The sequence below is a fragment of the Saccharomycopsis crataegensis genome, assembly GCF_037102585.1.
Source record: "Saccharomycopsis crataegensis DNA, jcf7180000000079, whole genome shotgun sequence".
NCBI lineage: Eukaryota > Fungi > Ascomycota > Saccharomycetes > Ascoideales > Saccharomycopsidaceae > Saccharomycopsis > Saccharomycopsis crataegensis.
Window position 1 is genome coordinate 26,832 of NW_027043825.1, and position 72,089 is coordinate 98,920.

Genomic DNA, 72,089 nt, shown 5'->3' on the forward strand with positions numbered 1-72,089 from the left:
ATTTGCCAACAGTATTCTTGAAATGATTGAAGGCATCAATGAAATTCTCAACGTTTCCGTTGCTAGATTTCAACCACTTAGCGTCAATTAAATCTGAGATAATACCAACAGCATTTGTAACAGTCAATGTACCATAAGCATCCTTGAGAAACATAAACAAGTTTCTACCAGTACCATCAAATTCGGAAGCCTTAGTCAAAGCAGCGCCTGAGATGCTGTTGAAAATGGCTGTTGAAATAATCTCATCCATAGTAACAATCAATTGGGCAACTTCATTAGCAGTTTCCAGCCCGTCGGTTCCGGTTTCGCCATTGATCAAGTAAGCATGTAAACCAAGACCTTTCATCTTCATCTTAACACTGATCAAAGTAAACCAATCATAAAAGTTCCCGGAGCCCTTCAACTTCTCATCAGCAGCGAACGAAGTGAGAGCATTTGAACTCATAACCTGTTGTAGTTTTGTAACTCTAGTTACAAAAGACATTGATAACAATAATATTCAATAATATTTATTCCCTTGTTATACTTGTTTTACTTGTTAACTATCTAAATTATATAAAGGACAAACTCAGACTATGGGGGGCATGGCCCATATTTATATTAATCTCAATGGGCTCTAGAAGGTTCCATAAGCTCTAGAAGGTTCCATAAGTTCTAGAAGGTTCCATAAGTTCTAGAAGGTTCCATAAGTTCTAGAAGGTTCCATGAACAATGACTAACCACATAACTTTGGATTGCCAACTCAACACGCCATTACTTCAACACCCGATCATATCTTGAACCCCTCAAAGAAACCAAAGAGCAAAAAAGTCTGGATAACAAAAGAGATTCGAGCCTTATGTCCTAAACCTAACGACCCTGATGCCAAAAAGAAAATGAAACATTATAATGGCGTCTGCCGTAAGGCCAAGAACAAATACCTTTGCGACACCTTATATAAGGGTCTCAAAGGCAGATCTTTATGGGACTATCTCCGAAGATCTAACCCCAGGAATCACACCACTCCATCTATCATGCCGGAAAAAAGCACTGCCGAAGGCTCCCAAGCCCTCCTCAACAAATTCTTCCGGTCACACTCTCAAACCACCTCAACTCCATTATCATCCAACTGCACGTTTCGACAGAAAGACTTCCCACACGTCACTTCAACCGAATTCCAAGCCCAATTGGAAAAGATCAAGCCTCATGTAGCCCTGGGTCCAGACGGTATCACAGTGGATATTCTCAAGGCTGCTGGACAAGTGAAGCCTTTCTCAAAGTTACTCAGGAAAAAAATTAATCGCTCTTTGGAATTTGGATTCTTCCCTTCCTCCTGGAAGAACACCATCACCATTCCCATCCAAAAACCCAACAAAAAAGACCTCAACGACCCAGCCTCATATAGACCAATCCCTTATTAATCTTTTGTCCAAATTTGTCGAGTCTATCATTCATGACAGAGTCCAAAAATGGTCTACCCAACACCATTTGATACCAGATAACCAGTTCTGCTCTTATGGCACAGGATGTATTGATTCGCTAATGTATATGGGCTCTTGTTGTAGTTTTGTAACTCTAGTTACAAAAGACATTGATAATAATATTCAATAATATTTATTCCCTTGTTATACTTGTTCTAGACTACATCTGATTAGTAATAGCAAACGTAACTTAGCAAGTCAGGAGCAAGGAGCAATAATCTGGATAATGACGTAAGGAGCTTCTATTAGTCGGGAAGGAAGAATTATATATATTAAAGGATGTTTACATCTTTAAAATATCTCACACTAGTAAATTAGTCAGGAGAGAAGAGCAATTAATTAACAGTGACTTAACAGACCCGAAAGAATATTATTATTGTAATGAGTTCAACTAATGATTCCAATGATCCTGTCAGTGCTAATGCACTGAACACTTCAACTACTCAGTCTGATGTGGCTTCTACTGCTAATAAAGAAGCGAGTGTCCCTAGCTCAGCTAGCAGCTCCCAACATCTTTGGATCCCTGGTATGCACACCGCAGTTATGTTATTTAATATGACATAAACTGAAAAAAAATAGCACCACTAGGTTTCGATCCTAGGACATTTGGGTTATGAGCCCAATGCGCTTCCACTGCGCCATGGCGCTGAACGTTTTTTTTTGTTATATTATCGGATCATGGTTGAGTTGAGTCCTGGTTACCAAAAAAAAAAAAATTAGTTAAGAACTTGATTTTATCATGAGAACCACTAGAAATAGTAATAAAGCTACTCCAAACTACTCCACCGACCCTACTAATGATCCCCCAATCATTGAAACTCCGGTTTCTTTGGGCTCTTCATTGGATGTTGGCGCAACATCTGAAACCCCGATCCCGATAGCAAACATAAACAAACAAGCTAAAGATCAAGATTCCGATGAAGAAATTACTGATGCAGCCGACAATACTATTAATAGTACTGTTGAAACCTTTTTAACTGCTTCAGAAGATCCTGAAGCGGACCAAAACATGGATTCCAACGCCATTTCTACCCCAACTACCTCTCCAGCAATTAATGTTTCTTCAGTTGATTGCGATCGCAATTCTCATGCAGCATGTGACACTGACATTGACATGCATAATCCTGTTATTCCAACCCAAGCCGTTATTTCTACTGATTTTATTAATGAAAACTCCGAAAACCAAAAAAAAATCGAAAATTCTCAAAACCCAAAAAAAAATTCTGTTTCTGTTCCTTCTGTTTCTGTTCCTTCTGTTTCTGTTCCTTCTGTTCCTGTTCCCTCTGTCTCATCTTCTACTGTCGCCTCTCCAACTACGGCCTCCAATCCGGTGGCTCCAGCTGTCAATGTGACAAGACCAATCCAAACCTATGCTCAAGCCACCGCTGGAGACAAGCGCACACCTCGAGCCACTACAAACACCAATGATCCATCCTTCCAAAACGTGTTGATGAAATTTGAAAGAACTTTCAAATGGGCAAGTCACATCAAAATCCTTGACTTTAAGCACCGCGACGTATTGGAATATGCCATAAGCGAGAAACGCAAATCAGGAAAATTGTTCTCCACCTCCAATCCTGCTATTATTAAATCCAAAGAAAAACGCGAGGAACTCGTCAAGATCATGGAAATTGAAGATTTCTTCCAAAACTACACCAGTTTTAATATGACAAACGAATTCAACAGATTAAGAAACTCTAGAATCAGCTTGGAGAACTACTTGGAATTTATCATGAGCCAACAGCATCTTAAGGATATCTTAATCTACTTTAAGATCCCAAAAGATATCTTTACAGAGTTTCCTCTTGAAAAACACTTGGAATCCATCAAAAACGGACTCACTAAGTTATCCAAAGAACTTGATACTATTACACAGTCATCCAACGAACCAGATAAGGATTTGATCATAATCAGGGAAAACTTAAAAGGGGCCCTCAACCACTTGGTTATTTTTAATAAGAAGATCTGCCTTAACTCAAACTTCATCCCAAACCCTCAGGATACAGGCTCTGATATCTTCAAGAAGGACAGAAATCTTTTAATTGAATATCTTAACATCCACCTTAAAGTTACAGTTGGAAATTATACCTACACGCCAGGGTCTTTGTTAAACACAATGAATAAGGAATCCCATTTAATTGAGATTGAAATGAATTCCGAGTTTACTGAATTTAATCGGGGAAAACTTCTTGACCATGTCTTAAATGAATCCGGAATTGATCCATCATCCTTCTTTCCAATCAACACCGTTCACTTTACGGAAGAAGCTAGCAAAGCTGCCAGTATTGCCACTTATGGTTATATTGAAATTGACTCAGGAAAATCCCTTCCATTCTTCAATGACAAAAATTTCCGCTCCAGAGTCATCACGAAATGCGTCCACTGCACTGCATGTGGTGTTGAGTTGGCAATCCAAAGTTATGTGGTTAGTCATTGTTCATGAAACCTTCTAGAACTTATGGAACCTTCTAGAGCTTATGGAACCTTCTAGAACCCATTGAGATTAATATAAATATGGGCCATGCCCCCCATAGTCTGAGTTTGTCCTTTATATAATTTAGATAGTTAACAAGTAAAACAAGTATAACAAGGGAATAAATATTATTGAATATTATTGTTATCAATGTCTTTTGTAACGAGAGTTACAAAACTACAACATGTGGTTCCCGTGAACACACTCGTTTTGACTGCAAGACTTCATCTTGTGCCATTTGCAAGAAATTATCCCATAGGGCAAAAGATTGTTATTTCAAAAAGCAACAAAGAGCACCAATTGTGAATCCGGAAGATCCAGAAAAACACTCTCCGAAACAAAATTCTGGAAAAGCAGTCAAACCAAACCACAATTTAAACTATGGTTTTTGTTGAAGTTTTGTAACCCTAGTTACAGTAGTCATTACCAATAACAAATACTATCAAACTATCCTTGTTATTATTCTTATTCTTCTTAACTAACTAACTATTTAAATAACAAAATATAAACTCAAACTATGGGGAGAGGCCCCATATTTATAATAAGACCAATATATATGATTTGTAATCATACATCCATCTAGAACATTCTAGATGATTAATCATATGCACAATGACTAATTATTAGGCTGAGTCATAATCACATGCAGATTATATATTGCTCAGCCATGGTAAATAAACCGTCTTATCCGAGACTCGAACCCGGGATCTATTCAACACATTGATACCCGTGTTAACCGTTGAGCCATCTGTACAAAACCCAATATATGACTTTGGATTGTCAACTCAACACCCTCTCTCAATTCAAAGTCACCATACCACAAAGCTTTCTTAGCTCTATGAATTGAGGAGCAGCAAGACCTTTAGTGAACATGTCAGCAACCATGATTCCAGTATTAAGGTATTGCAAATCAATTGTCCCAGATCCAATGTGATCCCTGATGAAATGAGTCCTGATATCAATATGTTTGGTACGGTGATGGAAAGCTGGATGTTTGGCCATTTCAATACACCCCTGGTTATCATCATAAATTGTTGTAGTTTTGTAACTCTAGTTACAAAAGACATTGATAACAATAATATTCAATAATATTTATTCCCTTGTTATACTTGTTTTACTTGTTAACTATCTAAATTATATAAAGGACAAACTCAGACTATGGGGGCATGGCCCATATTTATATTAATCTCAATGGGCTCTAGAAGGTTCCATAAGCTCTAGAAGGTTCCATGGAATTCTAGAAGGTTCCATGAGTTCTAGAATGTTCCATGGAATTCTAGAAGGTTCCATGAGTTCTAGAATGTTCCATGGAATTCTAGAAGGTTCCATGAACAATGACTAACCACATAACTTTGGATTGCCAACTCAACACCCTCTCTCAATTCAAAGTCTCCATACCACAGAGCCTTCTCAACTCCAAGAATTGAGGGGCAGCAAGACCTTTCGTAAACATATCAGCAATCATAACACCAGTGCTCAAGTACTCCAAATTGATAGAGCCAGATCCAATGTGGTCCCTGATAAAGTGAGTCCTGATGTCAATGTGTTTGGTGCGATGATGGAAAGCTGGATGCTTTGCCATCTCAATACACCCTTGGTTATCATCAAACATCCTCACTGGACCAGTATTGATCCCAAATTCCTTGAACACTTGCATTAGCCATAATGCTTCCTTGACTCCTTCACTTAGTGACATGTATTCAACCTCTGCCGTAGAAAGAGCAACAGTAGCTTGCTTCTTAGATCTCCATGTGATTGCACCATTGGCATATTTGAACACAAACCCAGTAGTAGACTTTCTGTCTGACTTATCTCCAGCCCAGTCAGCATCACAGTATCCAAGAAGCTCACCGTTATCATTATTGCCAGCCTCATATCTTATTCCCAAATCTTTGGTTCCTTTCAAGTATCTTAAAACTCTCTTTGCTGCCTTATAATGCACCTCCTTTGGTTCCTTGAGGTATCTGGATAGAACACCGACGATATAGCTGATATCGCTTCTAACAGTATTAGCAGCAAACAATAATTTTCCAACCAAAGATCTGTAAGCTGTGGCATCACAATCCTCAGCACTGTTGTCCACCAAGGTGAGCTCCTGACCAGCAATAGTAGGCGTCTTATCTGGGTTGCAATTCTCCATTCCAAATTCCTTTAACATAGAGCCAATATAGTCTTTCAAGCTCATGTTAATACCTCCATTATCTTGCGAGATATTGATACCCAAAAATTTCCTGACTATTCCCAAGTCCTTCATCTTGAAGACATTCATCAATTCACTTTTCACTTTCCTGATGGCAAAATCTGAGGTACCAGTTATCAATAAATCATCAACGTAAAGCGCAACCATCACAAAAGACTTTTCGGATTTCCTTGAATATAGACAATATTCAGCACCGTTTCTGACAAAACCAAGCGACGACAAAACACTGTGGATTCTTTCATTCCACACCAAGGGAGCCTGTTTCAAACCATACAAGCTTTTCTTCAATCTCAAGACACTGGTTTCCCTTCCTTTAACCACATACCCTTCTGGTTGAGTCATGTATAATTCTTCCTGAAGAGATCCGTTGAGGAATGCAGTTTTCACATCCATCTGATGAACTGCCATTCCATTCTTAGCTGCAATACTCAACATCAACCTGATAGATTCATAACGCACCACAGGTGAGAATGTCTCATTGTAGTCAATACCTTTCACCTGTGTGAATCCTCGAGCAACAAGTCTTCCCTTGAAGACTCCGTTATCTTTCTTTGCAAAGACCCAACGACATGTAATTGGCTTTCTTCCTTTCGGCAACTCGACCAATTCATAAGTGGAATTCTCCTTGTGAGCCGCAATTTCTTCGTCACAAGCGCGCTTCCATTCTGCACTTTCGTTGCTCTTCATGGCTTCCTTATAATTTCCAGGAACATCACTTCCACCAGCCAAAGCAGCAGCTTCACCAGCCATAAAACAAGAGGCAACATAATTCACAGGTTTGTACTCTAACAACTTGCCTTCGGCATCATCATTCAGTTCTGATTCCTCATCACAATCACTTGGCTGTTCAACATGTGGCTCAATTTCCGAAACCACCAAGTTGTCATTGCTACTACCATTAGGAACAAAAGAAGTAAGCTCTTTTGAGCTACTGTCGTTTCTGTATTTCTTCCTTTGTGGTTTCTCAATAGCAATTTCCCTCTCTGAATCTGAACTGAATGTATCAGATTCTTGTTCAACTTCTGCCAAGATCCCAAATGGATTTCTTTTAATCAAACCTGTACTTTTCTTGGGTCTAGAACCCGATGATCTTTTCCTTTTTGTAGCAGTAACCAACTTGAACTCTTCTGAAACCATCCTTGATGGGATTAACTCTCCAGTGGCATCCTCATCATCGTCTATGATTCTCATTTCCACGTCTTTGCTTGAGGAAACAGTGGACTCTCTTTCTGAATCATCCAAATCGGAAACCATTCGTTCATCATCAACCGAGATCTCACTTGCAACATCCTCTAAGTCTGGATCACTTATAACAGGGCCTGGTGCAACGCCACCAGCAAAACCCATACCACCAGAGCTGCTTACCTTAGCAATCTCGGTATCCACATCAGTGACTCGCTTCACATCCTGATAGTAATATCTTGACTCATCAAATCTGACCTGAGTCGCCACAATAATCTTGTTGGCAGCAGGATCAAAAATTCTGTACGCACAGTGATCTCTATCATACCCGAGCATCACTCCAACCTTGGCGGTAGCATCAAATTTTCCATTTCTCAAACTGTTTGGTATAACCACATATGCAAGGGAACCAAAGCAGCGAAGATGGTCAAGGCCCGGCTTGTATCCATACCAACGACCATATGGTGTGTGGAAATTAATAACGCGGGATGGCGTCCTGTTAATCAAATAAACAGCCGTGCGGACACCTTCAGACCAAAACTGAACCGGCATAGAAGCCCCAATAATTAAAGACCTAGTTTTGTCTTGAATTGTCCGATGCATTCTTTCAGCAACACCATTTTGATAACTATGGTGTGGCACAGTCAACTCATGGGCAATACCTTTGCTTCTCATGAAATCATGCAACTTTCCTGTAACAAATTCACCACCATTATCAGTGCGGATAGTTCCCACGGTAAACTCTTTTCCCCGAGACTTGAACATTGTTTCGGTGTATGTAATAAACTCAATAATCCTGTCAGCACACTCTGACTTGTTTTTCAAACACTTGACCTCCACAAACTTGGAATACCCGTCGACAATAGTGAGAAAATATTTGCTCGAATCAATAGACCCATAATTGATTGGGCCACACACGTCCATATGCAACAATTGTAAAGGCTGTTGTGGTTTAGCACCCTTCCCGCTCTTTGGTCTTCTGGTAACCCCTTTACTTGTCAAGCAGCTTTCACATAACTGCACAGAATCTTCACTGTAAAGTTTACCTTTCACCAAATGAAACATCAGATTGAACTTGTTCATAATATTCATACTGGGATGGCCTAATCTCTGGTGCCACAACCCGCTCTTATCAACACTGTTAAATGCCACACCATCGACACTGGTGTGCAAAGCATAAAGATCACTCATAACTGGATCTTTAACAGCAACCACTTTCTTTTCAGGGTACATTTTCACCTTGTTTCCTTCAAATAATAATCTTGCACCATTCAGAGTAGCCTTGGAAACAGAAATCAAATTGGCCTTTGACCCTGGAACATAATAAGCATCCTTGATTTCGATACTGGTGTTATCACGTAACTTAAACACCGCAGACCCGATACCTTGAACCTCGAGAGAACTACCATCAATACCTGAGATCTCACCAGAAAAAGGACCAATGGTTTTAAACATCTTTCTGTCATTCAAAATATGTTGCGAGGCACCAGAGTCAAAGTACACTCTGGAGGCCCTACCATGCATTCCCATAAATGCATACCAAGATGGTGATGGATTCTTCAGATCACCACCCATTCTCTCCTTTCTAGGAGCCTTGCAATCCTTCTTGAAATGACCGGGTTTTCCACAATTGAAGCACTTGTACTGTTTCTTAAAAGCAAACACAGGTTCCAAACCCTCAACACTGGTGGAACCAACCGATTTATCTCCAATGATTTCTCTTGTCAAATCTTGGACAAGCCCAATATCAACATTTCCAATAGTCCTGCCATTTCTAGACTCATACGCAGTCATGACTTCCCTGGAAAGATTTGCATTAAACCCGGCTTTCTGACCCAAGCTCAAAAACAACGCACACAACACAGTGTTTCCGTCTAATTTGCCAACAGTATTCTTGAAGTGATTGAAGGCATCAATGAAATTCTCAACGTTTCCGTTGCTAGATTTCAACCACTTAGCGTCAATTAAATCTGAGATAATACCAACAGCATTTGTAACAGTCAATGTACCATGAGCATCCTTGAGAAACATAAACAAGTTTCTACCAGTACCATCAAATTCGGAAGCCTTAGTCAAAGCAGCGCCTGAGATGCTGTTGAAAATGGCTGTTGAAATAATCTCATCCATAGTAGCAATCAATTGGGCAACTTCATTAGCAGTTTCCAGCCCGTCGGTTCCGGTTTCCCCATTGATCAAGTAAGCATGTAAACCAAGACCTTTCATCTTCATCTTAACACTGATCAAAGTAAACCAATCATAAAAGTTCCCGGAACCCTTCAACTTCTCATCAGCAGCGAACGAAGTGAGAGCATTTGAACTCATTACCTGTTGTAGTTTTGTAACTCTAGTTACAAAAGACATTGATAACAATAATATTCAATAATATTTATTCCCTTGTTATACTTGTTTTACTTGTTAACTATCTAAATTATATAAAGGACAAACTCAGACTATGGGGGCATGGCCCATATTTATATTAATCTCAATGGGTTCTAGAAGGTTCCATAAGCTCTAGAATGTTCCATGGAATTCTAGAAGGTTCCATGAGTTCTAGAATGTTCCATGGAATTCTAGAAGGTTCCATGAGTTCTAGAATTCCATGGAATTCTAGAAGGTTCCATAAGTTCTAGAAGGTTCCATGAGTTCTAGAAGGTTCCATGAACAATGACTAACCACATAACTTTGGATTGCCAACTCAACATAAATCTTCACTGCACCAGTGTTAAGGCCAAACTGTTCAAAGACCTGTTTCAACCACAATGCCTCTTTCACACCTTCGCTGAGAGACATATATTCTGCTTCAGCTGTAGAAAGAGCAACCGTTGCTTGTTTCTTAGATCTCCATGTGATTGCACCATTGGCATATTTGAACACAAACCCAGTAGTAGACTTTCTGTCTGACTTATCTCCAGCCCAGTCAGCATCACAATATCCAACTAGTTCACCATCTCCTTTATCTACAGCCTCATATCTTATACCTAATTCTTTCGTACCTTTCAAATATCTCAACACTCTTTTAGCTGCCTTGTAATGGACCTCCTTTGGCTCCTTGAGATATCTTGATAAAACACCGACGATATAACTAATATCGCTCCTAACAGTATTGGCAGCAAACAACAATTTTCCAACTAAGGATCTATAGTCTGTAGCATCACATGTTTCAGCATTGGCATCCACCAACGTAAGTTCTTGGCCAGAAATTGTAGGCGTCTTATCGTGGTTGCAATTCTCCATTCCAAATTCCTTCAACATGGAACCAATGTAGTCCTTCAAACTCATGTTGATACCACCATCATCTTGAGAAATATTCATGCCTAAAAATTTCTTGACAACTCCCAAGTCTTTCATCTTGAAAACATTCATCAATTCAGATTTGACTTTTCCAATAGCAAAATCTGAGGTACCAGCTATCAATAAGTCGTCAACATAGAGAGCAACCATCACAAATGATTTTTCCGATTTCCTTGAGTACAAACAATACTCAGCACCGTTTCTAACAAAACCAAGAGACGACAATACACTGTGGATTCTCTCATTCCACACCAAGGGAGCTTGCTTCAATCCATATAAGCTTTTCTTCAATCTCAAAACCATTGTTTCTTTTCCCTTAACCACATACCCTTCCGGCTGTGTCATGTATAATTCTTCTTGAAGAAACCCATTGAGAAAAGCAGTCTTAACATCCATCTGATGAACTGCCATTCCATTCTTGGCAGCGATACTCAACATCAACCTGATAGATTCATAACGCACCACAGGTGAGAATGTCTCATTGTAGTCAATACCCTTCACCTGTGTGAATCCTCGAGCAACAAGTCTTCCCTTGAAGACTCCGTCATCTTTCTTTGCAAAGACCCAACGACATGTAATTGGCTTTCTTCCTTTCGGCAACTTGACCAATTCATAAGTGGAGTTCTCCTTGTGAGCAGCTATTTCTTCGTCACAAGCGCGCTTCCATTCCACTCTTTCATCGCTCTTCATAGCTTCCTTGTGGTTTCCAGGAACATCAGTTCCTCCAGATATAGCGTCAGCTTCACCAGCCATGAAGCATGTAGCAACGTAATTCACAGGTTTGTATTCTAACAACTTGCTTTTGGTATCATCATTCAGTTCTGATTCTTCATCACAATCACTTGGCTCTTCAATATGAGGCTCAATTTTCGAAACCACCAAGTCATCATTGCTACTGCCATTTGGAACAAACGAAGTCAACTCTTCTGAATTTCTTGTATTCCTGAACTTCTTTCTTTGTGGTTTCTCAGTAACACTTTCCCTCTCTGAATCTGAGCTGAATGTGTCAGGCTGTTCTTCTATTTCAGCCAAAATACCAAATGGGTTTCTCTTAATTATACCCCTGGTTTCCTTGACTCTAGAACCTGATGATCTTTTTCTTTTCGTAGCAGTAACCAACTGAAAAGCATCATCATAAACTTTTGAGGGAATCAATTCTCCGTCCCCATACTCCTTGGTTTCAACCATAGTCATTTCAACATCCTTGGTAGACCCATCTCTTTCAGCTGGAGCTTCTTCACCAAACTCACTCATATCCGATACCATACTTTCATCATCAACTGAGATCCGAGACGCGGTTTCATCTTCATGGTATCCTGAACTATTCACCCTGCTGATATCAACATGAACCAATTTCTCATCCGTAATAATTGGAGCAGCAGATATTCCACCAACACGACCGCCGCCACCACCGCCTCCGCCAGAAACTCTATTCTCTTCTCCTGGTATAGCAGTGGAAGACACTTTCACATCTTGATAATAATACCTTGACTCATCGAAGTTGACTTGGGTAGCAGTTATAATTCTGTTGGCTTCAGGATCAAACATCCTGTAGGCACACCGGTTTCTATCATAACCAAGCATGATGCACATTTTCGAAGTAGCACCAAATTTTCCATACCTCAACTTCTGAGGGACAACAACATATCCAAGGCAACCAAAAACTCTAAGATGATCCAATCCTGGATTGTAACCAAACCACCGACAATATGGTGTCCGAAAACCAATTATTCTCGAAGGTGTTCTATTGATCAAGTAAGCAGCAGTACGAACGCCTTCGGACCAGAATTGGGCAGGCATCGAAGCCCCAATAAGCAACGATCTCGTTTTATCCTGGAGCGTTCTGTTCATCCGCTCCGCAGTACCATTCTGATAACTATGGTGTGGGACGGTCAACTCGTGGGCAATCCCTTTGCCTCTTAAATACTCATGAAGCTCAATAGTTACAAACTCACCACCATTATCGGTTCTTATGGTGCCAACTTTGAACTCTTTTCCTTGTGATTTGAACATCGTTTCAGCATAGTTGATGAAATCAATAATCTGAGAGGTACATTCTGACTTATGGGTAACGCATCTAACCTCTACCCACCTAGAATAACCATCAACTATGGTGAGAAAATACTTTGCCGAATCAACAGAGCCATAACTAAATGGACCACAAACGTCCATATGCAATAATTGTAAAGGTCTCTTTGGCTTGGAACCTTGACCATTCCTTGGCTTTCTCACAACGCCTTTAGTGGACAAGCAACAGTCACAAATAATGGTGCTGTTAGTTCCACTAATTTTCCCTTTTACCAACTTGAAAATATTATTAAACTTCTGCATGATGTTTGCACTAGGGTGGCCTAGCCGCTCATGCCAGAGGCTACCCTTGTCGGTACTCTTAAACGCAACACCATTAGTTTCAGTAGATAATCTGTAAAGCCCATTCATCAGAGGATCCTTGGTACCAATAACCTTCATTTCCGGATACATTTTCACTTTGTTTCCTTCAAACAATAATTTCGCACCATTCAGAGTAGCCTTGGAAACTGAAATCAAGTTGGCTTTTGAGTCTGGAACATAATAAGCATCTTTGATTTCAATATTGGTATTATCACGTAATTTGAACTCCGCAGACCCAATACCTGCAACAGCAACACCACCGCCATCAATCCCGGAGATCTCTCCTCCAAACGGTCTGATCGTCTTGAACAAGCTCTTATTGTTTAAGATATGTTGCGAGGCACCTGAATCAAAATACACCCTGGAGTTGTTACCATGCATTCCCATAAATGCATACCACGATGGTGACGGATTCCTACCATCGCCAATTAATTTCTCTCTCTTAGGAGCCTTGCAATCTCTTCTGAAATGTCCAGGCTTCCCACAATTGAAGCACTTGTATTGCTTCTTGGTGGCGAAAACCGGTTCCGGACTCTCAATACTAGTAGACGCAATACTTTTATCTCCAATGATCTCTCTTGTTAAATCCTGAACAAGACCGAGGTCAACATTACCAATAGTTCTGCCATTTCTGGACTCGTAGGCTGTCATGACTTCTCTAGAGAGGCTATTACCGAAACCAGCCTTCTGGCCCAAACCCAAGAACAATGCACAAAGCACAGTGCTTCCGTCCAATTTACCAACAGTGTTCTTGAAATGATTAAAAGCATCAATAAAGTGTTCCACTTTTCCTTCTTTAGTTTTCAACCATTTGTTGTCCATTAAATCACAAATAATACCCACAGCATTGGTAACAGTCAAAGTACCATAGGCCTCCTTGAGAAACATAAACAAGTTTCTGCCGGTACCATCGAATTCCGAGGCCTTAGTCAAAGCAGCGCCAGTGATACTGTTAAAGACAACCGTAGAGATAATTTCATCCATAGTAGCAACCAATTGAGCAACTTCGTTTGAGTCTTCCAGACCGTCAGTTCCGGTCTCTCCATTGATCAAATAAGCATATAACCCAAGACCTTTCATCTTCATCTTGACACTGATCAATGTGAACCAATCATAGAAGTTTGATGAACCTTTCAACTTTTCATCAGCAGCAAACGAAGTAAGAGCATTTGAACTCATAACCTGTTGAAGTTTTGTAACCCTAGTTACAGTAGTCATTACCAATAACAAATACTATCAAACTATCCTTGTTATTATTTTTATTCTTCTTAACTAACTAACTATTTAAATAACAAAATATAAACTCAAACTATGGGGAGAGGCCCCATATTTATAATAAGACCAATATATATGATTTGTAATCATACATCCATCTAGAACATTCTAGATGATTAATCATATGCACAATGACTAATTATTAGGCTGAGTCATAATCACATGCAGATTATATATTGCTCAGCCATGGTAAATAAACCGTCTTATCCGAGACTCGAACCCGGGATCTATTCAACACATTGATACCCGTGTTAACCGTTGAGCCATCTGTACAAAACCCAATATATGACTTTGGATTGTCAACTCAACATCAATGGTCTTGGCTGACACTTCAGCTCTTGATTTAAGCACCCTGTGAGCAACAAATTTAGAGGCTCTGTCTGACACAATAAGGGCATAAGCTTTGTTTATCGGACCTATAACATCAGCCTGAATCATCTCACCAACGTTGTACTTTCGCACAGCTGGTTTACCGCCCGGCTTGGTGACTTTGGACATACACGTTTCACAACTGGTCAAAACATACTTAATATCAGCTTCTAAAACACCATGGCCTTTCAATAACTCTTTCTTGGTTCTCAACTTCGCATGATTATTACTTTCATGCACTTCTTTGATAGCCTTTAAGCCCTCGTAACTTTCGACATTAAAGGCCATCTCTTCGGCGGAATCAGCTTTAACGCTCAATTCCCAGAACGGTCCAACTCTTGGAAAGTTCAAAACAACATTACCATTTTTACGGTTGGCAATAGAACCATTATGCTTGCTAAGCAACACGTCGAATCCACTATCCACAATCTTCGGGATTGAAAGTAGATTCCGTGGCAAGCCATCCATTAACTTGATACCGTTAACGGACAATTTTTGAGACAACAAATCACCTTGTTGTTTCACGGTACTTAAACCGTTGGCACCTAACACCTTGGTATCATCGCGACGGACATTGGCCAACTTTATCTTCATATTTGCAAGATGACAGGCGGACCCACTATCCAACGTAAATCTCACTGCGGCATCTGTTTTACACGCACCTACAGTAGAAAACGCTTTCTTGCGACCATAGTTAGGTTTAACACTGGATATACCAGTTCCAGGACCAGGCTTGGTTTCAACCAACCAAGCCTCCTCTGAAGAGTGGTTCTCTTCAGCATCAAACACCGTTTGCAGATAGAACGCTCTAGCATCCGGTTTTCTCTCGTAAAACTTAGAGAGCCCTGGCTTGTGGTTAGGACAATCCCTAGCGATATGTCCCTTCTTACCACAGTTCCAGCAAGTCCAGTTCTTTCTCCCACTGGACCCACGTTGGTGCACCACATTTTGGGCGAGTTCCATCAGGTTCTCTTCTTCAATGCGACTATACTTTTGACTCATTTCTTCGAAAAATCCGGCCACTTCGTCAAAAGATAAGTTTTCAAAACCGGCTTCTGGATCATTGTATCCAGTTTTATCGAAGAACTTTTGCCTAGTACCATCATCCATGATGGCACATGCGGCAAGCGGAATCAACTTCTTCGGGACGTCAAAGTAATACGCAAACGCGGTAGTAGCTCTCTCCATTAATTCGCTATTACCTTTGGTAAGGGCATAACCAAAGTTATGCAAGACCTGGACTTGAGACTCATAATCAATCAGCTTGTACTTCTTGGCGAAAGCATACCACGCAAGCACCCCGTTGGGTTGCTTGTGCATAACCCGTTTGAAGAGCTTTTCATCTAACTTCACCCTTAAGGCAGCTTGAATCAAGACTCCCAAAAAGTATGGGGCTTGATTAGAGCTATCGGCCTCAAAGAATTGGTCAGCGATAAAAGTTGGATTCTCCAAACTCAAGGTCGCAAACGCAGTTTTCATGTACTCAAGTACTAATGGAAACTCCAAACCCCCTTGCACCTTCGTTTCTTTCGCTCCCTTAAGGGACTCGTTAAAAAGCTTAATGCTAGACTCGGTAACATCCCAAGCAGCACTTCCAAAGCTAAACGTAACACCCGACATTTTATTGTACTTATGAAGACCTATAATATTCCAAAATACTCGGTATAGATTTCAAAGGCAAAATAAGGCATGTTGTAGTTTTGTAACTCTAGTTACAAAAGACATTGATAACAATAATATTCAATAATATTTATTCCCTTGTTATACTTGTTTTACTTGTTAACTATCTAAATTATATAAAGGACAAACTCAGACTATGGGGGGCATGGCCCATATTTATATTAATCTCAATGGGTTCTAGAATGTTCCATAAGCTCTAGAATGTTCCATGGAATTCTAGAAGGTTCCATAAGTTCTAGAAGGTTCCATAAGTTCTAGAAGGTTCCATGAGTTCTAGAAGGTTCCATAAGTTCTAGAAGGTTCCATGAACAATGACTAACCACATAACTTTGGATTGCCAACTCAACACCCTCTCTCAATTCAAAGTCTCCATACCACAGAGCCTTCTCAACTCCAAGAATTGAGGGGCAGCAAGACCTTTTGTAAACATATCAGCAATCATAACACCAGTGCTCAAGTACTCCAAATTGATAGAGCCAGATCCAATGTGGTCCCTGATAAAGTGAGTCCTGATGTCAATGTGTTTGGTGCGATGATGGAAAGCTGGATGCTTTGCCATTTCAATACACCCTTGGTTATCATCAAACATCCTCACTGGACCAGTATTGATCCCAAATTCCTTGAACACTTGCATTAGCCATAATGCTTCCTTGACTCCTTCACTTAGTGACATGTATTCAGCCTCTGCCGTAGAAAGATCAACAGTAGCTTGCTTCTTAGATCTCCATGTGATTGCACCATTGGCATATTTGAACACAAACCCAGTAGTAGACTTTCTGTCTGACTTATCTCCAGCCCAGTCAGCATCACAGTATCCAAGAAGCTCACCGTTATCATTATTGCCAGCCTCATATCTTATTCCCAAATCTTTGGTTCCTTTCAAGTATCTTAAAACTCTCTTTGCTGCCTTGTAATGCACCTCCTTGTTGAGTTGACAATCCAAAGTCATATATTGGGTTTTGTACAGATGGCTCAACGGTTAACACGGGTATCAATGTGTTGAATAGATCCCGGGTTCGAGTCTCGGATAAGACGGTTTATTTACCATGGCTGAGCAATATATAATCTGCATGTGATTATGACTCAGCCTAATAATTAGTCATTGTGCATATGATTAATCATCTAGAATGTTCTAGATGGATGTATGATTACAAATCATATATATTGGTCTTATTATAAATATGGGGCCTCTCCCCATAGTTTGAGTTTATATTTTGTTATTTAAATAGTTAGTTAGTTAAGAAGAATAAGAATAATAACAAGGATAGTTTGATAGTATTTGTTATTGGTAATGACTACTGTAACTAGGGTTACAAAACTTCAACAGGTTATGAGTTCAAATGCTCTTACTTCGTTTGCTGCTGATGAAAAGTTGAAAGGTTCATCAAACTTCTATGATTGGTTCACATTGATCAGTGTCAAGATGAAGATGAAAGGTCTTGGGTTATATGCTTATTTGATCAATGGAGAGACCGGAACTGACGGTCTGGAAGACTCAAACGAAGTTGCTCAATTGGTTGCTACTATGGATGAAATTATCTCTACGGTTGTCTTTAACAGTATCACTGGCGCTGCTTTGACTAAGGCCTCGGAATTCGATGGTACCGGCAGAAACTTGTTTATGTTTCTCAAGGAGGCCTATGGTACTTTGACTGTTACCAATGCTGTGGGTATTATTTGTGATTTAATGGACAACAAATGGTTGAAAACTAAAGAAGGAAAAGTGGAACACTTTATTGATGCTTTTAATCATTTCAAGAACACTGTTGGTAAATTGGACGGAAGCACTGTGCTTTGTGCATTGTTCTTGGGTTTGGGCCAGAAGGCTGGTTTCGGTAATAGCCTCTCTAGAGAAGTCATGACAGCCTACGAGTCCAGAAATGGCAGAACTATTGGTAATGTTGACCTCGGTCTTGTTCAGGATTTAACAAGAGAGATCATTGGAGATAAAAGTATTGCGTCTACTAGTATTGAGAGTCCGGAACCGGTTTTCGCCACCAAGAAGCAATACAAGTGCTTCAATTGTGGGAAGCCTGGACATTTCAGAAGAGATTGCAAGGCTCCTAAGAGAGAGAAATTAATTGGCGATGGTAGGAATCCGTCACCATCGTGGTATGCATTTATGGGAATGCATGGTAACAACTCCAGGGTGTATTTTGATTCAGGTGCCTCGCAACATATCTTAAACAATAAGAGCTTGTTCAAGACGATCAGACCGTTTGGAGGAGAGATCTCCGGGATTGATGGCGGTGGTGTTGCTGTTGCAGGTATTGGGTCTGCGGAGTTCAAATTACGTGATAATACCAATATTGAAATCAAAGATGCTTATTATGTTCCAGACTCAAAAGCCAACTTGATTTCAGTTTCCAAGGCTACTCTGAATGGTGCGAAATTATTGTTTGAAGGAAACAAAGTGAAAATGTATCCGGAAATGAAGGTTATTGGTACCAAGGATCCTCTGATGAATGGGCTTTACAGATTATCTACCGAAACTAATGGTGTTGCGTTTAAGAGTACCGACAAGGGTAGCCTCTGGCATGAGCGGCTAGGCCACCCTAGTGCAAACATCATGCAGAAGTTTAATAATATTTTCAAGTTGGTAAAAGGGAAAATTAGTGGAACTAACAGCACCATTATTTGTGACTGTTGCTTGTCCACTAAAGGCGTTGTGAGAAAGCCAAGGAATGGTCAAGGTTCCAAGCCAAAGAAACCTTTACAATTATTGCATATGGACGTTTGTGGTCCATTTAGTTATGGCTCTGTTGATTCGGCAAAGTATTTTCTCACCATAGTTGATGGTTATTCTAGGTGGGTAGAGGTTAGATGCCTTACCCATAAGTCAGAATGTACCTCTCAGATTATTGATTTCATCAACTATGCTGAAACGATGTTCAAATCACAAGGAAAAGAGTTCAAAGTTGGCACCATCAGAACCGATAATGGTGGTGAGTTTGTAACTATTGAGCTTCATGAGTATTTAAGAGGCAAAGGGATTGCCCACGAGTTGACCGTCCCACACCATAGTTATCAGAATGGTACTGCGGAGCGGATGAACAGAACGCTCCAGGATAAAACGAGATCGTTGCTTATTGGGGCTTCGATGCCTGCCCAATTCTGGTCCGAAGGCGTTCGTACTGCTGCTTACTTGATCAATAGAACACCTTCGAGAATAATTGGTTTTCGGACACCATATTGTCGGTGGTTTGGTTACAATCCAGGATTGGATCATCTTAGAGTTTTTGGTTGCCTTGGATATGTTGTTGTCCCTCAGAAGTTGAGGTATGGAAAATTTGGTGCTACTTCGAAAATGTGCATCATGCTTGGTTATGATAGAAACCGGTGTGCCTACAGGATGTTTGATCCTGAAGCCAACAGAATTATAACTGCTACCCAAGTCAACTTCGATGAGTCAAGGTATTATTATCAAGATGTGAAAGTGTCTTCCACTGCTATACCAGGAGAAGAGAATAGAGTTTCTGGCGGAGGCGGTGGTGGCGGCGGTCGTGTTGGTGGAATATCTGCTGCTCCAATTATTACGGATGAGAAATTGGTTCATGTTGATATCAGCAGGGTGAATAGTTCAGGATACCATGAAGATGAAACCGCGTCTCGGATCTCAGTTGATGATGAAAGTATGGTATCGGATATGAGTGAGTTTGGTGAAGAAGCTCCAGCTGAAAGAGATGGGTCTACCAAGGATGTTGAAATGACTATGGTTGAAACCAAGGAGTATGGGGACGGAGAATTGATTCCCTCAAAAGTTTATGATGATGCTTTTCAGTTGGTTACTGCTACGAAAAGAAAAAGATCATCAGGTTCTAGAGTCAAGGAAACCAGGGGTATAATTAAGAGAAACCCATTTGGTGTTGAAGTTTTGTAACCCTAGTTACAGTAGTCATTACCAATAACAAATACTATCAAACTATCCTTGTTATTATTCTTATTCTTCTTAACTAACTAACTATTTAACTAACAAAATATAAACTCAAACTATGGGGAGAGGCCCCATATTTATAATAAGACCAATATATATGATTTGTAATCATACATCCATCTAGAACATTCTAGATGATTAATCATATGCACAATGACTAATTATTAGGCTGAGTCATAATCACATGCAGATTATATATTGCTCAGCCATGGTAAATAAACCGTCTTATCCGAGACTCGAACCCAGGATCTATTCAACACATTGATACCCGTGTTAACCGTTGAGCCATCTGTACAAAACCCAATATATGACTTTGGATTGTCAACTCAACACCCTCTCTCAATTCAAAGTCACCATACCACAAAGCTTTCTTAGCTCTATGAATTGAGGAGCAGCAAGACCTTTAGTGAACATGTCAGCAACCATGATTCCAGTATTAAGGTATTGCAAATCAATTGTCCCAGATCCAATGTGATCCCTGATGAAATGAGTCCTGATATCAATATGTTTGGTACGGTGATGGAAAGCTGGATGTTTGGCCATTTCAATACACCCCTGGTTATCATCATAAATCTTCACTGCACCAGTGTTGAGGCCAAACTCCTCAAAGACCTGTTTCAACCACAATGCCTCTTTCACACCTTCGCTGAGAGACATATATTCTGCTTCAGCTGTAGAAAGAGCAACCGTTGCTTGTTTCTTGGACCTCCATGTTATTGCACCATTGGCATACTTGAACACAAACCCAGTAGTAGACTTTCTGTCTGACTTATCTCCAGCCCAGTCAGCATCACAATATCCAACTAGTTCACCATCTCCTTTATCTCCAGCCTCATATCTTATACCTAATTCTTTTGTACCTTTCAAATATCTCAACACTCTTTTAGCTGCCTTGTAATGGACCTCCTTTGGCTCCTTGAGATATCTTGATAAAACACCGACGATATAACTAATATCGCTCCTAACAGTATTGGCAGCAAATAACAATTTTCCAACTAAAGATCTATAGGCTGTAGCATCACATGTTTCAGCATTGGCATCCACCAACGTAAGTTCTTGGCCAGAAATTGTAGGCGTCTTATCGTGGTTGCAATTCTCCATTCCAAATTCCTTCAACATGGAACCAATGTAGTCCTTCAAACTCATGTTGATACCACCGCCATCTTGAGAAATATTCATGCCTAAAAATTTCTTGACAACTCCCAAGTCTTTCATCTTGAAAACATTCATCAATTCAGATTTGACTTTTCCAATAGCAAAATCTGAGGTACCAGCTATCAATAAGTCGTCAACATAGAGAGCAACCATCACAAATGATTTTTCCGATTTCCTTGAGTACAAACAATACTCAGCACCGTTTCTAACAAAACCAAGAGACGACAATACACTGTACAGGTTATGAGTTCAAATGCTCTCACTTCGTTCGCTGCTGATGAGAAGTTGAAGGGTTCCGGGAACTTTTATGATTGGTTTACTTTGATCAGTGTTAAGATGAAGATGAAAGGTCTTGGTTTACATGCTTACTTGATCAATGGGGAAACCGGAACCGACGGGCTGGAAACTGCTAATGAAGTTGCCCAATTGATTGCTACTATGGATGAGATTATTTCAACAGCCATTTTCAACAGCATCTCAGGCGCTGCTTTGACTAAGGCTTCCGAATTTGATGGTACTGGTAGAAACTTGTTTATGTTTCTCAAGGATGCTTATGGTACATTGACTGTTACAAATGCTGTTGGTATTATCTCAGATTTAATTGACGCTAAGTGGTTGAAATCTAGCAACGGAAACGTTGAGAATTTCATTGATGCCTTCAATCACTTCAAGAATACTGTTGGCAAATTAGACGGAAACACTGTGTTGTGTGCGTTGTTTTTGAGCTTGGGTCAGAAAGCCGGGTTTAATGCAAATCTTTCCAGGGAAGTCATGACTGCGTATGAGTCTAGAAATGGCAGGACTATTGGAAATGTTGATATTGGGCTTGTCCAAGATTTGACAAGAGAAATCATTGGAGATAAATCGGTTGGTTCCACCAGTGTTGAGGGTTTGGAACCTGTGTTTGCTTTTAAGAAACAGTACAAGTGCTTCAATTGTGGAAAACCCGGTCATTTCAAGAAGGATTGCAAGGCTCCTAGAAAGGAGAGAATGGGTGGTGATCTGAAGAATCCATCACCATCTTGGTATGCATTTATGGGAATGCATGGTAGGGCCTCCAGAGTGTACTTTGACTCTGGTGCCTCGCAACATATTTTGAATGACAGAAAGATGTTTAAAACCATTGGTCCTTTTTCTGGTGAGATCTCAGGTATTGATGGTAGTTCTCTCGAGGTTCAAGGTATCGGGTCTGCGGTGTTTAAGTTACGTGATAACACCAGTATCGAAATCAAGGATGCTTATTATGTTCCAGGGTCAAAGGCCAATTTGATTTCTGTTTCCAAGGCTACTCTGAATGGTGCAAGATTATTATTTGAAGGAAACAAGGTGAAAATGTACCCTGAAAAGAAAGTGGTTGCTGTTAAAGATCCAGTTATGAGTGATCTTTATGCTTTGCACACCAGTGTCGATGGTGTGGCATTTAACAGTGTTGATAAGAGCGGGTTGTGGCACCAGAGATTAGGCCATCCCAGTATGAATATTATGAACAAGTTCAATCTGATGTTTCATTTGGTGAAAGGTAAACTTTACAGTGAAGATTCTGTGCAGTTATGTGAAAGCTGCTTGACAAGTAAAGGGGTTACCAGAAGACCAAAGAGCGGCAAGGGTGCTAAACCACAACAGCCTTTACAATTGTTGCATATGGACGTGTGTGGCCCAATCAATTATGGGTCTATTGATTCGAGCAAATATTTTCTCACTATTGTCGACGGGTATTCCAAGTTTGTGGAGGTTAAGTGTTTGAAAAACAAGTCAGAGTGTGCTGACAGGATTATTGAGTTTATTACATACACCGAAACAATGTTCAAGTCTCGGGGAAAAGAGTTTACCGTGGGAACTATCCGCACTGATAATGGTGGTGAATTTGTTACAGGAAAGTTGCATGATTTCATGAGAAGCAAAGGTATTGCCCATGAGTTGACTGTGCCACACCATAGTTATCAAAATGGTGTTGCTGAAAGAATGCATCGGACAATTCAAGACAAAACTAGATCTTTAATTATTGGGGCTTCTATGCCGGTTCAGTTTTGGTCTGAAGGTGTCCGCACGGCTGTTTATTTGATTAACAGGACGCCATCCCGCGTTATTAATTTCCACACACCATATGGTCGTTGGTATGGATACAAGCCGGGCCTTGACCATCTTCGCTGCTTTGGTTCCCTTGCATATGTGGTTATACCAAACAGTTTGAGAAATGGAAAATTTGATGCTACCGCCAAGGTTGGAGTGATGCTCGGGTATGATAGAGATCACTGTGCGTACAGAATTTTTGATCCTGCTGCCAACAAGATTATTGTGGCGACTCAGGTCAGATTTGATGAGTCAAGATATTACTATCAGGATGTGAAGCGAGTCACTGATGTGGATAGCGAGATTGCTAAGGTAAGCAGCTCTGGTGGTATGGGTTTTGCTGGTGGCGTTGCACCAGGCCCTGTTATAAGTGATCCAGACTTAGAGGATGTTGCAAGTGAGATCTCGGTTGATGATGAACGAATGGTTTCCGATTTGGATGATTCAGAAAGAGAGTCCACTGTTTCCTCAAGCAAAGACGTGGAAATGAGAATCATAGACGATGATGAGGATGCCACTGGAGAGTTAATCCCATCAAGGATGGTTTCAGAAGAGTTCAAGTTGGTTACTGCTACAAAAAGGAAAAGATCATCGGGTTCTAGACCCAAGAAAAGTACAGGTTTGATTAAAAGAAATCCATTTGGGATCTTGGCAGAAGTTGAACAAGAATCTGATACATTCAGTTCAGATTCAGAGAGGGAAATTGCTATTGAGAAACCACAAAGGAAGAAATACAGAAACGACAGTAGCTCAAAAGAGCTTACTTCTTTTGTTCCTAATGGTAGTAGCAATGACAACTTGGTGGTTTCGGAAATTGAGCCACATGTTGAACAGCCAAGTGATTGTGATGAGGAATCAGAACTGAATGATGATGCCGAAGGCAAGTTGTTAGAGTACAAACCTGTGAATTATGTTGCCTCTTGTTTTATGGCTGGCGAAGCTGCTGCTTTGGCTGGTGGAAGTGATGTTCCTGGAAATTATAAGGAAGCCATGAAGAGCAACGAAAGTGCAGAATGGAAGCGCGCTTGTGACGAAGAAATTGCGGCTCACAAGGAGAACTCCACTTATGAATTGGTCGAGTTGCCGAAAGGAAGAAAGCCAATTACATGTCGTTGGGTCTTTGCAAAGAAAGATAACGGAGTCTTCAAGGGAAGACTTGTTGCTCGAGGATTCACACAGGTGAAAGGTATTGACTACAATGAGACATTCTCACCTGTGGTGCGTTATGAATCTATCAGGTTGATGTTGAGTATTGCAGCTAAGAATGGAATGGCAGTTCATCAGATGGATGTGAAAACTGCATTCCTCAACGGATCTCTTCAGGAAGAATTATACATGACTCAACCAGAAGGGTATGTGGTTAAAGGAAGGGAAACCAGTGTCTTGAGATTGAAGAAAAGCTTGTATGGTTTGAAACAGGCTCCCTTGGTGTGGAATGAAAGAATCCACAGTGTTTTGTCGTCGCTTGGTTTTGTCAGAAACGGTGCTGAATATTGTCTATATTCAAGGAAATCCGAAAAGTCTTTTGTGATGGTTGCGCTTTACGTTGATGATTTATTGATAACTGGTACCTCAGATTTTGCCATCAGGAAAGTGAAAAGTGAATTGATGAATGTCTTCAAGATGAAGGACTTGGGAATAGTCAGGAAATTTTTGGGTATCAATATCTCGCAAGATAATGGAGGTATTAACATGAGCTTGAAAGACTATATTGGCTCTATGTTAAAGGAATTTGGAATGGAGAATTGCAACCCAGATAAGACGCCTACTATTGCTGGTCAGGAGCTCACCTTGGTGGACAACAGTGCTGAGGATTGTGATGCCACAGCTTACAGATCTTTGGTTGGAAAATTATTGTTTGCTGCTAATACTGTTAGAAGCGATATCAGCTATATCGTCGGTGTTCTATCCAGATACCTCAAGGAACCAAAGGAGGTGCATTATAAGGCAGCAAAGAGAGTTTTAAGATACTTGAAAGGAACCAAAGATTTGGGAATAAGATATGAGGCTGGCAATAATGATAACGGTGAGCTTCTTGGATACTGTGATGCTGACTGGGCTGGAGATAAGTCAGACAGAAAGTCTACTACTGGGTTTGTGTTCAAATATGCCAATGGTGCAATCACATGGAGATCTAAGAAGCAAGCTACTGTTGCTCTTTCTACGGCAGAGGCTGAATACATGTCACTAAGTGAAGGAGTCAAGGAAGCATTATGGCTAATGCAAGTGTTCAAGGAATTTGGGATCAATACTGGTCCAGTGAGGATGTTTGATGATAACCAAGGGTGTATTGAGATGGCAAAGCATCCAGCTTTCCATCATCGCACCAAACACATTGACATCAGGACTCACTTTATCAGGGACCACATTGGATCTGGCTCTATCAATTTGGAGTACTTGAGCACTGGTGTTATGATTGCTGATATGTTTACAAAAGGTCTTGCTGCCCCTCAATTCTTGGAGTTGAGAAGGCTCTGTGGTATGGAGACTTTGAATTGAGAGAGGGTGTTGAGTTGGCAATCCAAAGTTATGTGGTTAGTCATTGTTCATGGAACCTTCTAGAACTCATGGAACCTTCTAGAACTTATGGAACCTTCTAGAATTCCATGGAACATTCTAGAACTCATGGAACCTTCTAGAATTCCATGGAACATTCTAGAACTCATGGAACCTTCTAGAATTCCATGGAACATTCTAGAGCTTATGGAACCTTCTAGAACCCATTGAGATTAATATAAATATGGGCCATGCCCCCATAGTCTGAGTTTGTCCTTTATATAATTTAGATAGTTAACAAGTAAAACAAGTATAACAAGGGAATAAATATTATTGAATATTATTGTTATCAATGTCTTTTGTAACTAGAGTTACAAAACTACAACAGATTCTCTCATTCCACACCAAGGGAGCTTGCTTCAATCCATATAAGCTTTTCTTCAATCTCAAAACCATTGTTTCTTTTCCCTTAACCACATACCCTTCCGGCTGTGTCATGTATAATTCTTCTTGAAGAAACCCATTGAGAAAAGCAGTCTTAACATCCATCTGATGAACTGCCATTCCATTCTTGGCAGCGATACTCAACATCAACCTGATAGATTCATAACGCACCACAGGTGAGAATGTCTCATTGTAGTCAATACCCTTCACCTGTGTGAATCCTCGAGCAACAAGTCTTCCCTTGAAGACTCCGTCATCTTTCTTTGCAAAGACCCAACGACATGTAATTGGCTTTCTTCCTTTCGGCAACTTGACCAATTCATAAGTGGAGTTCTCCTTGTGAGCAGCTATTTCTTCGTCACAAGCGCGCTTCCATTCCACTCTTTCATCGCTCTTCATAGCTTCCTTGTAGTTTCCAGGAACATCAGTTCCTCCAGATATAGCGTCAGCTTCACCAGCCATGAAGCATGTAGCAACGTAATTCACAGGTTTGTATTCTAACAACTTGCTTTTGGTATCATCATTCAGTTCTGATTCTTCATCACAATCACTTGGCTCTTCAATATGAGGCTCAATTTTCGAAACCACCAAGTCATCATTGCTACTGCCATTTGGAACAAACGAAGTCAACTCTTCTGAATTTCTTGTATTCCTGAACTTCTTTCTTTGTGGTTTCTCAGTAACACTTTCCCTCTCTGAATCTGAGCTGAATGTGTCAGGCTGTTCTTCTATTTCAGCCAAAATACCAAATGGGTTTCTCTTAATTATACCCCTGCTTTCCTTGACTCTAGAACCTGACGATCTTTTTCTTTTCGTAGCAGTAACCAACTGAAAAGCATCATCATAAACTTTTGAGGGAATCAATTCTCCGTCCCCATACTCCTTGGTTTCAACCATAGTCATTTCAACATCCTTGGTAGACCCATCTCTTTCAGCTGGAGCTTCTTCACCAAACTCACTCATATCCGATACCATACTTTCATCATCAACTGAGATCCGAGACGCGGTTTCATCTTCATGGTATCCTGAACTATTCACCCTTCTGATATCAACATCAACCAATTGCTCATCCGTAATAATTGGAGCAGCAGATATTCCACCAACACGACCGCCTCCGCCAGAAACTCTATTCTCTTCTCCTGGTATAGCAGTGGAAGACACTTTCACATCTTGATAATAATACCTTGACTCATCGAAGTTGACTTGGGTAGCAGTTATAATTCTGTTGGCTTCAGGATCAAACATCCTGTAGGCACACCGGTTTCTATCATAACCAAGCATGATGCACATTTTCGAAGTAGCACCAAATTTTCCATACCTCAACTTCTGAGGGACAACAACATATCCAAGGCAACCAAAAACTCTAAGATGATCCAATCCTGGATTGTAACCAAACCACCGACAATATGGTGTCCGAAAACCAATTATTCTCGAAGGTGTTCTATTGATCAAGTAAGCAGCAGTACGAACGCCTTCGGACCAGAATTGGGCAGGCATCGAAGCCCCAATAAGCAACGATCTCGTTTTATCCTGGAGCGTTCTGTTCATCCGCTCCGCAGTACCATTCTGATAACTATGGTGTGGGACGGTCAACTCGTGGGCAATCCCTTTGCCTCTTAAATACTCATGAAGCTCAATAGTTACAAACTCACCACCATTATCGGTTCTGATGGTGCCAACTTTGAACTCTTTTCCTTGTGATTTGAACATCGTTTCAGCATAGTTGATGAAATCAATAATCTGAGAGGTACATTCTGACTTATGGGTAAGGCATCTAACCTCTACCCACCTAGAATAACCATCAACTATGGTGAGAAAATACTTTGCCGAATCAACAGAGCCATAACTAAATGGACCACAAACGTCCATATGCAATAATTGTAAAGGTTTCTTTGGCTTGGAACCTTGACCATTCCTTGGCTTTCTCACAACGCCTTTAGTGGACAAGCAACAGTCACAAATAATGGTGCTGTTAGTTCCACTAATTTTCCCTTTTACCAACTTGAAAATATTATTAAACTTCTGCATGATGTTTGCACTAGGGTGGCCTAGCCGCTCATGCCAGAGGCTACCCTTGTCGGTACTCTTAAACGCAACACCATTAGTTTCGGTAGATAATCTGTAAAGCCCATTCATCAGAGGATCCTTGGTACCAATAACCTTCATTTCCGGATACATTTTCACTTTGTTTCCTTCAAACAATAATTTCGCACCATTCAGAGTAGCCTTGGAAACGGAAATCAAGTTGGCTTTTGAGTCTGGAACATAATAAGCATCTTTGATTTCAATATTGGTATTATCACGTAATTTGAACTCCGCAGACCCAATACCTGCAACAGCAACACCACCGCCATCAATCCCGGAGATCTCTCCTCCAAACGGTCTGATCGTCTTGAACAAGCTCTTATTGTTTAAGATATGTTGCGAGGCACCTGAATCAAAATACACCCTGGAGTTGTTACCATGCATTCCCATAAATGCATACCACGATGGTGACGGATTCCTACCATCGCCAATTAATTTCTCTCTCTTAGGAGCCTTGCAATCTCTTCTGAAATGTCCAGGCTTCCCACAATTGAAGCACTTGTATTGCTTCTTGGTGGCGAAAACCGGTTCCGGACTCTCAATACTAGTAGACGCAATACTTTTATCTCCAATGATCTCTCTTGTTCAATCCTGAACAAGACCGAGGTCAACATTACCAATAGTTCTGCCATTTCTGGACTCGTAGGCTGTCATGACTTCTCTAGAGAGGCTATTACCGAAACCAGCCTTCTGGCCCAAACCCAAGAACAATGCACAAAGCACAGTGCTTCCGTCCAATTTACCAACAGTGTTCTTGAAATGATTAAAAGCATCAATAAAGTGTTCCACTTTTCCTTCTTTAGTTTTCAACCATTTGTTGTCCATTAAATCACAAATAATACCCACAGCATTGGTAACAGTCAAAGTACCATAGGCCTCCTTGAGAAACATAAACAAGTTTCTGCCGGTACCATCGAATTCCGAGGCCTTAGTCAAAGCAGCGCCAGTGATACTGTTAAAGACAACTGTAGAGATAATTTCATCCATAGTAGCAACCAATTGAGCAACTTCGTTTGAGTCTTCCAGACCGTCAGTTCCGGTCTCTCCATTGATCAAATAAGCATATAACCCAAGACCTTTCATCTTCATCTTGACACTGATCAATGTGAACCAATCATAGAAGTTTGATGAACCTTTCAACTTTTCATCAGCAGCAAACGAAGTAAGGGCATTTGAACTCATAACCTGTTGAAGTTTTGTAACCCTAGTTACAGTAGTCATTACCAATAACAAATACTATCAAACTATCCTTGTTATTATTCTTATTCTTCTTAACTAACTAACTATTTAACTAACAAAATATAAACTCAAACTATGGGGAGAGGCCCCATATTTATAATAAGACCAATATATATGATTTGTAATCATACATCCATCTAGAACATTCTAGATGATTAATCATATGCACAATGACTAATTATTAGGCTGAGTCATAATCACATGCAGATTATATATTGCTCAGCCATGGTAAATAAACCGTCTTATCCGAGACTCGAACCCAGGATCTATTCAACACATTGATACCCGTGTTAACCGTTGAGCCATCTGTACAAAACCCAATATATGACTTTGGATTGTCAACTCAACATTTGGTATTTTGGCTGAAATAGAAGAACAGCCTGACACATTCAGCTCAGATTCAGAGAGGGAAAGTGTTACTGAGAAACCACAAAGAAAGAAGTTCAGGAATACAAGAAATTCAGAAGAGTTGACTTCGTTTGTTCCAAATGGCAGTAGCAATGATGACTTGGTGGTTTCGAAAATTGAGCCTCATATTGAAGAGCCAAGTGATTGTGATGAAGAATCAGAACTGAATGATGATACCAAAAGCAAGTTGTTAGAATACAAACCTGTGAATTACGTTGCTACATGCTTCATGGCTGGTGAAGCTGACGCTATATCTGGAGGAACTGATGTTCCTGGAAACCACAAGGAAGCTATGAAGAGCGATGAAAGAGTGGAATGGAAGCGCGCTTGTGACGAAGAAATAGCTGCTCACAAGGAGAACTCCACTTATGAATTGGTCAAGTTGCCGAAAGGAAGAAAGCCAATTACATGTCGTTGGGTCTTTGCAAAGAAAGATGACGGAGTCTTCAAGGGAAGACTTGTTGCTCGAGGATTCACACAGGTGAAGGGTATTGACTACAATGAGACATTCTCACCTGTGGTGCGTTATGAATCTATCAGGTTGATGTTGAGTATCGCTGCCAAGAATGGAATGGCAGTTCATCAGATGGATGTTAAGACTGCTTTTCTCAATGGGTTTCTTCAAGAAGAATTATACATGACACAGCCGGAAGGGTATGTGGTTAAGGGAAAAGAAACAATGGTTTTGAGATTGAAGAAAAGCTTATATGGATTGAAGCAAGCTCCCTTGGTGTGGAATGAGAGAATCCACAGTGTATTGTCGTCTCTTGGTTTTGTTAGAAACGGTGCTGAGTATTGTTTGTACTCAAGGAAATCGGAAAAATCATTTGTGATGGTTGCTCTCTATGTTGACGACTTATTGATAGCTGGTACCTCAGATTTTGCTATTGGAAAAGTCAAATCTGAATTGATGAATGTTTTCAAGATGAAAGACTTGGGAGTTGTCAAGAAATTTTTAGGCATGAATATTTCTCAAGATGGCGGTGGTATCAACATGAGTTTGAAGGACTACATTGGTTCCATGTTGAAGGAATTTGGAATAGAGAATTGCAACCACGATAAGACGCCTACAATTTCTGGCCAAGAACTTACGTTGGTGGATGCCAATGCTGAAACATGTGATGCTACAGACTATAGATCCTTAGTTGGAAAATTGTTGTTTGCTGCCAATACTGTTAGGAGCGATATTAGTTATATCGTCGGTGTTTTATCAAGATATCTCAAGGAGCCAAAGGAGGTCCATTACAAGGCAGCTAAAAGAGTGTTGAGATATTTGAAAGGTACGAAAGAATTAGGTATAAGATATGAGGCTGTAGATAAAGGAGATGGTGAACTAGTTGGATATTGTGATGCTGACTGGGCTGGAGATAAGTCAGACAGAAAGTCTACTACTGGGTTTGTGTTCAAATATGCCAATGGTGCAATCACATGGAGATCTAAGAAACAAGCAACGGTTGCTCTTTCTACAGCTGAAGCAGAATATATGTCTCTCAGCGAAGGTGTGAAAGAGGCATTGTGGTTGAAACAGGTCTTTGAACAGTTTGGCCTTAACACTGATGCAGTGAAGATTTATGATGATAACCAGGGGTGTATTGAAATGGCCAAACATCCAGCTTTCCATCACCGTACCAAACATATTGATATCAGGACTCATTTCATCAGGGATCACATTGGATCTGGGACAATTGATTTGCAATACCTTAATACTGGAATCATGGTTGCTGACATGTTCACTAAAGGTCTTGCTGCTCCTCAATTCATAGAGCTAAGAAAGCTTTGTGGTATGGTGACTTTGAATTGAGAGAGGGTGTTGAGTTGACAATCCAAAGTCATATATTGGGTTTTGTACAGATGGCTCAACGGTTAACACGGGTATCAATGTGTTGAATAGATCCTGGGTTCGAGTCTCGGATAAGACGGTTTATTTACCATGGCTGAGCAATATATAATCTGCATGTGATTATGACTCAGCCTAATAATTAGTCATTGTGCATATGATTAATCATCTAGAATGTTCTAGATGGATGTATGATTACAAATCATATATATTGGTCTTATTATAAATATGGGGCCTCTCCCCATAGTTTGAGTTTATATTTTGTTATTTAAATAGTTAGTTAGTTAAGAAGAATAAAAATAATAACAAGGATAGTTTGATAGTATTTGTTATTGGTAATGACTACTGTAACTAGGGTTACAAAACTTCAACAATTGAGTGTTTAGGAATGTTTCATAATTTCCTTAAACAAGCTGATTCAAACAAAAACATTGTCATGTTCCGTGCAGACAATGAGTTTGATACCAATACAATTAAGAACTGGTTGGATGGTAGCCCATCGAGTGGTAGAAATTTCATTGATTTCGAACCGACAGCCCCACATTCGTCTCATCAGAATGGTGGAGCTGAGCGATTGAATGGCATTTTACAAGAAAAAATGTTTTCTATTCTTAAGGCTTCGGGCGTAGACATTTCGTATTGGAACTTTGCCCTTAGCCATGCGGTGTTTGTCCACAATTATCTACCATTAAATGGCGGGAGGTCCCCCTATGAGTTGCTCAGAGAACAGAAAAAGGAATTCCAAGTCAAAGCTCCTTTTGGATGTCGTGTCTTTATCAAAGATTATCACAGACAAAGCAAGTTTGATCCTATCCAAGAAGAAGCTGGCGTGTTTTTGGGATATAGCAAAACAACTAAAATAGTTTTTGCACTCTTAAAAGATGGTAGAGTGGTTAGATCCAGTGCTTTCCGTTTTATGCCATTAGTCTATCCTTTGAAGAATGGTCAGGCCGCGCTCGGCGGTGCTGGTAGTGGTAGTGGTGGTAGTGGTAGTGGTGGTGGCATGTTTGTTGGCGGAGGAGGTGGCCGCGTTGGCGGTGTTAGTGGTGCTTCAGGAGGTGTACATGTTCCTGATCGTGATATGTCAGTTGACTCTATTGCTGCTTTTGATGAAAACCTTGAAAATGTTACTCAAGATAGTTCATTTTCAGGGGGGGATGAGTCCTCTGTTGAAGAAGAAGACCAAGCTGAGCCTTTTGATGTTGATATGAGTGATGCTACTGCTTCAAAATCCGATGGTCAAACTACTCCTGAACAGGTTGGTGCTAAACAAGCTTCTCCAGATCCAGTCTTCCCAGACCCAATGCCTAGAAGTGAATCATCAGGCGATGATGGTAATGGGCTGTCCAGTGGTAACGATGCTGGTATCTCTTCAAGCTCTAATTATCCTTCCAACTATTATGGAAGTGAGGCAAGTGATACTGATGATAGCCAAGCTAAACGGTTTTCAACGTTTGGACACAAAATGTTCAACAATGCTCAAGATAGTGAAATTGAGAGGTTGTTTCCGTCTGCTACTACTGCAATGTCAATCACTGAGGTGTTGGTCAGACCAAACAATGTAACCCAAGTCATTGTTAAACCCGTCCCTAGTGATCTTCCAGTCAAATATACTAGAGTTCCTGACGAGAAAACTAGAGGAACTAAACGGGTAGCTCACAGTGAAAGTGAGTCTGATACCACAACTGGTATGTTGTTAGAAAGCAAACCAGTAAAGAAGATGATTGCCGGTCCAGAGGGAAGGCTAGTTGTTAAAAAGCATCAAGCTGTGAAAGATCTTGTCCCATATGGTGGAGCCGGTAAAGGCGTTCAAAGAGTTGCTGATTATACTGTGCCTTGAGATAATCAGACAAACAAGTGGATGGAAAATGATCCAACTATTGTTTATCAAAAGAATCCTTCAGTGATGTTTAATGGCCGAATGTTGGTTGGACCAGAACCACGGCCACTAATAACAGATGGCAAAGATGTTGCTAGCACTTCAGAGGAAGTGGAACAGCCACTGTTACTAACTACAAAGGATGGTGAAATCTCCTTACTAGCTGAAGAAGTGTATCTTGCCGTTGAAAGAACCAAGTATGAAATCCCAAACAATTACAGCCAAGTTTTAGCTAGTGAGCAGAAAGTGAAATGGCTAATTGCTATTTTAAATGAGCTCACTGCCTTAAAAATCAACAAAGTATACGAAGAGGTTGATTATGTCGAAGGCATGAAGACTGTAAATTCCAGATGGGTCTTCAGTGTTAAGCCAAAGCCAGTGAAGAAGTATTCAAAGCTCGTTTGGTGTGTAAAGGTTTTTCACAAGAAAGGGGAGTGAACTACTTAGATTACTGGGCCCCGGTTGCTAGTTTCGACACTGTTAGATTTGTGTTGTCGATTGCTGCCGCAAAGAATTGGTCCATGGTACAGCTAGATGCAACAACTGCTTTCTTAAATGGTGATATTGATTACTCAATATATGTTAAGCCTCCAGCTGGAACTGAGACCCCAGCTGGTAAAGTGTGGAAACTCAGGAAGAGTTTGTATGGTCTCAAACAAAGTCCAGCCATCTGGTACGATAAGTTGGCTGGCGTGCTGAAGTCTGCGGACTTGAAGGTGTCTAATATTGATCCATGTCTTTTCTATGACAAAGGGATCATGGTGTTGGTGTATGTTGATGATATGTTGGTGTTTGGTGAAAACGAGAAGAAGGTGAAGGAGATTAAGGAGGTATTGTGTTCAAAGTTCAAGATGAAAGAACTTGACGGAAAGATGTTCTTGGGTGTGACAATCCAGAGAGACGATGCTACTGGTACGATGAAAATCAGTATGAAAGATTTTTTTTTTTTTTTTTAAAGACAAAATTCAATATATTAATTAATTATATAACTATATATCTCATAAACTACCTAATGTAGCTTGAAAATTAAAGTGTTAAGGGAAAACCATTAATGGTGAAAAACCCTATTATTGAGAAAAAATGTTTTTATGCGTTTTTAAGGTTTTTAATTGTTGTTTTTTTTTTGATTTTATTTTTTTTTTTGATTTTATTTTCTTGTTTTTCCCCACCTATTTTTTCTTCTCCGCTTAAAAGATATTGCTTTCAAGCAAGAAGATCATTGAATCAACGGCCATATGACAATTGAAATGCCTTTTGGATTTCAATCTTGATAATTTTCGTTGGAAACCTAGATATCTATCGATCGTTCTGGTTTCGTTCATGTTGGTGGCAGGGGTAATGATTGTTTGCCAGGTTAATGGGATATTCAAGTCAATTTTTTTCCAAAGTTTCTGGGCCAATGGACATTCAATAAGATGGTGCTTCATGATTTCAAATTGGATTTCCTTTGGGGCATATTGGGGTTCATCATATCTGGTTAATTTTTTGCTGCAATAGTCACAATGATTATTTACATAATTGTGATTTTCAATGCCCAAATGAAAGATGTGAATATTTTGATATTTCCCCGGGAAATGTTGGTTGAATTTTTTGAGGTTATGCCAAAAGTTATCAACTTGTTTCTGATTCACCCCAGTAATGTCCATGAGTGTTTTTGACATCTTGTTCACATCTTGTTTTTCCCGTTGTTTTTTACTTCCTTTAGTATGGTCAAAATCCTTAATTCTAATTGGAATGTGTTGTTGATATTTTTCTGTTGTAGTTTTGTAACTCTAGTTACAAAAGACATTGATAAGAATAATATTCAATAATATTTATTCCCTTGTTATACTTGTTTTACTTGTTAACTATCTAAATTATATAAAGGACAAACTCAGACTATGGGGGCATGGCCCATATTTATATTAATCTCAATGAGTTCTAGAATGTTCCATGGAATTCCAGAAGGTTCCATGAACAATAACTAAGCACATAACTTTGGATTGCCAACTTAACATGCCTCACCTTCATACTACTTTTGCTGCCGCCAACATTGTTAGAATTCTACAGGTCTACAAAGTACTTCAATATATGTAAAGACGAAACAAACACTTTAGATAATAAACTTGAATATAAGGATAGTAGTAAGGACAAACAGCACGACATCTAGCAACCTTAAACCAATAATGGCTGTAAATGTAATCTTGATAGCAATGACTATAATATTTATAGGTAGATATCCAAAGATTTGGTTCCTAGTATAACACCTACTGTTGGAGTGTACCACTATTGTGGATCACAACCACTGAGCAGTCAGTGTATTACTATTTTTAGCTTCTTCTGAATCTAGATATAAAAGGGCTTTTATTTGTCATGAAAGGAAGAATTAATTACTTAGAGAATAGAAGAAGAATAACTCGATCTCATCCGAAAACAAATATCTAGTAGAATACCAAATGGACTGGTGTCAGTAGACTCCAAAATGTCTGGAATCCAGTCCAGGTGGCCACTTTCACTTATCATGGAAGGAGTACGATTTTATTACTCAAGGATCTAGTATCCTTCTATCTACAGCTGAGATAGATTACTTAGAGAAGTAAGCTTATTTAACTAAGAAAAAAGCAACACACATTTAATCAATCCCAAATCAAGTTAATACTATCGTAATGTCTTAGAATACCTTGTCCACTCCGGCGGCTACTGACACCAATGGAGCTCCGCTACGCACAAAATCAGTGCATTTCACTGCATAAAAGCACATGGCGGCGGGAAAAAATTGGACTTTGCCAACTGAGTACTTAAAGCTATATTTCCACATTATGTCCAAATCTGGATGTCGTTGTTTTTGAGTCTCAAAAGAAAAAATCATCAAATTTTCACTAACGGACAGGTGTCAAAAAAAAGAAAAATGGACGAGTTGGGAATTGAACCCAAGACCTCTCCCATGCTAAGGGAGCGCGCTACCAACTGCGCCACACGCCCTAAATATATTAAGTTGCCCTCACTCAGAGTCGAACTGAGGATCGCTACATTACTAGTGTAGCGCCTTACCAACTTGGCCATAAGGGCTTTTTTTTTTATTAAGTTACACTCTGTTTCTTGTCGATGATTGTTCTCGACCAGTTATTAACACAAAAATAAAAAAAAATAATGAGTATTAATAATACCAAAAGAATTCCAAAGCCTTCCAACTACTCCACTGATCCAACAAATGATCCACCTTCTCAAGAAACCCTGGTTTCTTCTGATATTATCGTTGACTTAGATCATGCAAATCCCAACGCAACCGATCAAAACAATGTAAACAAACACGGAAATGAACCACATTCAGACGAAGAAATCACTGAGGAAGATGACAATACTTTTTTAAGTACTGCTGAAACCTTTGCAACCCCATCTAATACCATAAATGAGGCCTCTAATGCTGATTCTGATGTTGATATTGCCCACCGCCCAGCCCTGGAAATTAATGTTTCTCCAGTTGATTGCGATCGCAATCTTGATAGTGCAGGTGACACTAGCGTCGACATGCATATGTCAAATCAAGCCACCATTGAATCTCAAGGAGATTCACAACCTTCTGTTTCTATTGATTTTGTTACTGAAAACTCTGAAAACCAAAAAAAAATTGAAAACAACAAAACCCAAAAAAACTCTGAAAACCAAAAAACCCCAAAAAAAACTAACCCAGCCCCAGTTGCTGCTTTCAGCAGATCCTACGCCCAAATCGCCTCGGGCTCTAAAGGCGCATCCCAACAGGGGACTCTGATTATGAACACCACCTCCACTTTTCAAAATGTTTTAGCCAAATTCGAAAGAGTTTTTAAATGGGCTAAATATCTCAAATCAATCAAGTTCGAACACCAAGATGTCCTTGAATATGCTATTAAGGAAAAGGGCATGAGGGGATCACTTTTCGGATTTGACACACAAAAAGTGGAAAATGTTGAAGAGAAATATCAAGAATTTGTTAAAATCTACACCATTGAAAAGTTTTTCAAATTTTATACAAATTCCCATTTAATTAATGAATTCTCAAGATTGAAACAATCTAATATTGCAGAGGAGGATTACATTAAATTTATTATGAGCCATCAAGATAAACAAAAAATCATGATGTCATTTATTATCCCACCTGAAGTCTACCGGAAGTATGAACTTGATGATCATTTGAGTTCAATAAAGGATGCCTTCCAAAAATTAATCGATGTTAAATTAACCAACATTGAAACTGATTTGAATGATAATGATGATATCAACTTCATCAAGAAAGCTTTAATTGAAGCTCAAAACTACTTGTTTATTTCAAATGAAACTATTTGTCTCAAATCCTCACTTATCCCAATATTGAAAGGTCAATTACAAACTAAGAATGAAAAGTTACGTAATGCATTTATTGATTTTGTCACTAGCCATTTAAGTGTTGACATTGAACAATCCACTTACAAGCCACGCATCAATATCAATAAGAATGATAAAGAAATCCAATTGATTGAGATAACAGCCTTGGAAACAACCCCCGACTATTTTGTCGATGCTACCATCAAGCAAGCGCTTGACCTAGCCCAAATTGAACCAACATCATTCTCAGTGATTAAAAGTGACATGACTAAAAGACCTAACGAGGAGCTTAAAAATCGTTACATTTATGGTTACTTGGAAATGGAACCAGGAAAACAAATCCCGGTTATTCACCAAGACAACATTGTTTCTAAAGTTATTACTAAATGCTTACACTGTATCAATTGTGGTTCAAGAGAACACACCAGATACAATTGCAAGCAAGCATCTTGCGCGATTTGCAAAAAGCCTAGCCATGTAGCTAAAGACTGTTACTTTAAGCGGCCAAAGAAAAATGTTACAGATGATCGTCATGAGAACCCCAAACAGAAGCAAAATCAACCACCAGTGATTGAAGTTCCTTCTACCGAGTTCACCATGGTTCATGGTTCATCTAGATCCAGACAGTCAAAACCACCACAAAATGAACTGAGCAATTTATGGAAGAATCCATTCCACCAATTGGGATTAATATCCAAAGAAAGAGATGATGATTATGAAAATATTCAAACTACCACACCAGCTATCAACAGAAAGCATCAAATCACCCCTCCTCCGGTTAATCAAGTTAGAAAGGCCTCCAAAAAGAAGGCATCCGTCAAACCAAAGAAAATCCTTCAAAGGGAGAAACCAGCTGAAACCAAGCAAGAGTCAGCAAAACCAGGAATTAAGTTGAATGTGTTTAGATCCCATCCAATTACCCCAAAATCTAATCAAACCTTGTCCAACCCAACTTCTACCCCAGCTTCTACTCCAAAATCTACCCCAAAATCTACCCCAAAATCTACCCCAATCTCTACCCCAATTTTGACCAAAATTAACACCACCAAGCCTTCAGCACCAAAACCATTTGTACCAAAATCTATTAAGTTAGTCATTAAAGACCCACACCCATCAGTGACATCAAAACTGGCACAAACTGGCTCTAAAGAGCCAACCCTGTCTGAATCAAGTGCAGAACCTGATAATGATAATGACGAAGAATATGATGAGGAGTATGAAAATGATGGAGAATACATCTATGATGCAAAAGACGAATATGAGGATTCAGAAGAATATGAGCAGGATGAAATGCTACTGGGTGATGAAATTCCAGTACATGAGAAAACAGAATTAACACCAACCAATGATGATTTGTCAACTCTGGAAGCTGATGCAACCAGAAACAAACAGACAAATCAAAATTCCAATGAATAAACATAATGATTATTAAAATCAATACTCAAAATATACAACGGAGTCGTATCAGCGACCAGTTGGTAATAAGTTTCACCCAAAAATCCAATGTGTCTTTGCTCCAAGAACTAAATCTATCAGAAGACTTTTCGTTTCAGTTCGATAACAAAGTCATATACTATAATTCAACCTGTTCCAGAACAGCAATAATTGTTGATGATTCTATTCCAGTGTTAGGATCCAAATTAGCAGGTATTACTGTCCAACATGAACTCCAAAAACACATCACGGATGTCTTAATTGAATTAGAAAATAACCAAGCACTCTGGATTATAAACTTGTATAATCCAAATCAATACCAAAAGCAAAATCAGATCCATGATCAGCTCAAACTCAGTTTACTTGCCCAACATCAGAATCTTCAAACTAGATTCCCAGGAAAGACAATCAACATCATGTTAGCTGGTGATTTTAATAATTTTATTGATCGTTCGGACTCCCTAAATTATAGAAGCCGTGAAGACTCAGTTGCTGAATCCTTAACTAATCTCATTACTTTGTTGAACTTGAAGGACTCATTCAATTCAATCAAACATAACATCAAGAAAACATTCACTAATAAAGCATCAGAATTAGGGAAAAGCCGGAGATTGGATAGGTTCTATATCACTGGGAGCTTCTTAAAAACAAAGAAAACAAATGGAATATGACACAAACAAATCATTTTGGGAAAAGATCCACACATGATTCAGTTACAGTGGAGTTGACTTTAACTTCATCCAAGGCTTACTATAATATGAAGAGATATAGATTAACCGATAGAATCATTAATGTTCTCAGGCACCAATCTATAAATGAAGATATCCAAGGAACCGATGAATTAATAATTGATATTAAATGCAAAGCAGAAAAACTCAAACACATGTTGAAAAAAGTGAAAGTGCCTGAACTTGATAAAGTGACGGAATATTATCAACATATTAACCAAGTTTTCCACCAATATCAAGAACAACGCCCAATAAAACAGCTAAAAGATGTAGAAGGGACACTAGTTCAATCTCATGAAGAGATAATGAAAATAGCAACTGAATATTATATGGACTTGTTTGATGGAACCAGAGGAACAAAGGACACAAAAAAAATACATAAATATCTTCAGGACGTGATTCCAACCCAAGGAATATCTCCTGAAGAGAAGAGAAAAATGGATTCCTCCATAACAATGGAAGAACTCAAACTGGCAATTGATTCGGCAAATTTGAAGTCCACACCGGGCATAGATGGAATCCCATACAAATTTTATAAGGAATTATTTCCCCAAATCAAACACATCCTTCTTCAAGAATTTAACCACATTCTAACTGAAGGAAATTTACCATTCCACTACCGAACTATACTCTTTAACATCATACCAAAGCCTGGAAAGTCAAAAGAAAACATTGGAAACTATAGGCCGATAGCCCTTATCAACACTAATCTTCGATTATTATCCACAATAATTAATAATAGGTTGTTGAAGCACTTGCCTGATATCATAGGGGAAGATCAAGCTGGTTTTATTCCAGGCCGGTCATCGTTCTCCAACATCACCATTTTCAGAGAAATGTTAGATAGTCTAATTCATCCAAAAGATAAAACGCATATAATACCAAATCCACAAAAGCTGATACTAATTGTGGATTTGGAGAAAGCGTTCGATAGGATATCTCACGAATATATGGAACAACTATTGTCCCATTTAAATTTTGGAAAAAAATTAGCCAAGTTAATCATCAACATCCTCAAGCAGACAACGGGATCCTTATACATCAACAACATGACCGGCCCATTATTCAATTTAAAAAATGGTACCCTCCAAGGTAATCCGTTTTCCCCTTCATTATTTGCATTAGCAGTAGAACCTTTACTACGATCTATCAAACAGAATACCAGAGGCCATAGTTACCAAGGAGATTTGATACCTGAAGCATATAGCAGTCAACATTATCTTGCTTTTGCTGATGATATCACAGTTTTCCTCAAAGATAAAAGAGATTATTCCAAAACAATGAAATGTATTAGACTATTTGAAAAATTCAGTGGCAGCAAACTCAATGAAAAGAAATCCCAACTAATCATACCAACTGATACTTATCCATTTTTGACACCATTCCCATTTGAGATTGCTGATGAAAACTTTCAATTGACATATTTGGGGATAACTATTGGGCCATCAGTGACATTTTGGCCGGAAACATTGCAGCGTGACCTCTATATCAAGTACAAGTTATCAAACATGACCAGCTTGCTGATTCAATCAAAAATAGAAGCATTCAACACATATATTGCATCCAAGTTCTATTACAAAGAACTACACCAACCTTTGTTACCCAATCAGTTGAATCAAATTGACACATCGATTAAATTATTGGTCAAGCAAGATACACCTATTTCTTTGGACACACTCAAGACACACAACAACAAAGGCGGTTTCTCAATGATTGATTTAAAGTCTCAACTCCAACACCGAAGAGCTAAAATTTTCCAGGATTTGTTTTTGGATAGTCACACTAAATATAACCAGATATTACGTTTCAAAATTCAATCAAGTATCAACAACATCATTCAAAAAACATCACCAACAAAATCACCAAAGGAAGATTATATCAAAACTCATTATTGGTGGGTGGTATTACTTGAACTAGCGGATGACATTGAGAATACCAATGATTCAATTTCCTTGGAAGTTATGAATAGCAGCACATTCTCAGATGCTGAAAGGACAGCGTACTGGGATTTCAGAAAAGTTCTTGGTATAAAGAAACGTACAATCAGGTTGAAGCCAATGAAGATTGGAATTGAAGATTTGAAAAATTCAATTGAAAAAGGGATTCCTGAAAAATATCAACAACACATTCCAATTAGAATTAAGGATTTTGACCATACTAAAGGAAGTAAAAAACAACGGGAAAAACAAGATGTGGACAAGATGTCAAAAACACTCATGGATATTACTGGGGTGAATCAGAAACAAGTTGATAACTTTTGGCATAACCTCAAAAAATTCAACCAACATTTCCCGGGGAAATATCAAAATATTCACATCTTTCATTTGGGCATTGAAAATCACAATTACGTAAATAATCATTGTGACTATTGCAGCAAAAAATTAACCAGATATGATGAACCCCAATATGCCCCAAAGGAAATCCAATTTGAAATCATGAAGCACCATCTTATTGAATGTCCATTGGCCCAGAAACTTTGGAAAAAAACTGACTTGAATATCCCATTAACCTGGCAAACAATCATTACCCCTGCCACCAACATGAACGAAACCAGAATGATCGATAGATATCTAGGTTTCCAACGAAAATTATCAAGATTGAAATCCAAAAGGCATTTCAATTGTCATATGGCCGTTGATTCAATGATCTTCTTGCTTGAAAGCAATATCTTTTAAGCGGAGAAGAAAAAATAGGTGGGGAAAAACAAGAAAATAAAATCAAAAAAAAAAATAAAATCAAAAAAAAAACAACAATTAAAAACCTTAAAAACGCATAAAAACATTTTTTCTCAATAATAGGGTTTTTCACCATTAATGGTTTTCCCTTAACACTTTAATTTTCAAACTACATTAAGTAGTTTATGAGATATATAGTTATATAATTAATTAATATATTGAATTTTGTCTTTAAAAAAAAAAATATTGGAAAAAAAAAAAAAGATCCAGAAAAAAGTTCCATTATAATGAGTATTAATAATACCAAAAGAATTCCAAAGCCTTCCAACTACTCCACTGATCCAACAAATGATCCACCTTCTCAAGAAACCCTGGTTTCTTCTGATATTATCGTTGACTTAGATCATGCAAATCCCAACGCAACCGATCAAAACAATGTAAACAAACACGGAAATGAACCACATTCAGACGAAGAAATCACTGAGGAAGATGACAATACTTTTTTAAGTACTGCTGAAACCTTTGCAACCCCATCTAATACCATAAATGAGGCCTCTAATGCTGATTCTGATGTTGATATTGCCCACCGCCCAGCCCCGGAAATTAATGTTTCTCCAGTTGATTGCGATCGCAATCTTGATAGTGCAGGTGACACTAGCGTCGACATGCATATGTCAAATCAAGCCACCATTGAATCTCTGTAGGTTCTATATCACTGGGAGCTTTGTTGAGTTGACAATCCAAAGTCATATATTGGGTTTTGTACAGATGGCTCAACGGTTAACACGGGTATCAATGTGTTGAATAGATCCTGGGTTCGAGTCTCGGATAAGACGGTTTATTTACCATGGCTGAGCAATATATAATCTGCATGTGATTATGACTCAGCCTAATAATTAGTCATTGTGCATATGATTAATCATCTAGAATGTTCTAGATGGATGTATGATTACAAATCATATATATTGGTCTTATTATAAATATGGGGCCTCTCCCCATAGTTTGAGTTTATATTTTGTTATTTAAATAGTTAGTTAGTTAAGAAGAATAAGAATAATAACAAGGATAGTTTGATAGTATTTGTTATTGGTAATGACTACTGTAACTAGGGTTACAAAACTTCAACAAGCTTCTTAAAAAACAAAGAAAACAAATGGAATATGACACAAACAAATCATTTTGGGAAAAGATCCACACATGATTCAGTTACAGTGGAGTTGACTTTAACTTCATCCAAGGCTTACTATAATATGAAGAGATATAGATTAACCGATAGAATCATTAATGTTCTCAGGCACCAATCTATAAATGAAGATATCCAAGGAACCGATGAATTAATAATTGATATTAAATGCAAAGCAGAAAAACTCAAACACATGTTGAAAAAAGTGAAAGTGCCTGAACTTGATAAAGTGACGGAATATTATCAACATATTAACCAAGTTTTCCACCAATATCAAGAACAACGCCCAATAAAACAGCTAAAAGATGTAGAAGGGACACTAGTTCAATCTCATGAAGAGATAATGAAAATAGCAACTGAATATTATATGGACTTGTTTGATGGAACCAGAGGAACAAAGGACACAAAAAAAATACATAAATATCTTCAGGACGTGATTCCAACCCAAGGAATATCTCCTGAAGAGAAGAGAAAAATGGATTCCTCCATAACAATGGAAGAACTCAAACTGGCAATTGATTCGGCAAATTTGAAGTCCACACCGGGCATAGATGGAATCCCATACAAATTTTATAAGGAATTATTTCCCCAAATCAAACACATCCTTCTTCAAGAATTTAACCACATTCTAACTGAAGGAAATTTACCATTCCACTACCGAACTATACTCTTTAACATCATACCAAAGCCTGGAAAGTCAAAAGAAAACATTGGAAACTATAGGCCGATAGCCCTTATCAACACTAATCTTCGATTATTATCCACAATAATTAATAATAGGTTGTTGAAGCACTTGCCTGATATCATAGGGGAAGATCAAGCTGGTTTTATTTCAGGCCGGTCATCGTTCTCCAACATCACCATTTTCAGAGAAATGTTAGATAGTCTAATTCATCCAAAAGATAAAACGCATATAATACCAAATCCACAAAAGCTGATACTAATTGTGGATTTGGAGAAAGCGTTCGATAGGATATCTCACGAATATATGGAACAACTATTGTCCCATTTAAATTTTGGAAAAAAATTAGCCAAGTTAATCATCAACATCCTCAAGCAGACAACGGGATCCTTATACATCAACAACATGACCGGCCCATTATTCAATTTAAAAAATGGTACCCTCCAAGGTAATCCGTTTTCCCCTTCATTATTTGCATTAGCAGTAGAACCTTTACTACGATCTATCAAACAGAATACCAGAGGCCATAGTTACCAAGGAGATTTGATACCTGAAGCATATAGCAGTCAACATTATCTTGCTTTTGCTGATGATATCACAGTTTTCCTCAAAGATAAAAGAGATTATTCCAAAACAATGAAATGTATTAGACTATTTGAAAAATTCAGTGGCAGCAAACTCAATGAAAAGAAATCCCAACTAATCATACCAACTGATAATTATCCATTTTTGACACCATTCCCATTTGAGATTGCTGATGAAAACTTTCAATTGACATATTTGGGGATAACTATTGGACCATCAGTGACATTTTGGCCGGAAACATTGCAGCGTGACCTCCATATCAAGTACAAGTTATCAAACATGACCAGCTTGCTGATTCAATCAAAAATAGAAGCATTCAACACATATATTGCATCCAAGTTCTATTACAAAGAACTACACCAACCTTTGTTACCCAATCAGTTGAATCAAATTGACACATCGATTAAGTTATTGGTCAAGCAAGATACACCTATTTCTTTGGATACACTCAAGACACACAACAACAAAGGCGGTTTCTCAATGATTGATTTAAAGTCTCAACTCCAACACCGAAGAGCCAAAATTTTCCAGGATTTGTTTTTGGATAGTCACACTAAATATAATCAGATATTACGTTTCAAAATTCAATCAAGTATCAACAACATCATTCAAAAAACATCACCAACAAAATCACCAAAGGATGACTATATCAAAACTCATTATTGGTGGGTGGTATTACTTGAACTAGCGGATGACATTGAGAATACCAATGATTCAATTTCCTTAGAAGTTATGAATAGCAGCACATTCTCAGATGCTGAACGGACAGCGTACTGGGATTTCAGAAAAGTTCTTGGTATAAAGAAACGTACAATCAGGTTGAAGCCAATGAAGATTGGAATTGAAGATTTAAAAAATTCAATTGAAAAAGGGATTCCTGAAAAATATCAACAACACATTCCAATTAAAATTAAGGATTTTGACCATACTAAAGGAAGTAAAAAACAACGGGAAAAACAAGATGTCAACAAGATGTCAAAAACACTCATGGACATTACTGGGGTGAATCAGAAACAAGTTGATAACTTTTGGCATAACCTCAAAAAATTCAACCAACATTTCCCGGGGAAATATCAAAATATTCACATCTTTCATTTGGGCATTGAAAATCACAATTACGTAAATAATCATTGTGACTATTGCAGCAAAAAATTAACCAGATATGATGAACCCCAATATGCCCCAAAGGAAATCCAATTTGAAATCATGAAGCACCATCTTATTGAATGTCCATTGGCCCAGAAACTTTGGAAAAAAATTGACTTGAATATCCCATTAACCTGGCAAACAATCATTACCCCTGCCACCAACATGAACGAAACCAGAACGATCGATAGATATCTAGGTTTCCAACGAAAATTATCAAGATTGAAATCCAAAAGGCATTTCAATTGTCATATGGCCGTTGATTCAATGATCTTCTTGCTTGAAAGCAATATCTTTTAAGCGGAGAAGAAAAAATAGGTGGGGAAAAACAAGAAAATAAAATCAAAAAAAAAAATAAAATCAAAAAAAAAACAACAATTAAAAACCTTAAAAACGCATAAAAACATTTTTTCTCAATAATAGGGTTTTTCACCATTAATGGTTTTCCCTTAACACTTTAATTTTCAAACTACATTAGATAGTTTATGAGATATATAGTTATATAATTAATTAATATATTGAATTTTGTCTTTAAAAAAAAAAAAATTATATATATCTATGTAAAATCTTATAAGCTAATGCTCATTATATATGTTAGGGAAAACCATATCATATGGTGAAAAACCCTTTAGTGATAATTATTAGTATTTAAATAAAATGTTTTTTTTGTTATTGTTTTTGTTAATTTTTTTTTCTTTTTTGTTTTGATCGACTATTCAGCTCCCAGTAGTAATGATATAAATCAAGTTGTTAATTGATGTGTTCCAATCAATTTGGTTATGATATCTTAGGCGTGAGAGTTTGCGTTGATAGCATAGGTAGCGGTCGATCTTTTTGATTGTTGATTCTGAATGATTGGGAGCGATTAAGTTATTCCATGCTAATGGAATTGGGATTTTCAATCTTGACCATAACTCGGTTGATAATGGGCATTGAATTAGGAAATGGGTCATTTTGATCTTGACTTGGAGTTCTGGTGATTCATGTTGTTGGTCTTGAGAGACGGTTTCGAGCCCGCAATAGTGACATTTTCTATGTTGGTAAAAAATTGTTCAGCACCTAAGTGGAATATGTGTATGTTTTCAAAGTAACCAGGGCTATTATGTTGGTATTTGTGGAGTCTCTTCCAGAAAGAGTTTTGTTTCGTTTGGGTGACTTCTTGGATATTGGTTAAAGTGGTGGATAATTTATGTTTATCAATTCTGGCTCTTTTTTTCTTGCTTCCCTGTTTGTGTTCAAACTCCATGACCAGTTTTGGGATCTCCATTTGATAGATAGTTGGTATACCGTCTTGAATGGACTTGGCAAGGTCTGAGTGTTTGATATTCATTGGGTTCAATGTTTGTTGTTGAGATATTGGTTTGGACAATAATTTATACCAAGCCACAAAAGCACATTTTTCCGCTGTGGTGAACATTGGAAGATTTATAACCTGGTTGAGTATGGACCTGCTGTCTCTCTTATTCTTGATATTGATCTGGTCACCCAATATTAACCGCCACCAGTATTGGGTTTTTATATATCCTTGTATCGACTGCTCTTCCTCGGATAGATTTTGTTTGATGATCATGTTTATTGCTAGTTGGAGCTTGAATCGGAGTAACTGGCAATATGGGTTTAAAGATTGGAGAAAGAGTTGTTGAAAGATTTTTGCCTTGCGGTAGCTCAATTGGCTTTTGATATCCACCATGCCATATCCTCCTTTCAATGGGCTTGTTTTTAAAGTGTCCATGGAGATTTTCAGTTTTTTGTTCACCTGGTTTTTGATGGATTGTTCTAGCAAATCTATTTGGTCTGGAAGCATAGGTGCATGAATCTCGTGGTAATATAGCTTAGACAAGATATATGTGTTATATCCGACTATTTGACTTGATATTGGTAGTGAATTCATGTTGGTCATGTAATATTTGGTGCTGATGTCTTTTTGGAGAGTATTAGGCCAGGTTTGACACGAGTTCCCAATTTTAACGCCTAGATATTGGATTTCATAATTATTGTCAGCAATATCTATTTGGAAGTCGGACTGGAATGGTATTTGATCGCTGTTGAGTTGGCAATCCAAAGTTATGTGGTTAGTCATTGTTCATGGAACCTTCTAGAACTTATGGAACCTTCTAGAACTCATGGAACCTTCTAGAACTTATGGAACCTTCTAGAACTTATGGAACCTTCTAGAATTCCATGGAACCTTCTAGAACCCATTGAGATTAATATAAATATGGGCCATGCCCCCCATAGTCTGAGTTTGTCCTTTATATAATTTAGATAGTTAACAAGTAAAACAAGTATAACAAGGGAATAAATATTATTGAATATTAGTGTTATCAATGTCTTTTGTAACTAGAGTTACAAAACTACAACAATCGCATGGAACAATTAATCTGGATTTGCTTTTGTTTAATTTAGAACCACTGACTTGTTCGAACGCCTGAATTATCTTCATAGTGTTTTTGAAGTCATTATGATCTCTCAAGAATAAGGTAACATAACATGCATAGGCAAGGTATTTGACTCTGGGGATGATGTTTGGTTGGATCTTATGGTTGTAACTGAATCCTTTATTTAATCTTTGGATGGCTCTTAGAAAAGGTTCAAGGGCTAACGCGAAAATTGTTGGTGAAAGTGGGTTGCCCTGAAGGGTTCCGTTTCTTAATGGGAAAGAAGGGCCTGTAATGTTATTTAGGCAAATGGTTCCGAGGGCTTTGGTAAGGATAGCGTGAATAGTTTCCGTCATTTTTCCAAAATTGAGTTTTCGAAGTAATATTTTAAGGTATAGATGGGAAATCTGGTCAAAAGCCTTTTCAAAGTCAGCAAGCATGATTCGGTGGTTAGTAGAATGATTGACATGTGGCTTGTCTTGTGGGGATATTAAACTGGAAAGCAAGTCACCGAAAATTGTTATATTAGAGAAGGAGGATCTTTCAGGTATGAAACCAACTTGATTTGGGCCGATAATTTTTTGCAAGAACGGGAGCAAACGGGCGTTGATGATGCTGGAAAAGAGTTTCAAATTTGTGTTGATTAATGCTATGGGCCTGTAATTCTCCACTTTTTGAACATCTTTGTTTGGTTTTGGTATGAGAGTGAATTTTATGGTTCGATAGTTGAATGGAATTTCCCCTGAAGAAAGAATTTGGTTAAATTCTTTTAGAAGTATGTGTTTTATCTGAGGAAAGAGAGACTTATAAACGCCGTATGGTATACCATCTACCCCGGGGGCGGATTGAGTATTGGATTCAGTAACGGCATATTCCAATTCTGTCATGGTGATTGGTTTGTTCAAGTTGTTGGATTCAGTGTTGGTTAGTGGTAACTGTTGAGTTGACAATCCAAAGTCATATATTGGGTTTTGTACAGATGGCTCAACGGTTAACACGGGTATCAATGTGTTGAATAGATCCCGGGTTCGAGTCTCGGATAAGACGGTTTATTTACCATGGCTGAGCAATATATAATCTGCATGTGATTATGACTCAGCCTAATAATTAGTCATTGTGCATATGATTAATCATCTAGAATGTTCTAGATGGATGTATGATTACAAATCATATATATTGGTCTTATTATAAATATGGGGCCTCTCCCCATAGTTTGAGTTTATATTTTGTTATTTAAATAGTTAGTTAGTTAAGAAGAATAAGAATAATAACAAGGATAGTTTGATAGTATTTGTTATTGGTAATGACTACTGTAACTAGGGTTACAAAACTTCAACAGGTTATGAGTTCAAATGCTCTTACTTCGTTTGCTGCTGATGAAAAGTTGAAAGGTTCATCAAACTTCTATGATTGGTTTACATTGATCAGTGTCAAGATGAAGATGAAAGGTCTTGGGTTATATGCTTATTTGATCAATGGGGAAACTGGAACTGATGGTCTGGAAGACCTCAACGAAGTTGCGCAATTGGTTGCTGCTATGGATGAAATTATTTCTACAGTTGTTTTCAATAGTATCACAGGCGCTGCGTTAACTAAGGCCTCGGAATTCGATGGTACCGGCAGAAACTTGTTTATGTTTCTCAAGGAGGCCTATGGTACTTTGACTGTTACCAATGCTGTGGGAATTATTTGTGATTTAATGGACAACAAATGGTTGAAAACTAAAGAAGGAAAAGTGGAACACTTTATTGATGCTTTTAATCATTTTAAAAACACGGTTGGTAAGATGGACGGAACCACGGTCCTTTGTGCGTTATTTTTGGGCTTAGGTCAAAAGGCTGGATTTGGTAACAGCCTTTCTAGAGAAGTCATGACTGCGTATGAATCTAGAAACGGCAGAACAGTTGGTAATGTTGATCTCGGTCTTGTTCAAGATTTAACAAGAGAGATTATTGGAGATAAATCTATTGGGTCTGCTAATGTTGATAACACTGAGCCGGTGTTTGCAGTTAAGAAACAATATAGATGTTTCAATTGTGGAAAGCCTGGTCATTTTAAAAGAGACTGCAAATCACCAAAGGCACAAAAGTTGATTGGAGATGGTAGAAACCCATCACCATCGTGGTATGCATTTATGGGAATGCATGGTAACAACTCCAGGGTGTATTTTGATTCAGGTGCCTCGCAACATATCTTAAACAATAAGAGCTTGTTCAAGACGATCAGACCGTTTGGAGGAGAGATCTCCGGGATTGATGGCGGTGGTGTTGCTGTTGCAGGTATTGGGTCTGCGGAGTTCAAATTACGTGATAATACCAATATTGAAATCAAAGATGCTTATTATGTTCCAGACTCAAAAGCCAACTTGATTTCAGTTTCCAAGGCTACTCTGAATGGTGCGAAATTATTGTTTGAAGGAAACAAAGTGAAAATGTATCCGGAAATGAAGGTTATTGGTACCAAGGATCCTCTGATGAATGGGCTTTACAGATTATCTACTGATGCTAATGGTGTTGCTTTTAACAGTATTGATAAGGGTGGTCTCTGGCACCAAAGACTCGGACACCCAAGTGCTAATATTTTACAGAAAGCTAACAAAATGTTTAAGCTTGTTAAAGGGAAAATCTTGGGTGACAATGCTGTTATTCGATGCGACTGTTGCCTTGCTGCTAAAGGAACAGTCCAAAAACCAAAGTTGGGTCATGGTTCTAAACCTAAGAGACCATTGGAATTGTTGCATATGGATGTTTGTGGTCCTTTTAGCTATGGCTCGATTGATTCGAGTGCCTACTTTCTTACGATAGTAGATGGATATGCCAAGTATGTGGAAACTCGATGCTTAACTCAAAAGTCCGAGTGCACGGCTCAGATTATTGACTTCATAAACTACTCTGAGACAATGTTCAAGTCACAAGGAAAAGACTTTAGAGTTGGAACCATAAGAACTGATAATGGTGGAGAATTCATTACAGGCCAATTGCACGCGTTCTTGCGACGAAAAGGAATTGCTCATGAGTTGACGGTGCCACACCATAGTTATCAGAATGGTGTTGCTGAAAGAATGAATCGGACCATTCAAGATAAAACAAGATCTTTGATGATTGTGGCATCCATGCCTGCGCAATTTTGGCCTGTTGTAGTTTTGTAACTCTAGTTACAAAAGACATTGATAACACTAATATTCAATAATATTTATTCCCTTGTTATACTTGTTTTACTTGTTAACTATCTAAATTATATAAAGGACAAACTCAGACTATGGGGGGCATGGCCCATATTTATATTAATCTCAATGGGTTCTAGAAGGTTCCATAAGCTCTAGAATGTTCCATGGAATTCTAGAAGGTTCCATAAGTTCTAGAAGGTTCCATGAGTTCTAGAAGGTTCCATAAGTTCTAGAAGGTTCCATGAACAATGACTAACCACATAACTTTGGATTGCCAACTCAACACCCTCTCTCAATTCAAAGTCTCCATACCACAGAGCCTTCTCAACTCCAAGAATTGAGGGGCAGCAAGACCTTTTGTAAACATATCAGCAATCATAACACCAGTGCTCAAGTACTCCAAATTGATAGAGCCAGATCCAATGTGGTCCCTGATAAAGTGAGTCCTGATGTCAATGTGTTTGGTGCGATGATGGAAAGCTGGATGCTTTGCCATCTCAATACACCCTTGGTTATCATCAAACATCCTCACTGGACCAGTATTGATCCCAAATTCCTTGAACACTTGCATTAGCCATAATGCTTCCTTGACTCCTTCACTTAGTGACATGTATTCAGCCTCTGCCGTAGAAAGAGCAACAGTAGCTTGCTTCTTAGATCTCCATGTGATTGCACCATTGGCATATTTGAACACAAACCCAGTAGTAGACTTTCTGTCTGACTTATCTCCAGCCCAGTCAGCATCACAGTATCCAAGAAGCTCACCGTTATCATTATTGCCAGCCTCATATCTTATTCCCAAATCTTTGGTTCCTTTCAAGTATCTTAAAACTCTCTTTGCTGCCTTATAATGCACCTCCTTTGGTTCCTTGAGGTATCTGGATAGAACACCGACGATATAGCTGATATCGCTTCTAACAGTATTAGCAGCAAACAATAATTTTCCAACCAAAGATCTGTAAGCTGTGGCATCACAATCCTCAGCACTGTTGTCCACCAAGGTGAGCTCCTGACCAGCAATAGTAGGCGTCTTATCTGGGTTGCAATTCTCCATTCCAAATTCCTTTAACATAGAGCCAATATAGTCTTTCAAGCTCATGTTAATACCTCCATCATCTTGCGAGATATTGATACCCAAAAATTTCCTGACTATTACCAAGTCCTTCATCTTGAAGACATTCATCAATTCACTTTTCACTTTCCTGATGGCAAAATCTGAGGTACCAGTTATCAATAAATCATCAACGTAAAGCGCAACCATCACAAAAGACTTTTCGGATTTCCTTGAATATAGACAATATTCAGCACCGTTTCTGACAAAACCAAGCGACGACAAAACACTGTGGATTCTTTCATTCCACACCAAGGGAGCCTGTTTCAAACCATACAAGCTTTTCTTCAATCTCAAGACACTGGTTTCCCTTCCTTTAACCACATACCCTTCCGGCTGTGTCATGTATAATTCTTCTTGAAGAAACCCATTGAGAAAAGCTGTCTTGACATCCATCTGATGAACTGCCATTCCATTCTTGGCAGCGATACTCAACATCAACCTGATAGATTCATAACGCACCACAGGTGAGAATGTCTCATTGTAGTCAATACCCTTCACCTGTGTGAATCCTCGAGCAACAAGTCTTCCCTTGAAGACTCCGTTATCTTTCTTTGCAAAGACCCAACGACATGTAATTGGCTTTCTTCCTTTCGGCAACTCGACCAATTCATAAGTGGAATTCTCCTTGTGAGCCGCAATTTCTTCGTCACAAGCGCGCTTCCATTCTGCACTTTCGTTGCTCTTCATGGCTTCCTTATAATTTCCAGGAACATCACTTCCACCAGCCAAAGCAGCAGCTTCACCAGCCATAAAACAAGAGGCAACATAATTCACAGGTTTGTACTCTAACAACTTGCCTTCGGCAACATCATTCAGTTCTGATTCCTCATCACAATCACTTGGCTGTTCAACATGTGGCTCAATTTCCGAAACCACCAAGTTGTCATTGCTACTACCATTAGGAACAAAAGAAGTAAGCTCTTGTTGAGTTGACAATCCAAAGTCATATATTGGGTTTTGTACAGATGGCTCAACGGTTAACACGGGTATCAATGTGTTGAATAGATCCTGGGTTCGAGTCTCGGATAAGACGGTTTATTTACCATGGCTGAGCAATATATAATCTGCATGTGATTATGACTCAGCCTAATAATTAGTCATTGTGCATATGATTAATCATCTAGAATGTTCTAGATGGATGTATGATTACAAATCATATATATTGGTCTTATTATAAATATGGGGCCTCTCCCCATAGTTTGAGTTTATATTTTGTTATTTAAATAGTTAGTTAGTTAAGAAGAATAAGAATAATAACAAGGATAATTTGATAGTATTTGTTATTGGTAATGACTACTGTAACTAGGGTTACAAAACTTCAACAGCTCTTTTGAGCTACTATCGTTTCTGTACTTCTTCCTTTGTGGTTTCTCAATAGCAATTTCCCTCTCTGAATCTGAACTGAATGTATCAGATTCTTGTTCAACTTCTGCCAAGATCCCAAATGGATTTCTTTTAATCAAACCTGTACTTTTCTTGGGTCTAGAACCCGATGATCTTTTCCTTTTTGTAGCAGTAACCAACTTGAACTCTTCTGAAACCATCCTTGATGGGATTAACTCTCCAGTGGCATCCTCATCATCGTCTATGATTCTCATTTCCACGTCTTTGCTTGAGGAAACAGTGGACTCTCTTTCTGAATCATCCAAATCGGAAACCATTCGTTCATCATCAACCGAGATCTCACTTGCAACATCCTCTAAGTCTGGATCACTTATAACAGGGCCTGGTGCAACGCCACCAGCAAAACCCATACCACCAGAGCTGCTTACCTTAGCAATCTCGGTATCCACATCAGTGACTCGCTTCACATCCTGATAGTAATATCTTGACTCATCAAATCTGACCTGAGTCGCCACAATAATCTTGTTGGCAGCAGGATCAAAAATTCTGTACGCACAGTGATCTCTATCATACCCGAGCATCACTCCAACCTTGGCGGTAGCATCAAATTTTCCATTTCTCAAACTGTTTGGTATAACCACATATGCAAGGGAACCAAAGCAGCGAAGATGGTCAAGGCCCGGCTTGTATCCATACCAACGACCATATGGTGTGTGGAAATTAATAACGCGGGATGGCGTCCTGTTAATCAAATAAACAGCCGTGCGGACACCTTCAGACCAAAACTGAACCGGCATAGAAGCCCCAATAATTAAAGACCTAGTTTTGTCTTGAATTGTCCGATGCATTCTTTCAGCAACACCATTTTGATAACTATGGTGTGGCACAGTCAACTCATGGGCAATACCTTTGCTTCTCATGAAATCATGCAACTTTCCTGTAACAAATTCACCACCATTATCAGTGCGGATAGTTCCCACGGTAAACTCTTTTCCCTGAGACTTGAACATTGTTTCGGTGTATGTAATAAACTCAATAATCCTGTCAGCACACTCTGACTTGTTTTTCAAACACTTGACCTCCACAAACTTGGAATACCCGTCGACAATAGTGAGAAAATATTTGCTCGAATCAATAGACCCATAATTGATTGGGCCACACACGTCCATATGCAACAATTGTAAAGGCTGTTGTGGTTTAGCACCCTTGCCGCTCTTTGGTCTTCTGGTAACCCCTTTACTTGTCAAGCAGCTTTCACATAACTGCACAGAATCTTCACTGTAAAGTTTACCTTTCACCAAATGAAACATCAGATTGAACTTGTTCATAATATTCATACTGGGATGGCCTAATCTCTGGTGCCACAACCCGCTCTTATCAACACTGTTAAATGCCACACCATCGACACTGGTGTGCAAAGCATAAAGATCACTCATAACTGGATCTTTAACAGCAACCACTTTCTTTTCAGGGTACATTTTCACCTTGTTTCCTTCAAATAATAATCTTGCACCATTCAGAGTAGCCTTGGAAACAGAAATCAAATTGGCCTTTGACCCTGGAACATAATAAGCATCCTTGATTTCGATACTGGTGTTATCACGTAACTTAAACACCGCAGACCCGATACCTTGAACCTCGAGAGAACTACCATCAATACCTGAGATCTCACCAGAAAAAGGACCAATGGTTTTAAACATCTTTCTGTCATTCAAAATATGTTGCGAGGCACCAGAGTCAAAGTACACTCTGGAGGCCCTACCATGCATTCCCATAAATGCATACCAAGATGGTGATGGATTCTTCAGATCACCACCCATTCTCTCCTTTCTAGGAGCCTTGCAATCCTTCTTGAAATGACCGGGTTTTCCACAATTGAAGCACTTGTACTGTTTCTTAAAAGCAAACACAGGTTCCAAACCCTCAACACTGGTGGAACCAACCGATTTATCTCCAATGATTTCTCTTGTCAAATCTTGGACAAGCCCAATATCAACATTTCCAATAGTCCTGCCATTTCTAGACTCATACGCAGTCATGACTTCCCTGGAAAGATTTGCATTAAACCCGGCTTTCTGACCCAAGCTCAAAAACAACGCACACAACACAGTGTTTCCGTCTAATTTGCCAACAGTATTCTTGAAGTGATTGAAGGCATCAATGAAATTCTCAACGTTTCCGTTGCTAGATTTCAACCACTTAGCGTCAATTAAATCTGAGATAATACCAACAGTCAATGTACCATAAGCATCCTTGAGAAACATAAACAAGTTTCTACCAGTACCATCAAATTCGGAAGCCTTAGTCAAAGCAGCGCCTGAGATGCTGTTGAAAATGGCTGTTGAAATAATCTCATCCATAGTAGCAATCAATTGGGCAACTTCATTAGCAGTTTCCAGCCCGTCGGTTCCGGTTTCCCCATTGATCAAGTAAGCATGTAAACCAAGACCTTTCATCTTCATCTTAACACTGATCAAAGTAAACCAATCATAAAAGTTCCCGGAACCCTTCAACTTCTCATCAGCAGCGAACGAAGTAAGAGCATTTGAACTCATAACCTGTTGTAGTTTTGTAACTCTAGTTACAAAAGACATTGATAACACTAATATTCAATAATATTTATTCCCTTGTTATACTTGTTTTACTTGTTTACTATCTAAATTATATAAAGGACAAACTCAGACTATGGGGGGCATGGCCCATATTTATATTAATCTCAATGGGTTCTAGAAGGTTCCATAAGCTCTAGAATGTTCCATGGAATTCTAGAAGGTTCCATAAGTTCTAGAAGGTTCCATAAGTTCTAGAAGGTTCCATAAGTTCTAAAAGGTTCCATGAGTTCTAGAAGGTTCCATAAGTTCTAGAAGGTTCCATGAACAATGACTAACCACATAACTTTGGATTGCCAACTCAACACTCCGCTTAAAAGATATTGCTTTCAAGCAAGAAGATCATTGAATCAACGGTCATTTTTTTTTTTTTTTTTTTTAAACAATACTGTTTTTTTTTTAAAGACAAAATTCAATATATTAATTAATTATATAACTATATATCTCATAAACTACTTAATGTAGTTTGAAAATTAAAGTGTTAAGGGAAAACCATTAATGGTGAAAAACCCTATTATTGAGAAAAAATGTTTTTATGCGTTTTTAAGGTTTTTAATTGTTGTTTTTTTTTTGATTTTATTTTTTTTTTTGATTTTATTTTCTTGTTTTTCCCCACCTATTTTTTCTTCTCCGCTTAAAAGATATTGCTTTCAAGCAAGAAGATCATTGAATCAACGGCCATATGACAATTGAAATGCCTTTTGGATTTCAATCTTGATAATTTTCGTTGGAAACCTAGATATCTATCGATCATTCTGGTTTCGTTCATGTTGGTGGCAGGGGTAATGATTGTTTGCCAGGTTAATGGGATATTCAAGTCAATTTTTTTCCAAAGTTTCTGGGCCAATGGACATTCAATAAGATGGTGCTTCATGATTTCAAATTGGATTTCCTTTGGGGCATATTGGGGTACTGTTTTTTTTTTTTTTTTTAAAGACAAAATTCAATATATTAATTAATTATATAACTATATATCTCATAAACTACTTAATGTAGTTTGAAAATTAAAGTGTTAAGGGAAAACCATTAATGGTGAAAAACCCTATTATTGAGAAAAAATGTTTTTATGCGTTTTTAAGGTTTTTAATTGTTGTTTTTTTTTTGATTTTATTTTCTTGTTTTTCCCCACCTATTTTTTCTTCTCCGCTTAAAAGATATTGCTTTCAAGCAAGAAGATCATTGAATCAACGGCCATATGACAATTGAAATGCCTTTTGGATTTCAATCTTGATAATTTTCGTTGGAAACCTAGATATCTATCGATCATTCTGGTTTCGTTCATGTTGGTGGCAGGGGTAATGATTGTTTGCCAGGTTAATGGGATATTCAAGTCAGTTTTTTTCCAAAGTTTCTGGGCCAATGGACATTCAATAAGATGGTGCTTCATGATTTCAAATTGGATTTCCTTTGGGGCATATTGGGGTTCATCATATCTGGTTAATTTTTTGCTGCAATAGTCACAATGATTATTTACGTAATTGTGATTTTCAATGCCAAAATGAAAGATGTGAATATTTTGATATTTCCCCGGGAAATGTTGGTTGAATTTTTTGAGGTTATGCCAAAAGTTATCAACTTGTTTCTGATTCACCCCAGTAATATCCATGAGTGTTTTTGACATCTTGTCCACATCTTGTTTTTCCCGTTGTTTTTTACTTCCTTTAGTATGGTCAAAATCCTTAATTCTAATTGGAATGTGTTGTTGATATTTTTCAGGAATCCCTTTTTCAATTGAATTTTTCAAATCTTCAATTCCAATCTTCATTGGCTTCAACCTGATTGTACGTTTCTTTATACCAAGAACTTTTCTGAAATCCCAGTACGCTGTCCTTTCAGCATCTGAGAATGTGCTGCTATTCATAACTTCCAAGGAAATTGAATCATTGGTATTCTCAATGTCATCCGCTAGTTCAAGTAATACCACCCACCAATAATGAGTTTTGATATAATCTTCCTTTGGTGATTTTGTTGGTGATGTTTTTTGAATGATGTTGTTGATACTTGATTGAATTTTGAAACGTAATATCTGGTTATATTTAGTGTGACTATCCAAAAACAAATCCTGGAAAATTTTAGCTCTTCGGTGTTGGAGTTGAGACTTTAAATCAATCATTGAGAAACCGCCTTTGTTGTTGTGTGTCTTGAGTGTGTCCAAAGAAATAGGTGTATCTTGCTTGACCAATAATTTAATCGATGTGTCAATTTGATTCAACTGATTGGGTAACAAAGGTTGGTGTAGTTCTTTGTAATAGAACTTGGATGCAATATATGTGTTGAATGCTTCTATTTTTGATTGAATCAGCAAGCTGGTCATGTTTGATAACTTGTACTTGATATAGAGGTCACGCTGCAATGTTTCCGGCCAAAATGTCACTGATGGCCCAATAGTTATCCCCAAATATGTCAATTGAAAGTTTTCATCAGCAATCTCAAATGGGAATGGTGTCAAAAATGGATAAGTATCAGTTGGTATGATTAGTTGGGATTTCTTTTCATTGAGTTTGCTGCCACTGAATTTTTCAAATAGTCTAATACATTTCATTGTTTTGGAATAATCTCTTTTATCTTTGAGGAAAACTGTGATATCATCAGCAAAAGCAAGATAATGTTGACTGCTATATGCTTCAGGTATCAAATCTCCTTGGTAACTATGGCCTCTGGTATTCTGTTTGATAGATCGTAGTAAAGGTTCTACTGCTAATGCAAATAATGAAGGGGAAAACGGATTACCTTGGAGGGTACCATTTTTTAAATTGAATAATGGGCCGGTCATGTTGTTGATGTATAAGGATCCCGTTGTCTGCTTGAGGATGTTGATGATTAACTTGGCTAATTTTTTTCCAAAATTTAAATGGGACAATAGTTGTTCCATATATTCGTGAGATATCCTATCGAACGCTTTCTCCAAATCCACAATTAGTATCAGCTTTTGTGGATTTGGTATTATATGCGTTTTATCTTTTGGATGAATTAGACTATCTAACATTTCTCTGAAAATGGTGATGTTGGAGAACGATGACCGGCCTGGAATAAAACCAGCTTGATCTTCCCCTATGATATCAGGCAAGTGCTTCAACAACCTATTATTAATTATTGTGGATAATAATCGAAGATTAGTGTTGATAAGGGCTATCGGCCTATAGTTTCCAATTTTTTCTTTTGACTTTCCAGGCTTTGGTATGATGTTAAAGAGTATAGTTCGGTAGTGGAATGGTAAATTTCCTTCAGTTAGAATGTGGTTAAATTCTTGAAGAAGGATGTGTTTGATTTGGGGAAATAATTCCTTATAAAATTTGTATGGGATTCCATCTATGCCCGGTGTAGACTTCAAATTTGCCGAATCAATTGCCAGTTTGAGTTCTTCCATTGTTATGGAGGAATCCATTTTTCTCTTCTCTTCAGGAGATATTCCTTGGGTTGGAATCACGTCCTGAAGATATTTATGTATTTTTTTTGTGTCCTTTGTTCCTCTGGTTCCATCAAACAAGTCCATATAATATTCAGTTGCTATTTTCATTATCTCTTCATGAGATTGAACTAGTGTCCCTTCTACATCTTTTAGCTGTTTTATTGGGCGTTGTTCTTGATATTGGTGGAAAACTTGGTTAATATGTTGATAATATTCCGTCACTTTATCAAGTTCAGGCACTTTCACTTTTTTCAACATGTGTTTGAGTTTTTCTGCTTTGCATTTAATATCAATTATTAATTCATCGGTTCCTTGGATATCTTCATTTATAGATTGGTGCCTGAGAACATTAATGATTCTATCGGTTAATCTATATCTCTTCATATTATAGTAAGCCTTGGATGAAGTTAAAGTCAACTCCACTGTAACTGAATCATGTGTGGATCTTTTCCCAAAATGATTTGTTTGTGTCATATTCCATTTGTTTTCTTTGTTTTTTAAGAAGCTCCCAGTGATATAGAACCTATCCAATCTCCGGCTTTTCCCTAATTCTGATGCTTTATTAGTGAATGTTTTCTTGATGTTATGTACTGGCATAACCAGGACTCAACCCAACCATGATCCAATAATATAAAAACAGCATCGCGTGGCGTGGATGGTTTAGTGGTAAAATTCAACTTTGCCATAGTTGAGCCCCGGGTTCGATTCCCGGTCTACGCATCACAACTTATTAGCACTTATTTTAAAGTTAATTTGGTTATTTTTTTAAGAACCAACAACTGGAAGCTGTTGGTTTTCAATAATAATCAAGGTTGCTTTTTAATGCATGTAAATAGGTTAAGACTCAGGAGAAGCTAGCACTCGAAAATTTTTGCTTATCACCGCTGGAATGTAATTATATTGTTAGAATTCTACAGGTCTACAAAGTACTTCAATATATATGAAGACGAAACAAACGCACTCATGTATAATAACAAACACTTTATATAATAAAGTTAAATATAAGGACAGTAGTAAGGACAAACAGCACGACACCAAGCAACCTTAAACCAATAATGGCTGTAAATATAATCTTGATAGCAACGACTATAATATTTATTAGTAGAGATCTAATGATCTGATTCCTAGTATAAGACCTACAGACCCCTTGATTGTAGGATCTCGAACTTGCGACAGCAGAGCGCACTTTTACAAGAAGAGGCAATTATTGTACATAGGTGTCCGACGTTTTTCTTGTTGGAAAAACATTACTCCACCATAGTGCACAAAATCACATAAAGTACCCTTAAGTTAAGTGATAGACAAAAACGAACTATTGGAGGTTGTACTTTACTTAAAGCTACATTGCAACACTAATTTATTTTAAATGCCCCTGTTATTGTCAATTGAACAAAAAAGAAGCCAAAATTGACTCTACAGTTTTTCGAAGAAAATGCGAATTCTGTGGATCGAACACAGGACCTTTAGATTACAAGACCCATATAAAACCTCGCGGTTTATACTTCAGTCTAACGCTCTCCCAACTGAGCTAAATCCGCAAAAACAAGTTTCCGATACCGGGAGTCGAACCCGGGTTTGCTCGGTGAAAGCGAACCGTGCTAGCCGTTACACTATATCGGAAGAGTACGTTTTGTTATATTACGATGCGACTATACTAGATGTAGTTAGTCACGGGTTAGGATATATATGACTTTGAAGCTGAAAAATAATAGTAACATCATAATAATGATAGAGAAAAAGTGAAAGAAGAAACAGAAAAAAAAAAAATTATGAATAAAACAAAGTCATATAATCAAAATCAATGAAACAATGACAAAATTAAATGTAAAATGATGGTGACAATAATAATAAAAAGAAAAAAGTTTATCAATCAAAATCAAAAACCGGCAAAGAAAAAAAAATAAAGAAGCAAAAAATTATAATGGTCAAGTAAATTTCATAATAAAATAATGAAAAGAAGCAAAAAAAAAAAAATAAAAAAAAAGAATAAATAAAAAGAGATAAAAGAAAAAGTAAACACCAAACAAAACAAATGATCAGTAGCTAAACACAAAAATAAAATGAAAAATAAAATAAAAAAAAGAGGAGTATATCAGTCATAAAAGTTTTTTCGTGTCTTTTTCTGAACAAGAGTTATTTTTCCTCTCATATTCTTTAAAAATCTTTTTTTTTTATTCAGGAAAAAATAGGCAGCCTATATATATATTTGCCAACTGCAGACTTTTTCTTGGTTGTATCCTCATTTTTTTTCTGTATTTCGTTAGTATCTTCAAGTTGTAACATCTAAAACCAAACTAACATCATCCACATCAGATTTAGAGAGATCTTCTAAAAATGGTAACAAATCTAACAATTCATTATCATGAACGTCCGAGAACCAGCTCGAAATTGGAACGGCATGCTGAGGATGGAAAATATATGAGGCTGATAATGTCGATATGTCTTCTCAAGGCGACCATCAAGGTCGTGACAACAAGAACGCTGAAATTCATGAAAACAGCGTCGAAAAACCACCGGAAAATGACGAAGATGAATCTTTTGACGATGAAAGTTCCAATTATGGAAGCGATTATTCTTCAAATGATTCAAGGGATGAGGAAAACGCGGTAGAAAACCCAAATCTGCCCGCCGCAACCCAAATTTATTCTTCGATTGCTAATCAAATCGATCCTGCATTATTAGGTAATCAATCACCTAAGCACGCAACGGCCCCTCAACATGGAGAAGTTGAGGATGCGAACTTGGAACAAAAAAACACCAAAAAAAATGAAAAATCCTCCATAAACTCCGAAAAAAACGTAGAAAACTCCACTGAAAACCAATCTGAAAAAAAACAAAAAACCCAAAAAACCCAAAACGCCTTTATTAGTTCCACCTCCGCCCGTTCCTTCGCCTCCGTTGTCGCTTCTACTCTTGCCCCAGAAGAAATGGAAAATTCTTCTACGACCACGGTCAACCCCTTTAATGGGAGGAAAGAAATCGACAGGGAAAATGACCCTCTTTTCCGAAAATTCGCTAACGCGTTTTACTGGCCTTTCCTCATCAAGGACCTCAAGTTCTACTACAGGGAAGTGTTGGAGCACTTCATTGAATGCTACAACAATAATGATCATATTTATCAATCTACACTGTATAAAATCCGTCCAGATGATCCAGACAGAATGATGGAATATCATAATACTTTGTTCATTGTTGAGTACTTTAGCCAACAATCTAGAACAAAGATTGACATGGAAATGAAACGTCTTGCAGGTCTTACCACCAATGAAAAATTACAGCTCTTCAGACAAATTTACAAATTGAACCAAGGTAATTTGCATTTCAAAATCCCAAAACCATTGATGCAAGGAAGCTCCGCAGAAATCCAATTGGCTCTCATTAAATTCGCTTTGATGGACCTAGCTAATCAACAACAACAGCTCCTTGAATCTGGGAACATCGAGGAAACTGAACGTCATCAAAGAACAAAATTGGAGTATGATTTAAGACATTCCCAGGAAGTCATTTACATCAACTCTGATGAAAATGAAATTGTCATTCCTGGAAGTTTTTTCCCTGATTTCCCTCTGCCAGACGACAAATTCAAAAAAAGAAAAATATCATTCATCAATCATATCAATGAGTTTTTACAAATAAGCACTGAAACCACAACTTATAAACCCAAAATTGTGATTGACGAATATGTTGAACGTCATTTTATTGAAATCGAAGTCCAAACTAGTAACAGAGATGCTTTAAACGACATATTGGAGTCCCACTTCCAACAACATAAGATCCCATACGATGCCTTTAATTTTGTTGATTTGCAAGCTTGCATAACATCTGACCCCTTCCAAAGAAATAGATTCTATGGTATGATAAACTTGGAAAAAGATACAGAACTACCAATTATCTCATCCAAGATTTTGAAAATCAAACTCTTGACCCATTGTTTCCACTGTACTAGCTGTGGTTCCAGGAAGCATACCAAGTTCTCTTGTCCTGAGCGGAACTGTATCATCTGTAAAAAACCAGGCCACATTGGACCAGAATGCCCAATTAAACGTCATTCTAAGAAAACCAAGATCACCCCACAAAAAGAATCCCTGAATCAAAATGTTGCACATGAAGCAAATAGCTCCTTCAAAGTTGTTACTGGAAAGAAGAGAACCATTTTGAACAGAGACTCAAAACTACAACCAAACAGAAAGGACCGTTCCCAAAGACAAGTTCCAGATAAGCAGGTTGGGCAAAACCCATTCAATGTCTTAGCTGGAGATACTTCGGAATTGGATATTACGGAACCCGGCGTGGAAGCTGAAGGGAACAACACCAACCAGCCATCTCAAAAGACTGAGAAACCCCAAAAATCATCCACAAATACATCCCCATCATTTACCAGTTCCAATCCTACCCAACCAAGACATTCATCCCCAAAACCATTATCCCCAGTCTCATCCCCTTCAACCACAAAATCCAACACCATCTATTCTCAACATGACACCTCCCCAATTCTCGTGCCAAAAACTCCAGCCAAGGAACCCTCCTCCACTCCTAACAAGAGTTCTCATAACCTGAGTTCTAAGACCCGGAGGACATCTCAAAATACAACTGTTCACCAGAGCAACCAAGACCTGGAACGGCTGACTAAGGGAAACCTGAAAGCCGACAAACATGATGGAGAACCGGTAAATTTACTGGCTTTCCTCGATGAACACTATTCAAGCAATGACGATGATGACTCAGATTATGAACCAGATGATCACCAGAGTGATCACATTGAAATTGACTCCCTGGATAATCCGAATGATGATGATGATAATGACGATGATGAGCTGATATCAGATATCAGCATAAATGAATCCAATTAATCATGACTACCCATAAGAAATCCTTCAATCTAATATCTCAAAATATTCAGAGATATCATTTCACCTCCCAACATCACCTCTCCAAATACAACAAACAGCACATCCTTTTCTTTCAAGAACTTCCGAAAGACTGTGAGGCTTTGATCCGAAACTTCCATCAACATTCCTTTCATGTAAATAATTCCCCTTACCCCCGAGCGGCTATACTATTGAGAAATATCCCCTCCATGGGCACGGTAATACTAAAAAATTTCATTTCCGATAAACTTGAGTCACATCTAACCGGATACCTTACTGATCTAGTAATATCTTGGAATGATGGCAAAACTCTATTATTATTGATAAACCTATACAACCCAACTGGACAACAAAAAGCCCAATTGACTATTCATTCCCAGTTGCACCAGCTACTCGGTGAGTTGTTGGGCCATTTGGCTATCAAATACCCAAACTCACACATCGAAATAGTGGTTGGAGGAGATTTCAACAATATCTTAGAAATTCCAAAATCAAAAAAAAATAAAAAAATTCTGAAACATCTAAAAAAACTAAACGATTTCATTGAATGCTTCAATCTCAAAGACGCTTTCTACCTCCTGCTGTCCAAAGGTCTCCCTTCCACTAACCGAGCCTCAAACGGTAAAAATCGTCGCTTAGATCGATTTTATATTTCTGAGGGTTTGTTGGAGAATACTGCTCTTAGCCAGACAAATACCCTTGGTACTATTTCCACACATGACGAAATTAGCATCAAATTTGCCCTCTCCTTTAATTTAGTGCAACTAGGACCAAAGCGTTTCAAATTGCACAACCAACTAATACCATTTATTGCTAACTCCAAGAAGTTATCACAATTGCCATCCATATCCCATTTGATTGCAGAGATCCGACTGTTAGCACCACTAACAAAAACGGCATTGAACTCTCTCCAACGCAGTGACCCATCTATTTTACCTGACCCTTATGAAAGATTGAACTCTGTTTTTAAACAGAACCCAAACACAAATCCAATTGATGCTTTTGTCATTTCTGGAGATAGGAAACTCACCGATATTCAAGATTTATTGGCCCATGCCACGTCCTATTACAAGGACATTTTTTCGGCTAAAGACTACCATGATCCGAATGCCATTCGCCAATACCTCCTAACGACGATCTCTTCCAGGAAACTAATGGCCCACGAAGCTATACAGTTAGATAACCCAATTATCGAACTGGAGATCAAGGACGCAATATGGCAGGCAAACTCAAAGAGTGAGCCTGGTCCTGATGGAATCCCTTATACATTCTATAAGGAAGCCTGGGAAAACATTAAGCATATCCTCCTCCAAGAATTCAACACTATCCTTTCCGCTGGGTCAATCCCTATTGACTATAGTCTGGTTTTGATTACATTAATCCTCAAACCCAGGAAAAATAAAGAGTTTTTACCCAATTATAGGCCAATCTCATTAATTAACACTAATATGCGCATCCTCGCTATAGTGTTAAACAACCGATTACTCAAATTCATCCCTCAGCTTGTGGGTTCCGAACAAACTGGTTTCGTCCCAGGACGTACGTCCTTCGAGCAAATTGCTGCTTTCAAAGAAGTCTTCCACTCAATGAGACCAGACTCCAACCTTTTTCAATTGCTGCGCACCTCCAAAATCCTTGTGGCTGACTTTCAAAAGGCTTTTGATAGTATCTCGCATGCATACCTAGACCACCTCTTCCAAATTCTAAACCTTGGTACAAATTTTCGCCGATTACTAATAAACATCTTGAAATCAGCAACTGCTTCCATAATGATCAACAACTTTCATGGTCCGCTATTTAAGTTAGCCTCGGGCACCTTACAGGGCAATCCAATAAGCCCCAGTATCTTTCTCTTGGCCATACAACCTTTATTAGAAAATATTCAAACAAAAAATCATGGCATAAAATTAGAAGTCCGGAATGAATTGACCATTTCCATGCAACCACTGGGTAAAGACTTTGCCATCCAGAATCCCATGAACCCCGATATCCTGATAAAGGTCACAGCATTTGCTGATGATGTCACCATATTTGTAAAAGATGACACTGAATTATTCACCACCCTCCAATACATCAAGGACTTTGAAAAATATTCAGGCAGTACCCTTAGCACCGATAAATCCAAGCTATACCATACAGCCGAATATCATCGCACCTTTGGACCCTTGACAAAACTACCCTATGAACAGATCCCTGTCTTTACCTCCACTCCCTCAATAGTGTACTTGGGTATTCCACTAAACACACCACTACATCAAGATCAGGTATTGAAAAACATCAAATACAAATATTATCTCACACAAATGCACCATCTCAGCTTAGCGGAAAAGGTATTGGGGTACAATACTTACATTATCCCTAAACTCTTATATCGTGCAATGCATCAGCCCCTTTCTAACTCTACCACCACTAAGATTGAGGAATCATTTCAACACCTTTGTCGCAGGATTGGCAGCCTATCCCTTTCCACCCTCAAAACTTCCACCCAGATGGGAGGATATGGAATGCTCGATCTCAAAAACCACTTCCTATATCGGTACGCACACGTCATATACCAACTACTAACATCCCTGGAAAAATATTTATATCACCAAATCTTGAGATATAAAATCCAATACGCCATTAACACCCAAATCCAAGTGGAATCTCTACTTGATCAATACCAAAAATCTCAACTCCATCCAGAATCTCACTTTCAAAGAATTGGAAGTATGATTGACAGAAACTCCATCCAAACACATATATGGTACTTTCCGTTACTTGGCTACCAACTCTCATATCCTGGCAGCTCCACCAAGAAAATTACCCTTTCTGACATTGTCAAAAGCAACATTTTCTCACTAGAAGAGAAAAAATACCTCAAATCATGGTCGATTTTATTTGATCTAGAGAACCAGGGAAAAACAAGGTATCACAGATGCAGAAGATTGAAGATTGAAGATTGAAGATATCCAGGACAATTTAGCAAAACCAGTACCAGAGAAATACAAGGCCCACCATCAAAAAATGTTCACTTTTGATTTTAAGAACGGCAGCAAACAGGAACAACTCAAACGAGACGTCTCCAAAGCATCAACAACATTGACCAAAATCACATACCCCCTGGAGCCACAACAAAGAAAATTTTGGAAACAGATTAACCAGATCAAAAGGTGGGTACCGGGTTCAATGGAGAACCTCCACCTCATGATGTTGGGGCTCACATTGTTCAAATCAACAAATTCCCGTTGCCATGTTTGTAATTTTCCTCCAGAAAATTGGAACACCAACCCCAGGGATCCTGACCATATCAAGGAAGCCTACATCACCCATTACTACATAAATTGCACAGTATCAAGAAACTTATGGAAAATATTAAAAATGGGAATATCTCAAACATGGGATAACATCATATTGCATCAACATCAGAAACAAACTATGATAAAATTGGATCGCTTCGCTTATTACATTGAAAAATATAATAGGGTACGAAGGTCAAATAATGCAGATTGGACTAATCAATCAATGAAAACATTATTATATCTTATTACAGCGGTCTACTAAAAAATTAAAATAACCATAAAACAAAATAAAAATAAAAATAAAAATAATATTAAAAATAAAAATAAAAATAGTCAATATCTTAAAGGGGGTTTTTAGTGAGTAAAAATCTCACACTGTTGAATATTAATTTAAAAAAATTGAAATTCTTCGTCTTTTGAAGATTTTCCTCCTCAAAACCAAGAACAAGTTTATATAATTATATACTTATGAGATTTAATATAAATCGAAATTATTGGAAAAAAAAAAAAAAAAAGGATTGATTTAGTATTACTCTCTGAAGAACCAGAGATCATATATATTGAAAACTTTTCATAATCGACGACTATAATTATATACTAATGGTTATGAGCACGTGTATCATTGCCTATAACCAATAGCTCAAACCATACTACAACAATTCCCCCCGTCAAGATCTTCTATTCAAACTTTGAAAGGAACGACCCAACAACGGTTTTCTACAGATAGGAATACTAGAAGAACCATAGAAGTCCTTAATGGACTCATAGAGGTTCTTCTGTAAACCCAGTGGAACACTATCCACAAAAACATCAACCGGGACCGTAAAGCAATGACCAGGACGAGCCATCCGAAAGGTAACATCAAAAGACCTAGTGTCAGGATCATATCCTAAAATACCATTAACCTCAGAAGCTCTAGCTTTAAATTCATTAACAGTCCGTGGAAGATCAATAAAAGCAGCTTCAGGCACCGAATAAGGACGTAAAAACCTCGCATTAATCACCCTTGATTTAAGGTTTAATATCGGTAAATCAATTTCAAAACTATTCTTGTTAATAACCTTGACTACTTTAAAAGGACCAAAATACACATCAGTCACTTTTTTGTATCGAGTACTATTCGTGTACGCTTCGCGATGCACAAGCACGTACTGACCAACTGTATAATCATCAAAGCTTGCTCCTGCATTGGCACTTATATTCATCCGGTGCTGATACAGGGATAATTGTTCTGAAACGGCACAATGAATTGCCCTCAATCTCTTCCCCCACTCACTAATCAGGTGATGAGCAATATCAACAACTTGAGGTTCAGACAATTGAAGCAACGGTTGGCGACCAAAAACCGCTTGGAAAGGCGAAATACCGGTAGCCGAATGAATAGATGAATTGATAGCAGTCTGAGCCACAGCCAAATAACTCAACCAATCACCTTTATTTTCAGAAACAAAAGTACGAAGGAGCTGTACTACCTTCTTGTTAGCGGCTTCTGCCACACCATTTCCACGAGGGTTGTTAGCAGCCGTGAGATGATACTTAAATCCCATAATCTTCGAAATATCCTTGGCAATGCTATTAGCCCAACGAATATCACGATCAGAACGAATAAAACACGGAATACCATAATACGCAAATACATTATGGAACAACACCTTAGCAACACCCATTGTATCAATCTGCTTGTTGCATCCAATAAAAATAGAAAATTTCGAAAAATCATCAACAACGGTAAGGATAGCATCACATCCTCCACATTCCGGCAATCCAGTAATCATATCAATCAGAATTCTTTGGAAAGTGAATCCTGGAGGATCAACAGCCATAATAGGATGGGAATGGTGTTGGCGTATTTTTGTTCTCAAACAAGTATCACATCCACCAACTACTGCAGTGACAATCTTCATAAGATTTCGCATATAAAACTTAGAAGATAGCCCGAGGTATAATTGAGTTATCCCAGCATGCATTCTGCCATGCTCATACTCAATTAACCTACGGGCCCGCAGCGCCCCAACAACCCGGCGCCACGGAGATTGATTGGTACGTCCAAACAATTTACCATCAATCAACTTAAAATTCTTCAAAATACCCTGACTCACATCGAGTCTATCACCATTAACATCTTCTTCATCAATTCTCGTTTCTGCGACATCGCTGGCATTATCACTTGCTTTATTATCCTTGTCCTCAATTAACCTTAAACTGTTACTAATCTCCGCAAAATACTCATCCGATTCAATCGAAGCCTTGATTTCTGCTTCAGTTAAATTAACTGCAGGGATTACCGATTCCAAAGCCCCCACATAACGAGAGAGGTAATCAGCTAACTCATTTGTTGTACCCTTGACATATTCTAACACAATATCAAACTCAGCGAGTTTAGTAATCCATCTTTTAACCCTGTCATTTTCAGCTTCCTTATTTCCTTTAAGCAACACCGACAAGGATTGGTGATCAGTCTTTACCACAATTCTATGACCAAATATCAAATGGGCCGTCTTGTCTAATAAGTAGACAACGGCTAAAAGTTCTTTATCTCTAATTGGATAATTCTTTTCGTGGATTGAAAGGCTCCGCAGGTAATAACCAACAATTTGCAGCTCATCGGACCCAGGGATTAACTGTTTCAATACCCCCCCAATTGCAATTCCTGAAGCATCAGACTCAATTACAAATACAGTAGCGGGATCAGTCGAAAGTGGAACACTAAGTACCTTGGTTTCCAACAAGGCTTGCTTCAAAGAAGCGAACCTTTTGGAAACTGTCTCCATATCCCATTCGAGATTTTTGGAGACAAATTGGTAAAGTTCAACCACTAAGTCCGAATAGCTGGCAACGAAATGACGGAAATAATTCGTGAATCCAAGAGTTTTCTGCAACTCCTTGGCATTCACAGGGGTCTTCAATTTCCGAATTACTTCCCTAGTATCATCAGGGATTTCAACTCCATCCGGACCAATTTCCCAACCAAGAAAGCGAACCTTAGAGCTCATAAAACTGCATTTCAGCCTTTTCAAAAACAACTTGTTCTCCCGACACACATCAAAAAACTGCTTGAGCAAACCCAAATGCTCTTCCCTGTTTGGCGACGCCAAGAGAACATCATCAACATAATTACGGGCAGTTGAAAGGTGTGATATTTTCTTGGCTAAGTATGATTGTAGGTGTGAAGGGGCTGATGTGAGTCCGAAGGGTAATCTCAAGTACTCGTACTTGAGCCCTTCAAACTCAAAAGCCGTGAATCTACTAGAATTCTCATCGAGGGTAAGTTGATGAAAGCCTTTCGTTAAATCCACGGT

General features: G+C 38.4%; 5 protein-coding genes across 5 annotated transcripts; 4 read left to right on the forward strand and 1 right to left on the reverse strand. All coding sequences in view use genetic code 12, as the record gives it.

Annotated features, from left to right (window-relative positions):
* Positions 1-2,469: 2,469 nt before the first annotated feature.
* Positions 2,470-4,239, forward strand: DASC09_028700 (uncharacterized protein; the record flags this gene model as incomplete). The annotated part of the gene is made up of 2 exons (XM_064996473.1): positions 2,470-3,757; positions 4,193-4,239. The coding sequence occupies 2 exons, from the start codon at positions 2,470-2,472 to the stop codon at positions 4,237-4,239; spliced, it is 1,335 nt and encodes a 444-aa protein (XP_064852545.1).
* A 10,400-nt stretch (positions 4,240-14,639) lies between these two features.
* On the reverse strand, positions 14,640-16,261 carry DASC09_028710 (C2HC-type zinc finger protein; the record flags this gene model as incomplete). Its single annotated transcript, XM_064996474.1, has 2 exons — positions 14,640-14,652; positions 14,727-16,261. The coding sequence occupies 2 exons, from the start codon at positions 16,259-16,261 to the stop codon at positions 14,640-14,642; spliced, it is 1,548 nt and encodes a 515-aa protein (XP_064852546.1).
* A 16,164-nt stretch (positions 16,262-32,425) lies between these two features.
* DASC09_028720 (uncharacterized protein) lies at positions 32,426-33,829 on the forward strand (the record flags this gene model as incomplete). Its single annotated transcript, XM_064996475.1, has 1 exon — positions 32,426-33,829. One exon carries the CDS (start codon positions 32,426-32,428, stop codon positions 33,827-33,829), a length of 1,404 nt encoding a protein of 467 aa, XP_064852547.1.
* A 21-nt stretch (positions 33,830-33,850) lies between these two features.
* Positions 33,851-34,306, forward strand: DASC09_028730 (uncharacterized protein; the record flags this gene model as incomplete). The annotated part of the gene is made up of 1 exon (XM_064996476.1): positions 33,851-34,306. One exon carries the CDS (start codon positions 33,851-33,853, stop codon positions 34,304-34,306), a length of 456 nt encoding a protein of 151 aa, XP_064852548.1.
* An 83-nt stretch (positions 34,307-34,389) lies between these two features.
* DASC09_028740 (uncharacterized protein) lies at positions 34,390-34,756 on the forward strand (the record flags this gene model as incomplete). Its single annotated transcript, XM_064996477.1, has 2 exons — positions 34,390-34,698; positions 34,727-34,756. 2 exons carry the CDS (start codon positions 34,390-34,392, stop codon positions 34,754-34,756), a joined length of 339 nt encoding a protein of 112 aa, XP_064852549.1.
* Between the last annotated feature and the right edge of the window lie 37,333 nt (positions 34,757-72,089).